The sequence below is a fragment of the Pinus tabuliformis genome, chromosome 7, assembly GCF_031772625.1.
Source record: "Pinus tabuliformis cultivar Carrire ecotype Pingquan chromosome 7, CPIR1, whole genome shotgun sequence".
In the NCBI taxonomy this organism is placed as follows: domain Eukaryota; kingdom Viridiplantae; phylum Streptophyta; class Pinopsida; order Pinales; family Pinaceae; genus Pinus; species Pinus tabuliformis.
This window is the reverse complement of record NC_142293.1, coordinates 1,213,675,506-1,213,747,594: the sequence shown is the minus strand read 5'-3', so window position 1 is coordinate 1,213,747,594 and position 72,089 is coordinate 1,213,675,506.

Below are 72,089 nucleotides of genomic sequence, written 5' to 3'. Positions count from 1 at the left end.
ACTACTATCCGCAAGGTAATGGATTGGCTGAGTCAACAAATAAAAACCTAATCAGGATTATTAAAAGAACAGTTGACCAGAACCAAAAGAATTGGCACAAAACTTTGGTAAATGCTTTATGGGCAGATAGAATAACGAAGAAAGCTTCAATCGGCACTTCTCCCTTTAATTTAGTTTATGGGAAAGAAGTGGTTCTCTCAACTCACTTAGTGATCCCCTCCTTGTCTTTAGTACAATACATCGATGAAGTATCTACTTCCTCCTTACAATTAAGAAAAATGGAAATAATTAAGTTAGAAGAACGACGAGAACAAGCTAAGAAAACCCATGCTCATCACCAAGCGCTAATAAAATCCTCTTTTGACTCGAGCATAATGACCAGAAAAATTTTTTAGGTGGGAGATTTAGTTTTGAAATGGGATAAGGCTCATGAAGAAAAGGGCAAACATACAAAATTTCAGAAGATGTGGCTTGGTCCTTTTTAGATTGTAGAAGTCATAGGCCCATCAACGTTTGTGTTGCAGGATTTAGCAGGTAGAAGGGATTCTTTGCCTGTTAATGGACAGATCCTTAAAATATATTTTCCATAGAAGATTATTCTTCTATTTTGTAGGATAGTTTTAGTTTTTTCTTTTCTTTCTTATAAATAAAACCAGTTCTAGATGGTTACTACAGGGGTTCACGAAAAAAGACACCAATTCTCTATCAAATTTTGATTTTTTCGCTTGTACAAATAGTAAAATTTTTCGAAAAATCTGATCTTTATTATTGACAGATAGAATTACTTTAGCCTAGATATGATACTAGTCTCAACTTCAAAAAATTTGATGAAAGCAACCTTTAGCGAAGAAATTGTTTTATATCAGCACAATGAAAGGTATCAATAACAAAATAAATATTCTCTGTAAAACTACTGTTTTCAAACTCTATTATTGTCGTTCAGAGCTTTCTTAAGGAAAAACAATGATTTCCTCCCTGCTAAAGAAAATCGCAGCATTCCGAGGAACAATCCGAGAAAACACTATATCTCAAAGAATAAGAGGTCTCATCACGAGATGGCTTATCATGATCACAGATATTATAACTTGCTGACTTTGCCAATACTGTCCACCCAAAACAGGGCAACGACTCAAGATTGTTGCAATCAAATGACAAGGGGTCTCATAACGAGCCAGCTTGTTCAGCAAAAGTGTAAATCAAGTGAATGACTGTGTCATAATTTGGCCACCAAACCAAGACATTGTTCTTTAGAGAGTAAAAAAGGAAAAAAGTGTCAAAATGGGTTTTTCTCTGAAAAGTTGTAAATAGCCTTAAGCAGGATAAAGGATCATTGTTGGGTCTAGGCTATGGACGCCTGCTGGCAGCAGAGGCTCTACCTACGACAAATGAGCATATTTTAAAAGCCAGCACACAGAGAAGACCTTATTTTATCTTTAAAAGACCAAGTAATGGCTGATGTAAATACAAGGACTAAGCCTGAGGAAGAAAACAATTGGAATAGGAAAAGGTTGAAACAAAATATCATTGATAGGATAAGGCATAATGTACTCTATCTGCCCATAACAAAATTTAGACTTATGCAAATTTTTCTGTTTTGGATGTTAAAATTCAATAGAAAAGCAGAGATAACTGGTTCTTCCCAGTGAATCGCCATTGTTGTGGCCACCAAAAACCCCCCTCTTTGTTTGGTATTAGCAATAACACCAAGCAAATGGGGACCCTTAATAAAAATCCAAAAAAAACATTTTATGAAAATTTTTGTATTTCAACTCCTTAAAGCTGCATCGCATCGCGAGAAGAGAATGAAACGTTTTCTTATGGGCATAATAAACTGCGAAGAAGCGACGCGAAATTCATCGCATCGCATACATTATGAAGCGCTCTTAAAAGAAAAATATTAAGAAATCTCCGACGGCCGATATGTGACGTCACATATCGCAACATCGCGTAAGCAGCACAAAATGATTAAATGACTAAGCGCGATCTGCGATCTGTGATCTGCGATGAATGCGATTTGCGATAAATGCGATCATAAATTTCTGTGATGACACATCTTGACGATGCGATCCGCGATGCTGCGATGAGAGTCGCAGAAATCACCCATCGCAAATTTTCCTCGGCGCAGTATTCAAGGAAAGCTGTCCGTAAACCAAAATTGGGCGCGCGCCTTAAAAGAAATTAATGAATGTATGCCAAAGTATTCAAAAAGGACAGTTTTGTGTTTTTCGAAGAGTCAGTTAGTTATGGCTATCATGATTATGCATTCATAAGAGCTTAAAGCTTTCATGTCAATCTTTATTATCATTACTCTTTTCCTTTGCGTAAATTGTAAGACAGGAAATAACATGAAGCAATGTGCAGGAAACATCTAAGGAAAAGGGGAAAGCGTCAAATGCTCGGAGAACAGAGAAGAGATCCCTTCATAAACAGATGCTGATGTCAATAGGCCATCCAACGCCCAAAGTCAAAAGCGCACAAAAGCAGCATGTTTACAAAAGATCCTGAAGCTTATGCCCAGTAAAGCAAAAAGAAAAAAGGCGCTAAAGAAGGAAAACGCACCAGAAAAGCCCGGAACAAAGAACGGAGGCAGTTTTCAATGCAGAAAATTGTTCAGAGAGAAAAGTCCCTAACTTATTCAGTCATTGGCAAGGCCAGAAAACGAAATAGCAAAAGCAGAATCAGTTTGAGAGAAATTTGGGTTATTACCAAGTACACACGCAGTGAATACACCCAGCCAGAGGAAGATTCTCGAAAATATCTTCTAGTTTACCAAAAAGTGGTGCTAGCACTTGTTATTTCTATTTTCATAGCTCAAACGAACGCAGAAGGTGACCAGCCGACTCTTCCCAGGCGAATGTTGCATGCTTGCAGCACTAAGGAGAAAATACAGAAATGGTTAGGAATTAGATTCAATTTTTAGAAATAGTTTTGCTTTAGCAGAAGGGCGGTAATTTAAAACTGTATCCTAAATTTATGTAATTAAGTTAATTAATTAGCAGTATTTAAACCCTTCTCAGGCATTAGGAGAAGGGTCCAGAAATTTGTCAAAAACTTGTCCTCAGAACATGCACTTTTGCACCCTCGAAGGGGGTTTTGATGAATGGATGGATCAAGGTTTATTAATGTTTGTATTTGATATCTGCTACTGATGTTGCACTTCTGTACTCTTAGTAGATGTTAGAGCAAGGAGAGATAAATCATTGTTGCTTGAAGCTTATGAGTGGAACCAGTCATAAATGGTACTTTTATCTCTTGACTGTTTCTATTTATATTCTTAAAGTGATATATAGTTTTTAGTTGTTTATATGTTACTGCATGAATGTATGAGTTACCATTTGGCACTTTTCTACAGTGGAGTCATTTATTTATGTTTGATATATGAATAACTTATTATGCGATATGTTGTTCACAACTGTTTTGCCTAACTTTTTATGCAAAGTGGTTTATCTCAATTGATTTCTATTCTTATGATAGCTGAATGATCTTTATTACCAGTTATTGTTTGAAATCTCTTTAGATCGCATAATAGAAGAAATTCACCCCGGGTTAGCGTAGATTAGATGTGTTATTTCTCATTAGATTACAATAGCATAGAGTTAGTTTAGAAGTTTGAATTAAATTAGCTTTAAGTACTCTTATATCAGCATCATCCAACTCTACACACACACACACCCTTAAATTGGGAAACTGGTCCCATTACCCCCAGTCGGACCCGCTATACCAAACGGATAAGGAGCTGCCAACCAAGGTCCAGACCGGGTGGGTATCCCCCTTGTTGTCGACCCGATTTTCAGGGCTTCAACACACTCCTACAACAACACACATCGTTCTTCGAATTTATACATGAATTCATCAAAAACAAGAAAGGTTTATTCAAATAGAAGAAAACAGAGTTGTAACCATTTACTTGCTAAATTCATGCATGAAAGTGCTTGAAACCAATATGAAAATGAGGTGAAATTAGTGCAAAACCTAAGAGATTAGAAAATACCAATTGCAACTTACCCTATGAAATTGAAAGGTAATGACCTAATTAGCAAGAAAACCTAGAGTATAGAAAAAGCAAGTATTCTATCTTTTTGGGTTGTATGAGAAGTGTTCCTCAAACCATGATCCCTAAAAGGGATAAATGAGGTGAAAACCACTTTCTATCAACATTTTTTAATATATTCTTATCACTACAATTCCATTGTTATAACTATCCACAAATGGAAGCAAACTAATTAAATATACTAATACTTGCAAATTAACAAGACCAAAACCACTTTAACAACTAACTATGAGTATAACCTAAGCATACATATACAACAAGAGGAACCTCTAATACTAGGGTTAGGCCCTAACCCAAGAGCTTCAACCCTCTAAGGAAACTCAGTGCTGGATCAATTGAACGCTGCTCATTTTCATTAAAGAAATCAGAAATACATAAGAGTGCTTGTTTACAATGCTTCAACTCGAAAACTACTTAGCTATCTTGAACAAAAAATCTGAATCATAATGAGGCCCTAGGCCTCTCTATTTATAGAACTGAAGTTACCAATAATTTCCTTATATTTAGGGAGGTTTGGCTACAATATCGAGGTCAACTGGTCCTCAACTGTCGCTAGCTTGGCTACCAATGAACTTCATGACTCGGCTGCTTCCAACTCCGAACGGATGAGATTTCATTGAGGAATTTTTGAGTGAGTGAGGAGTTAAGGAGGGATATCCTGTCTCCTAGAATCCCTCTTTCTTGTCTCCATTCGAGTTCTTGCACTTTAATTAGCCAATATTTTCTCCTAAACATGCAATCAATGCACATTAGACTACTAGACATGACATATCATCTTTACTCTCATTAAGCAAAACATAATTAGAACATGAAAAGAATGATGAGAAAAATTGATTTTAGTAAGCTGGAGGTGCATTAAGGTCCATATAATTTCCCCATTGATGAGTCGCTTACAATAATCTTTTGGTTTCCATGTAGCTTTTGAATTCTTTCCATAAATGCAGTTGCAACCGTATTGTCTTTAAATGGATGCAATAATGCACAAAAGTGTGCATACTTGGTAAGTCTATCAACTACTACCATGATGAAGTTCTTTCCTTTGAACTTGGGTGAATTAGTGATAAAATCGATTGAAACCTACTCACAACATTAACTTGGAATGGATAAAAGTTGTAACAGACCAAGAGTCCTAATTGTCTCAACTTTATTTTGTTGGCAAACCATACATTCTGCCAAACACTTTTGAATATAAGATTTAAGGCCATCCCAAAAAAATTCCTTCTTAACCCTGTGGTAAGTTTTTAAAATTCATCAGTGCCCTCCTAAGGGAGAGGTGTGCAATTCCAGAATAATCTTTTGTTTGATTTGGGAATTATTACAAAGGTATAAGCAATCTTTATACCATAATGAATCATTTTTCTAGCTAAATATATCAGATGTAATAGGAACTTGTTGCAACTTTTGAATGAGTTCCCACACTTCTTTTTCATTCTTCCATTTATCAATTACTTTTGTTATCGAATTTGGTTGGATAATAGAAATGGCACAAATAAATGCGTCCATGCCCTCATCCTTTCTTGAGAGTGCATCTGCAACAACATTTTGCTTCCCTTTTTTGTAGATGATTTCAAAGTCATAACTCAACATCTTTGTGACCCATTTTTGCTTCTCTTCAGAAGATAATCGTTGCTCTAACAGTTATTTAAGACTATCGTGATCTATTTTTACCTTGAAGTGTTTTCCTATTAGGTAAGTACGCCATTTATTAAGTTTATGTAGTATTGCCAACATTTCCTTCTCATAAATAGCTTTGTGTAAATACTTTCCTTTAATTGGAAAAATTTCAAAGGCAATGGGTCTTCCTTGTTGCATTAGGACAACAAAAATTCCATTCCTTAATGGCTTTAATTTTGGTTAGGACCTACCTTCACACCCTCATGAGATACAATATGACCTAGATATTCCACCTCCTATACTCCAATGAAACATTTGGATGTTTTTTCATATAATTGTTTCTCCTCCAATAGTTTGAGCACCCTGTCAATATGTTGAACATGATCCTTCCAAGACTTGTTGTAGATTAGTATATCATCAAAAAATACTAACACAAATTTTATAATAAAGGGTTTGAAAATGGAATTCATCAAACCTTGAAATGTAGAAGGTGCATTGGTAAGGCCAAAAGGCATGACCAAAAATTCATAATGACCTTCATGAGTTCTAAATGTTGTTTTTGAAATGTCTTCGGTCTTCATTCTTATTTCATGATATCCTGAATGAAGATCCAACTTGGTGAAGTAAATTTCTCCATGTAATTCATCCAATAATTCATCAATGACAGGAATGGGAAATTTATCTTTAATAGTGAGCTTGTTGAGCTCCCTATAATCTGGACACATGCACCATGATCCATCCTTCTTGTGCACCAATGCTACTGGAGTAGAGAAAGAACTTTGACTGGGTTGAATTATACCAGCCTCTAGCATTTCTGCAACCATATGTTCAATTTCACTCTTTTGGGCATAGGGATATCTGTAAGGCTTGATGTTTGGAGGAAGACTTCCTAGAATCAAATTAATATCATGATATTCACTAATAGGTGGGAGGCCTTTGGGAGTCTCAAATACCTTGGAATGATTGTCCAAGAATTTTTGGAGATCTGGTGAAATAGATGATTTCATTATTTGAACCTCTAGTGAACATAATTGTGCAATTATGCCCCATTGTTCTTTAATTAGAAGCTTGGTCAAGCTATTAGAGTTGATTATCTTTCCTATTTTCCCTGTGATACCTATTAATTCAACATCCTTTCCTTCCAAAAAAAAATTCAAGAAAAGTTCTTGAAAATTAAAAGCTATTGTACCCAAATATTATAACCATTGGACTCCTAGTATAACATCAAAACCCCGCATTGGAATGGAAAGAAATGAACTATTCAATACATATTCTCCCATGGATATCTTTACATTATGCTAATTTCCATAGCAATTTATGGTTCCTCCATTTACAATCATCACTTGACACTCTGATGCTGGATATAGGAAGCAATTCAATTCCTTGGCTATCTTACAATGAATAAAATTATGGGTACTACCTGAATCAATCAAAACTATCACCTTTTTCTTCGTGTTATTTCCTTCTATGTTGAGAGTTTCAGGAATGGTAATTCCTATCAATGCATTAAAAGATATGGTCGGTTTCATTTATTCTTTATCTGAGGTTGGTTCATGTTGTATATCCTCCTCTTTTGATGTTTCTTTTTCATTTTCTTCCTCCTCTTCACGATCTATGTAGAATAATTTATTCTCAGCACACTTATGACCTTTAGTGTATTTTCTATCACAATTGTAACAAAGTCATTTTACTATTTTTTCCTCCAATTTTTGTGGTGTAAACCTTGTTGGTTGTGGAGGACTAGGACCAGCAACACTTCCATCTTTATAGTTGTGAGTGGTAGACTTCATCGTTGCCATAATTTTTCTTTCAACTTTCTTGCGACCCTGAATGTCTTCTCTAATGAATTAGGTTCCCACAGGTGAACCTCATGTTGGATTTTATATTGTAAAGTCCCTATGAATACATCAATCATATGCTCCTCTGGAATATTAGCTACCCTAATATTCAATTTTTGGAAGTCTTCAATGTTGTCTGCCATTGGACCCTTTTGTTTGAGATTTACCAACTGGGTAAAGAAGGTGCTTATCTTTGTATCTTCATAATGTGCTATTATTTCCTCTATAAAAACTGACCAGGTGAAAAGTGGTTTATGAGAAAAAATCCATCTATACCATATAAATTGATTGGGTTATAAATATAAAGATGAAATACATACCTTTTGTGAGGGTTGCATCTCATGTAGATCAAAATATTGCTCCATCTATACTATCCAAGTTACCGAATCCTTGCCATCAAAATTCCTCATATTTCTTTTTGGAATATGGTGGTTCATAAACCCCACATGGGAGTCTCTAAAATCATGATTTGATATTCCTTTTGTCTTCATCATGATTTTCATGGATTGCATTGTCACCAATGGGATGCCTTTCTTCTAGCAACTTTGCCGAACCTTCTTTCAATCCTTTTATCTTGACATTCATCATTGCTTCCATGTATGATTTTAAACCATCATTCAAAACTGCCATGTCCCTTTTTATACCATATATCTTAACATTTGTCATGGCTTCCAATTCATTTTTTGTTACTTTTCGCGAGAACAAATTTTGTTGCATTTGGTCTTTCAATTTTGATATATCATGTTGCATTTCTTCCTCTTCTTCATGTGTCATAGTGGAGTTTGTAGGTTTCTTACTAGGTGTTTCCATTTTATTTATCTGGGGCATCATTTAATGATAATTATGCTTCATTATGCCCTTTGAATCACTTCAAACTATTTTTTCAAACCAAACTTATGAAAAATTCTAAAAATACTACACACCTTTTTTTTTTTCTTCATAGGAGCTCAATATTGAATCTGTTCTATCTTTGGAATTTCGTATTTCTAAGGTCCCAAATTTTGTCCTATCATAGACCTTTGAGTCCCCCATCCAAACCCATAATTCTAGTCAATATTGGATTCTTAAAGAAAGAGTTAGGTCAAATCTCCCACGATGACCTGATTATAGACTAGTTCAGTGGATCAAACTTGTACGAAGTTCCACATATCATTGTTTCAACCGTCGTACCTGAAAACAGTACACATAAAACTACAATCCATCCTCTTTCTGTACCTTACCAAATTTGAATCTGATACTCAGAGAGAAAGTTATGATGATTTTCCCAAGGTCACTTGTTACAGATGTAATTCGTGATCCTGCACAAACCATAACTTCCTTGGACCATATCTCTGAAATATAGCGATCCAATATCTGAAATTTGGACCTGAAGTTTAGCAAGAGTTCGGATCAAATGGTTTTTTCTCTCATATTTTGAGACATAATAGAAAAGAAGTTATAGAGAAAATTCCACGATGACCTATTTGAAGCAACAAAACCTAGAATCCAATGCTCTGATACCAAATGTTATGAAACCATCTCACATAATAGAAGAAAATATAGATCAACAACTTCAGAATCAGCCTCTTCGAGGGGGAAACATCCTTTTCATTACATAAATGAACAATTATTGGATGATTCAAATAACAAGACCTCCTTTCTATATATAGGGGTCTAAGGGGTCACAATATAATTAGAGCCGACATAAAAATAATAATGTAAGGACACACCAACAAAAATATGGGGCACAATAATAACAATATGGGGACTACATGGGGCACAAAAATACAATAAGGGGGTACAATGACACTAAAAATGATGGAATACACTAGTATTATAGGGACCTAACAGTGCCAAAGAAAGATGGCACATGGATGATGTGCGTGGACTACAGAGCACTCAACAAAATAACGGTGAACAATCGGCACCCTCTCCTTCATATTGATGGTTTATTAGATCAATTGAAATATGTTTTCTATTTCACAAAATGGGAATTGCGCAGTGGCTATCATCAAGTCAGGATTGTAGAACAAGATGTATGGAAGAATGCATTGAAGAAAAAACAGGGGTTGTTTGAATGGATGGTGATGCCATTTAGACTATGCAATGCTCCGACCACATTCATGATGGTGATGAATGATATTTTGATACATTTCTTGATGATTCTCTACTTGTGTATATTTATGACATTCTTTTTTTTAGTAGGACATGGGAAGATCATTTTAGTCATGTTAAAAAGATTCTTGATGTTTTTCAAAAATAAAAATTGTATGTCAAAATGTCTAAGTATGAATTTGGTAAGACCTCTTTGGTTTACTTGGGTCACATTGTCGGTGGTGGAAACTTAAAAATAGATCCTTTTAAAATTGATGTTATTGTAAAGTGGCCTAAACCCACCAATGTTAGACAGGTTCGTAGCTTTGTGGGTGTAATACAATATTGGAGAAGGTTCATTGCCAACTTCTCTGCCATTGCATCCCCCTTAGATGCATTGAAAAGTGTAAAGAAAAAATTTTAGTGGGGAGGAAAGTAGAAAAAAACCTTTGATACACTGAAAGAGAAGATCAGTACCACACCAGTTTTGGCCCTACTTGACCTCCAACAACCTTTTGAGATCAAGATAGATGCTAGTGGGTACACCATGAGCGAATTCTTGATGGAGTAAAGGAAACCTGTATGTTACCATTAAGAGACATTCTCCCAAGTTGTTGTGAACTATCCCACATATGATAAGGAGCAGTATATCTTGGTGCAAAGTGTGAAGACGTGGAAGCACTATTTGATTGGCAAGGAGACCATCATTCACACAAATCACCAACCCTTGCAGTACCTCTAGTTGTAAACCAATATTCAACAAGCAGATGATTTTAGATGGATGGGATTCCTCTAGAAGTTTCACTTAGTAATAGAATACAAGAATGGCACCAACAACAAAGTGGTTGATATGCTTTCTCACCCTCCTATTTCTACATCTATAGTTTTTCAAAATTCTTCATTGTATTTTGAAAGTTATGTTGATGATGATGATTTTAAGGAGATTTATGCAAAGTTGACTCATGGATTGCATGCAGACAATTTCCATTTGCAGGAAAGTTGTTGTACTACTTTGGAAAACTTTGTATCCCCATCAATGAGAGAATACATATAATCAGAGAGGCACATACCTCTCTTGTGTTGGGTCATTTTTGTGTAGAGAAAAAATTGTGTCATTTGCAGAGGTTGTGTTATTGGACTTGCATGAAAATATTGTGACTTGATAGTAAAGGGATGTGTGTTGTGTTTAGTTAGCAATCCCACTAATATAAAATTTGGGCTCTACACACCACTCCTTGTTCTGGGTCATCCATGGGAAAGTGTGTCATTGGATTTTTTAGGCAGGTTTCCTTTGTCTAGGAGAGGTCATGACTACTTGTATATCATTGTGGATTGATTTAGAAAAATGTGTCTTAATGCCTTGTAAAAAGCAGGTCACTGCAGAGTAGACTGTTCATCTGTTCTTCCAATTTGTATGGGTCCACTTTGTGCAACCCACATTCATTATGTCTGATCGAGAATCTCACTTTCTTGGAGATTTTTGGATGAGTTTGTGAAGAATGTTTGACACCAAGCAAAATAGGAGAATGATATTTCATCCGTAGATTGACAGTAAAACAGATGTTTTCAACTGCACGATGATACATTTACTCGAAGGGTATTATGGTAGGCATCCCAATTTATGGGATGAGTAGCTTCCCTATGTACAATATGCATACAACTAGGAAGTGCATTCATCCACTCAGAGCTCACCATTGAAGACATTCTTTTGATATTTTCCAAAGGATACCTTTGACATGGTATTTGGGAGAGATGAAGATTCCAATGGGAAAGACAACAGGGACAAAGCGTGGAAGTTCATCCATTGCATTCAAATGATTCACTAGGAAGTGCATGAGCAGTTGGAGAAAATTCAAGCTCAATAAAAAGCTTGACATGACAAGCATTGATTCAATCACCATTTCCAAATTGGAGAGAAAATATGACTCCACATCAGCAAATACATAAATAAAGGTGAAGGAAAAAATTTGAGACCAATCTGATTTGGCCCATTCACCATATTAGAAAAGATTGGCGACAATGATTTTCATCGCAAATTTCCAACATACATGTATATGTACTCAGTGGTGAACGTTCAAAATTTGAATATTTATGATCCTCCTTTGATCATGGAAAGCAAATAGGTTGGACATGTTCCTACAATGGAGGACTTTGCACCTAAATACTTGGACAAGATACCAAAGGACATGGTTCTTGACAGAAGACTAGGACTTCACGATGGGGAGACATGGAGTACCTTCATATTGGTTTCAAGGGAATGCATACAAGTAAGGCTCGATGGACTGAGAAGGATAAAGTGTGGGAGAAATTCCCTCACTTTCCAATTGACTGATAAAACTTTTGCAGCCCAAAATCTAATTAGTGGGGACGAATAGTCCAAGTGGTTCCAGAAATAGAAGTGGCCTTAAAAAATATTAAAAATCAAAGTCATCAGATTGAAGTGAAACCAAGACCATATTGTAGCACTGTTCGTCCTGATTCAAATGGTGCAAATGGAACTCAAATTTAAGTTTTTATGCTCAAGATATAGTTGGTCAAAGTTCTAGTCAAAATATTCCAAGTGGTAGTCACTGACGAGGAAACAATTTGGAAAAGGGGTGGCACACAAAATTCGATGGTCAGAATGGGAGAATTTGTCGCCTCTTTAATTTTCCTAGTGACCCTTAAAAAATACCTCTGAAATTTTGACCAATCGTTCTAACACCCCCGCCACCCTACCAACAATCGTACTAAATATAGTGTTGGGAGGGGTTGGGGCTTGCGGCTCTGAACTGGGACTTTGCCCACCGTTAACGGTTAATTTTAAAAATGTGTGGCGGGTTTCGAACCAGTGCTGACTGACCCACCCATCGTTGGCCCTACCAATGATACAATGCTAAAAGTAAGATACACCAACGATATTACAACGGATCTGAACCTTCATTTGGGGCGTCATAGGTTTTGAACATGGTCTGCCCCCAACTTGTGCGCCACCACAACCAACAAGCCAAACAACTTTGTTGTAAGTTTTTTTGCCAAAGTCAAATATAAGCCTAGCATTCCATTTGACCGAGGGGAGGGAGTGGAAAAATGAGTTTTGCGAGTAGAACCAGGTGTGCTTAGGCTGGTATCTTACCTAGGCGAGCACATAATTCAAGAAATATTCCTAGGGAATTTTGGGAGAATGCTTTTGCAGGGAATATTGAGGGAATCTAAAGATTCCTTGGAGCTCCAGAGGTCACTTGCTTAGAATATGGTCAAGTTTATAGTCCTTTGACACAATTTCATTCCACAAATCCAATGGCGATGTCCATTTATGTATTTGAGCTTTTCATTTTTCGTCCATAACAAAAATTGGAGGTATAAGGGTCATTTACGTAAAGTTGATTGTGATTCATTTTTTGTTGCATTTAATGAAAGAGGCCTCCCCACTTTGAGCAGGGCCTCGAGACGTAGCCCACACTAGGTGAAATCTGTAGTCAAATCATTTTGTGCCTTTGATCTCATGGTTTCTTTTGATTTACTCTTATTTTCATGTGTTTAAGTTACCTGGTTACATGATAGTTTATATGCAATTTTGTATGCATCCTTGAAGTAAAAGATATGTATCACAACTCTACCTAACACCTTATCCAAATATTTTGACAGTGATATTGGCAAGGACTTTTAATGACTTTGATATTAGTTTGATCTGCCATTTCAGGCTTGCTAAACAGACTAAGCTGATTTGATTACACATTATTGATTTGTGTGAGGTTGAATATATTGGTTTGGTCAGTATTATGTTTACAGATAGAATTGTAAGGTATGAAGCAAGATACTCTAGCCTATTATTTCCTCATTGGTAGTTACCTAGTGAAGCTTGTAATATTTGTCGATCTGAACATCTACTTCAAAGTGGTTCAAGGTATTCCTTTGATTTTGGTTTTATATGTTGATGATCTATTCTTGGCAAGCAACAAGTCTCTGATGATCAAAGTAAGAGGGAGTTGGCCTTTGAGATCGAGATGGAAGACCTTGACATGATGCACTACTTTCAGAGATTAGAAGTTTGAAAAGGAAAAGATGTTGTGAAGTTGTTTGGCATACAAATCCATGGACACCCTAATGGAATTGAATTTCATGAAGTTACGCGGAGATATTTATGGACCTAACTCGGAAACCAACAGTAAATTGAAGCATTGGTTTTCCTTGTAACATCCATATAGATATATGTTTTACAAAGAATTACTTGATTCAATTCATGATTAAGTTGCTTCATACACATTGGTTTGTCAACAAACAATTTTTGAGATATTCTCATGGGACGATCAATCTTGGTCTGAGATATACTTCGAGGGGTGTATGACTACAAAAATACACTAATTATGATTCGGATGGAGAGAATTACTGACAAAAAGAGCGCACTTTGCTGTTTCTTTAGCTTGGAATTTTCCATGACATTTTGATGAGCAGGAAATAGGAGTCTGTAGCTTTTAATGTGGTCGAGTTTGAGTAAATTGTTGCTAGCATGGTATGCTATGGGGCAGTTTGGTTAAGGAAGCTCTTTATAGAGTTGTTTGAGGAAGTTTTGGATATGACCGTGATACATTGTGATAGTAAAAAGTGGGATCTGATTAGAAGAAAATCTTGTATATTGTTGGGACTGAGTTATCTCCTTGTGTTGAGACAGTTCTACTATATGAGACAAGCTTAGGCTTATGGTTGTTTCCTTTGTGAGAGGGTGGATGAATAAGGTATCCTTTTAAGACATGTATGCATTTTAATATAGTATTTGATTTTATGAACTACATGAATAGGAAATTAGAGGACTTATGCTCTTGGTAATATATGATGTAGTGTGATTGGGCTATTTAGTGAGATGTTTAAGCCAATACTAGTGTTGGAAACAATGTTAATACTAAGGGAGGGGGGGGTGAATTAGTATTAAGGATAAATTAAACTTTTATTCCAATTTATCCTTACTAATTCAAACATGGAATCCATTTTATGAGAGTAACCATTAACAAACCATAACACCAACCATATGAATCAACACAAGAATACACATCATGAGAAGCACACACATGACAAAGAGGTTTAATGTGGAGACCATTCTGGGAGAAAAAACACCAAATCTTGTTTTTTTATTCATGTAATAATAAGAGCACCTACCCTATACATCAAATGTTTTTTGTGATCCACCACTCATAGGAAGTACCAAATCCATTTAATTGTTTACTAGCACCCACTAGTAGGAAGCACCAACTCCCTCCTTTTGTAGACACCTGATCAGATTACCAGAAGCACCATGTGAAACACCATCTTCATGAATTTTTTACAAGAACCAACTTTCAAATGCTTGGATTTATGCAAGCACCAACTTGTAGGAGGCACTAAACCCCAAGCTTTATTCAGACACCCACTAAGATGGAAGCACCAACTTCTTGTATGTAGGATCCAACCCACACTCAATAAGGAACTAATTTTCATTGTATATGGTAGCCTCTATACCTTATATCAGCTTTATTCCTCTGCAACATTACAAATTCCACACTGCAACATTACAAATTCTCACACAGAACTTTCAACTCTCGTCCCTCTACTTCTGTATAGGCACTCTTCATCTCCTCTTATTCGTCCAAGAACACTTGGCCCTCTATATTTAACATAGGCACTCATAGCCTCTCTTATTGCAGCTTAGGTACACCTTCACTTTTTTAGCAATGCACATAGACATGGCTCTCCACACAACTCTCAAAAAACAATGTTGCTGCCCCCAACATTGCTCAACTAAAATCCTCATTTTTGTTCCTCTACTACAGAGGGAAAGACGTTGTCTCCATTTTCCTCTCTACTACCTAAGAGTGTACTTCAACATGGCATTAAACATCAAAGTGTAGGCCCATTTCAACTACATTAAACATTGATAATGGACATCTAGGTGTTCCCATGTTAACACTCAATTCTTAGTTTTATTGAGTACCGTAGGGAGGATCTCCATGCTTCTTAAATTACCATAGATATTAGATTGCACTCTATGCACGTCTCCCCCATACTATGAAGAGACATTTCTTTAGCACACCATCGGACCCCTTAAATGTTGGTATGGTTTCCTTGAGCTTTTGTTCTTCATTTAATTATTTCTCATGTGCAAGAAATATCAAACATGGCTAACTCTACTTCAAGAGAAGCTCCATTGATTTACTCATGTGTTCGTGGTTTTTGCTACATTGACTCAACATTTCTTTACAGTAACCATTACTCCAGTAACACCAACCTCTCTATGCACATTTACCTAGTTGTCGACTCATTCATGCCTATGGTTTATTTCCAAAGGTGGCACATAGGCCAAATCTAGCACACAAAGCCAAAGAGATGCCAACTCATTCTAGCCATCCAACATATGTCCTCAATGCTTTCCTATAGTGTTTTTTCATTGTAAATAGCTCATAGACTCTTGGTTTCTTAACACTGCCAAACACACTCTTGGGTACCTCTTGGAAGTATAGCCCCAAGGGCTTAAATGCATGAGTTAAGCCTCCTATGCCCTCATTCACTAATACACGTGAAAACTATCATTTACTTGTTCACTGGGCCACATACATATGCATATGTCATTGCAAAGTTGGAGCCCAGATGCCTTGGTGCCTGTACCATTTTCTATATTGAGTTTCAAATTACTTATAGGCATCTGGGGTTCTAGGCATGGCCTTCCTGGCCTTAGCACATTCCCTTGATGCCTTTTCTCTACCTTTGGCCCACACTGCTTCAGTTTCCATAAAATCTTGATGCTTTTATCTTTTAACACCTCTCGTGTCCTACCAACGGGCCTATCTATCTCATCACACCCACTGCTACTCCTTTGAGCTAATAGCTACTCACCTGGGATGAATTTTCTCTCACATCACCATGTTTTCCTTTCCTTTCCTTATTACCTTGCATAAAACATAAACACAGATTCTTGTATCCCTGTAAATTATTTTAGTTGCATCTTCTTGATCCTCTAGGGTATAGTCTCCGAGTATGGCCCAGAGTTTCCATGTCATCATTCCATGTCAACATTCTGGACTAGCCCACTTTCCATCTATCGGCCATCTGTACACCACTTTAGTGATCTCTTACCTGTCAGCCCCACTCATGCCTAGCTCTCAACTGGAAATGCTTCCAGGCTTCCACCTTATGGGCCTTTCAGGGTTCTCACCTTCTGGGCCTTTGACCTTCTGGTATTACGACCTTCTGCACTTCCAGGCATCCACCTTCCAAACCTTTTGGGGTTCCGACCTTCCGTGGTTTCTACCTTCTGGGCTCTGTTCCTTTTATCGTGAAGAGTTTGACTTTGATTGGCCATAAATTTTGATCCCGACAACCATTTCTGGACTTCCACATACTACTGGAAAGCTTTTTCAAAGCAATATCCAACTATGCCATGAAGAAGAGATTTTGAGAAAGTCTCCTAAAGGGGAAATTCCTCCAAATACTGGGGCCCCCAACCATCATAGAAATCATTTTATGGATTCTCCAATAAGCCGACTACTATGATGAGTCACTATAAGAAACTGCAGCAACCATGTGACTTCCCCTAAGATTGTCACAACAATCACATTAATATTATCCTAGTTACCATCACAACTAGGATAGTGTAAATCAAAGCCAACATTTGATGCCACAACCATACATGCTAGTATGGTTGACATCAATGCCAACTGTCAGATGATGTCAACTACCAAACACTTCTCCCAACATCACTATTGAAGTCAATGTGAACACACTTGTTGCCACTAGCCATCTAGGAGATGTCAATTATCCAACAACTAGATATGAGCAAGTTGATATGTTTCTAATCTATAGAGAGCATGTTTGATCGAGGAAACTGAGCTAACTCTTCCCCCTATTTGAGCTCCCAGGGTGAGGAATTGAGATGTAGGCCTCCTAGGGTTGAGGCATCTATTGAAAATAAGGTATCATCCCTATATTTCACCCATTAGGTGCAAGATGTTGCTCCCCTATCTTGGTTTAAGAGAGTATACCCGAATTTGCATCATACCCACAAGTTGGGCTTGTTTCAATTATCGCTCCTCGTCCGGCCAATGAGTTGAGAAGGATTGGGGGTGTGTGATCCTTACCTTTGTTAAGATGGGTATCTCATGCAAGCTTATGATTCAAGGTGTTCTAGCGCATGACTCTTGAAGGTCATTGTTGGGAATATTAGTAGAGGGTGGAAGATGTATCCACCCCTATGAGATGACTTGGGGTGAGAGTGTCCCATAGGACATTACTCATTGTCAATGGATTCCAAGTTGAGATGTACACCACAATGTGGTTCAAGGTTGAGCGAGGCTCCCTGAGGATAAGCTCTCTAATGTTTCCCAGGTAGCAACATTATGCTCCCCTTTGGAAGTGATTGTGTGTGGTAGCAATGTCTCCCCATTGAATAGCTTGGACTCCCCTCCGAGCATTATTGGGTTCATCTCTTGGATGTTGTTTAGTTTATTTTTCTGGATAGTTCTGTTATTGAAGATATGGATCATTATACTCTCTCTATTTAAAATGAAGCAAGAAAATATCTATTTGACTTTACCTTGGTCAAACTAGAGGACATTTGAATTTCTATTTCAGGAGAAATATTAGAGGTAGTTAAATGAGGTGACATGTCACTTGTCACTTAGTTAACTCAATTAATTCAAGTTGAGGAATCTTCAGTTCAGTTTAGTATGTTTTATTGCTAATTTGTAGCAATCTATTTTCAGTTAATTTGTGTTATTGTTAGTTTAACTAGTTCTAGTTGTCAAGAGAACTAGTGGAGGTCAAGTTGTGGAAGTGGAACTTCAACCACACTGAGTGATCAACTAGTTAAAGAGTTCAGGCTCCTGTGATCCATATCAAGTTTGTGAGAGATTTTTCTGCGAAAATCACATGGAAAACCATTTGTCGACGCGTTTCGAACCAACTAGTGTGATTCATCGTCAGGACAAGTTGAAGAAACAGATCCATCTTAGCATGTTAAATTGTCTGAGCAGAGCCTCCAACGGCTAACTTGACACGGCTAACTTGTCAAGTTAGCCGTTGGAGGCTCTGCTCAGACTATTTAACATGCTAATTTGGATCTGTTTCTTCAACTTGTCCTGACGATGAACCACACTAGTTGGTTCGAAACGTGTCGACAAATGGTTTTCCATGTGATTTTCGCCGAAAAATCTCTCACAAACTTGATCAACTAGTTATCTAATCAATTGTCCCAAAATAATTTTTTCATGCAGAGAATTCAAGTTACCCAGTTGAGATGGAGATTCCAAGGCAGTGCACTAACAGTTGTAGCATATTCCAATGTGTAAAGTTGGGAAACGCCATTAGAGTAAGGACCCTAGAGAATTGCACAATTCAATAATGGGAAATTCCTAAGTAATGAGGGCCAATTTCCCAAGGGAAAAACAAAAGGAAACAGGAGTTTGTAGGGCTTGAAAATTGGCTAAGTGTTGGTCAGAGTCATTTAGTTAGATAGAGGGATAGGCTATACACTCGGAGGATATGCTCAGGCTTGAGAAGGCATATTTATTTCATATCTATTCTCTAAGTCATGAAATATTATATAGAGAGTAAGGGGTTTTGAGTAGTTTCTTTCCCCTAGATAAATCTTTGTGTATGTGTGATATTCCTTTTTCGTGTCTATGATTCTTATTCTATATGGTGAATTAACTTCCACAAATTAGTAGATTAGCTTCAAGTCTTGTAATTAGAAAATTTCATGGGAAGTATTGAATCTACACATTAATTTCTACATGGTATCAGAGTTGTAATCATTGTAGAACAAATATTTTGAAGTTATCATTGCAAAAGTTTTGAATTTGAAGATCAGTTTTGCGGGTTTTCTTCAGTATTGAGAAGATGGTTTTCAATGGACTCAAGCTCCAGTATGCCTTGGAAGGCACCTCAAAATTTTTTGTATGGAAGGATCGCATGGAGGCACTATTGGATGAAAATGGGATACTATAATACATCAAGACACATGTAGCAAAACCCCAAGCTACTGATGCTTAGAATCTTGCTCAGTGGAAGAAATATATGGACAATGTGAGGATAATCACATTGGAGGGAGTGCGGGATCATATTGTCTTAAATCTCCATAGAAAATAGATTCATTTCGTGATGTGGAAAACATGAATAGATTTGTTTGATAATAATACTGGCCAGTGGAAGCTAGAACTCAAGGGCAAGCTTTGAAGTATCAATATGCAAAAGAATGACACAATTTTGAAGTATTTGAGTAGGTTTACATAGTGTTGTGATGATCTTGGTGAGTTCAGTGTTAATGTCCTTGAAGAAGACTTCATAACCCGGGCCCTTTTGGGCCTTCCCAAGAGTTGGCATAACTATCAAGATTCAGTAAATAACAGGGATAAACTACGAAGATGGGAGCACATATGGTCTGACCTGGTGCAGGAAGAAATAAGGCAGAATACTAGAGATGAGGCTTCATCCAAGGGTGAGGATGAGGAAACTATGCCTTGGCTTGAAATGAAAATAGAGGGAGAGGGAAGAAATCCCAATCCAAAGCAGAATCTAGTCAAAGGGGAAAGAAATAATACTTTTCCAGAATCAAGTGCTTTCACTGTCATGAATTCGGTCACTATGTCACAAAGTGTCCACACAATAAGAAAAGAAAGAATGCCTCAAGAGGAGAAGCGGTTGAAGATTTGGATTCATAGTTCGAACTTGATTTTATGCTCATTGCATGCATGCCTAGAATAGTTATGGGAAGTGTGTACTACCTCAATGATGGTGCCTCATTGCAAATGACTGGGAATAGTGAATTGGAGGAGAAGGATCTCTAGATGCACATCAATATGGTGTTGGAAATAATACTGAGAAGGGGGGTGAATCAATATTAGTCAAATCAATAATATTTTTCTTTTCATACGCAAATTTATATATGCTACTTCAATGAAGGTAACTCACGTGTACACGCAAGTGTATTTAAGGCAACTAGCGTATATCCAACAAACTTATGATTCAATTAATTCATCATACATCGATCTTTAATCAATACATTAGTACTTCATTAACCATATATATAGTAACCATGTGCAACAATATCAAAACAAACCATCACACATAAGAAACACACATGAACACCAAGATTTAAGGTGGAATGCGAGACAAAAACTACCTACTCTTGTCTTCTTTTAATATAAGAAAAACCTGTTTACAATCTTGTACTGGTGCAGATTCATACCAGTACAGAGGCACCCACCTCTAGAAGGCTACAACCTTCTCTCGTTCTTCAGATTCTACTGGAAGGGAGCAACAATCCCCTAGCTCTTGTACTATCTGATCCATTTACTAGTACATAGGCGCTAGCCTACTGAAGGCTCCAACCTTCACTAGTTCGCCAGCTTCTACTGGAAGGGAGCTCCAACCCCTTGGCTCTTGTACTGGCCAATATATTTACTAGTACATAGGCACCAACCTATAGAAGGCTACGACCTTCTCTCTTCCTCTAGGGACCACGTTTCACAAATTTCAGACTGGATACTCCTAGAACACAACACCATAATCTGAAGGCCATGCTTCATCCAATTTTCATACTGGACCCATCAACAACATTGAAGCTCAAAATCAATCACCATTGCAATACAACCATCAAATACATCTGCATTAACCAATCATTGAAACTCAATCATCAATCTCTGAATCACCCACAAATGAATCACTGAAGGCCCATCATCACTGAAGCAAATCACAATCAATCCAATCTAAACATTCAAAATACTGTCATCAAAACATAGTCACTAGAACAAAAAGCAAAACCAAAAACTCTGCAACAACCACTAGAACCAACTACAAATTCAAATATCATATTTCATAATGTATACGCTACTCTGATGAGACGAACCAACATATATACGCACTTTTATCAAAGTGAACCAACGTACAAATATGAAAATACTAACTTAAAAACTTCACAGCTATTTCAGAATCCAGTCATACCTAGATCATAACATTTGCAAAATAAAATATGCATCACTATTTAGATCTAGACTATCCATGATCAAACCACATAATGATAATACATTTCGGGTCTTATGATCCTGATCCATAATGTGTCATCAACCACATAGGTGCATCCTTAGTTCAGATCAATAAAAGCATTAGAAACCCATAGCCTACATAATTGATCTCAGACTTCATCAGATATTCAATACTTGCACACTTGGCCTAATGATCTTCTCCTCCTTATATACTCTTAGGCATTTCTCAATACCTTGGACCAAATACCTAGGGTCAATACCTTGGATCTGTTAGGGTCCCACCCTAACACCCTTATTTATGTCATGGGATCACGTCATAGTCAAGAGTCAATAAAGCCCATATTAATATTTGTAAGTGGTTAACCCGCAATTAATGACGGGACCACAGTTAGTTGCAAATGGGCGGTAGTATTAGATAGATGGTAAATGGGCGGTAATATTAGATAGATGGTATTAATAAAACCCACGATATTGGCCCGTGGTATTGCATGTATGAGTCATATATAAAGGATAGAAACTCCCTGCGAGGAGCATCGTGTCTTGTTTTGTAATCGAGCTCTGCTCTATTGGAGGTTGCCCCCTCGAACAGGCCTGTGAACATTTCTCTTTGAATAATAAAATCATTGCTATTCTGTGTTCTGGGTATATTTTCTTCGCATATTCTATGTTCTCGGTATCTTTTCTTCGCAAATTCTATGTTTGGGTATTGCTTTGCTGGATTAAGAGCATAACAAGTGGTATTAGAGCACTTTCCAGGGCTTGGTGGGATCTCCAAATTTTAGCAAAATTTTTTTTTTTTTTGGCTAGAGACGTGTTCCGGCATCTTTAAACCACGGGATCTGTCGTTAAGCGCATAAACCTGCGGATTTGGGGAGGCATGCACACAGGAAATACAAGAGGTGGTCACGTCTGTTGGACTCCCTTGTAACCCCTGTGGGTACCCCTTCGAGTAGTAGTGCATTAGACAGAACCGCGCACAGACTGTCTTCCACGTACCCTCTGGGTATATAGGAAGCCCCTTAGCTCCCTTGGAACCTCGCCATAGATAAACCTTCGGCCGTCTTGTGGCTACAGTACACCGAGAACAGCACTCGGAGAGATTACTCGCCCGTACGATAGGGTAGTCGGGTTGTACGGCTAAGGGTACGGTCGATCCTCCTTAGTTAGCGCCCTGAAACATTGGGCTGAGTACTACTGTCAGACCCTTATGTATATTGCGATCTATAGCACCTGACACTCCCCAAGACCATAGTTCCCTTTCTATCGGGGGATCACACATCATCTATTCCAGATCAGCAGCAGCAGTTGTTCCACCATTCAGATCTCTCAGATCCACCAGATTAGATATTCCAGATCAGCAACAGCAGTTGTTCCACCATTCAGATCTTCCGAGGCGCTTATTGGTGACCTAGCCCATCAGTATCAGGACGACGAGCTGAGCAAGGTGGTACCATTCAATTTCTTAGTAAAAATTTTTAGGCGGTCCCAATTTTTCATCAGGTTGGTGTATGGTAGAAACTCGCGCTCAAGCGATGGCCAATGAAAGGATCGACAAAATTGAAAACCATGTGCACTCCCTCCAAACTGCGGTGAACAAGATCGAACTTGAGCTTCAAGGAATGAGTAACCAGATACAACTTGAGCTTAAAGGAATAAGTAACCAGATACAGGAGGCACTCCCAAAGGGCAAGGATCCAGCCCACGAGGAGGCGTATAATGGCCATGAATACCATGAGGGTGAGTCTAGCCACTCTCCTCACATTTGGCACTCCCATCCACCACCCAGTCAACGACCTCCCAAGTTGGATATGCAGAAATTTGACGGTTCTCACACGTCCACATGGCTAGCACAAATGGAGCAGTATTTCCAATTGAATCATATCACAGATGAGGGGACTAAGCTTATGGTGGGCACCATGTACTTGGACAATGAACGATGGCAATGAAAGGAATGGCATCAGCGTTGCAATGGACATTTTCAGAATTGGGCCCAATTTGCCAAAACTCTTCGCAGTCGCTTTGAACAGGAAGACTCCTTTTTGGGGCGTCTCACTAAGCTCCGACAGATGGGTACAGTGGAGGAATATATTAATGCGTTTGAAGCCTTAGCCTTCCGCACTAAGGGTATCACAGATGAGTTCTACATGGAATGCTTTATCAGCTGTCTTAAAGAAGCCATCAAAGCTCAGGTTCTACTCCACCACCCTCCCACATGGACAGAGGCTTGCCAGGTAGCCCGTAAGGTGGAACGTGCATTAACAGCCCAATCCAGCCACCCCAACTTCCCTGCTAAAGGTCGTCCCTCACAGGCTCCCAATATGACTCAAACACTTAAGATTCAAAAGGTGTCACCTGCGGAAATGGCCGAAAGAAGGAAGCAAGGACTATGTTACTACTGTGATGAAAAATATTCCCCGGGTCATAAATGCAAAGAGCACAAGTTTTTTCAAATAGATGCCACTGACTATAGCTCCACCGAGGAAGATCCACCACTTGAGGAACTGGAGGCGATCGAAGAAGATAACCAACAGGAGCTTGTATCTGATGAACCAATTATTTCACTAAATGCATTGGCAGGAATTTCTTCCCCTCAAACTCTCAAAATAAGGGGTTTTCTTAAACATCGCCCAGTAGTAGTCTTGATTGATAGTGGAAGTACCCATAATTTCATCCACCAAAAGATCGCTGAAGCAGCACATTGTTTCGTCCGGGCAGTTTCTAACTTCCAAGTCCAGATTGCAGATGGGGGCACAATGAAATGTGAAGGTCGCTGTGAAAATGTCAAAATTCGAATGGGGGATTATCAATTGAAAGCCCACATGTTTTCAATACACATGGGGGGTTGCGACATTGTCCTAGGCGCGGAATGGCTCCACACTCTTGGGCCAATCACAATGGATTTCCAGGAGTTATATATGAGTTTTAAGCAGAACAACTCCACACATACCCTCCGTGGACTACAGGTGGGAGCCCCCTCTATCATCAGCTCGCATAGAATGGAAAAATTGTTAAAAAAGGGCCATCATGGAGTGGTAGCTCAATTTAATACCATCCAGGTAGTAGACACTATGTCTCCGCCAATTCATCCTGAGATGCAACAGATTTTAAATAAACATCGGGCGGTCTTTGACAAGCCTCATGAGCTTCCACCCTCGCGAGGGGAACATGATCATAGCATCACATTGGTTCCAGGGGCCCAACCCCCAAATGTGCGGCCATACAGATATCCGTTCACCCAAAAGAATGAAATAGAAAAAATCATCAAGGAATTGTTGGAAGCAGGTGTCATTCGTCCCAGCATTAGTCCTTATTCATCTCCAGTGGTCATGGTCCTCAAGAAAGATGGGGAGTGGCGGATGTGTCCAGACTTCAGGGCCCTCAATAAGTTAACAGTCAAAGATAAATTTCCCATCCCAGTGGTTGACGATTTGCTGTACGAACTCAATGGGGTTCAATTCTTCACTAAGTTAGATCTTCGCTCAGGCTACCACCAAATTCGGATGAAGGAAGTCGACATTCCCAAGACAGCTTTCAGAACTCATGAAGGCCATTATGAGTTCCTGGTCATGCCATTTGGTCTCTGTAATGCCCCCTCTACTTTTCAGAGCCTTATGAATCACCTCCTCAAACCATATCTCAGAAAATTTGTCCTTGTCTTCTTCGATGACATCCTCATCTATAGTGGCACTTGGGCGGCACATCTTCAGCATGTAGATCTACTCTTGCAACTGCTCCGCACGCATAAATTATTTGTCAAGATGTCTAAGTGTTCGTTTGGCATGGAAGAAGTTGAGTATTTGGGCCACATTGTGGGGCGTCAAGGTGTCAAGGTGGACCCAAAAAAGATCTAGGCAGTGCAAGAATGGCCTCAACCTAAGACCTTGAAAAGCTTGAGAGGATTTTTGGGTCTCACAGGCTATTATCGTAAATTTGTCCACAACTATGGCCACATAGCGAAGCCCCTAACGCAACTCCTAAAGAAAAATTCCTTCTTCTGGAACGAAGAAGCACAACAGGCATTTACCGCTCTCAAAACTGCCATGTGTTCCACTCCTGTCTTAGCACTACCAGACTTCACCAAATCATTTGTCATTGAATCTGATGCTTCAGGAACAGGTATTGGAGCGATCTTAATGCAGGAAGGGCGACCATTGGCCTTCACCAGCCAACAACTAAGTGGGAGGAATCTGGGCCAATCTACCTACGAGAAGGAAATGATGGCCATCTTACATGCAGTCGAGACCTGGCGACCTTACTTGTTGGGGCGACGTTTCCAAATCCGCACAGATCATCACAGTCTTAAATATTTTTTGGAGCAATGCCTATCTTCCCCACAACAAAATAAATCGTTAGCCAAAATGCTGGGATATGATTATGAGATCATTTACAAGAAAGGGAAAGACAACAGGGTAGCAGATGCATTGTCGCGCCAATTTGAGGAGGAAAGTACTCTGCTCGCAATTTCCCTCCCCATTCCAGATTGGATTGAAGAGGCTCGCAGGGAATGGTTTTCACATCCCGGGCTCTCCCAACTCATTTCTCAATTGCAGGTAGATCCTAATTCCAGCAAGGGCTATTCGTGGCAGAATGATATTCTTCGCTACTAGGACAGAGTTGTAATATCACCAACATCCACCCTCAAAAGTCGCATTTTGGCAGAATTGCACTCATCTCCCATTGCAGGACATTCGGGCTTTCAGAAGACATATGCTCGCACCAGAAGATCATTTTTTTGGGCCGGCATGAAACAGGACATCCTTACTTTCGTAGCAGAATGTGATGTCTGTCAACGCCACAAAGGGGAAACCGTCAACACACCAGGCACATTACAACCATTGCCCATTCTGGCATCAATTTGGACGGAGGTCTCCATGGATTTCATTACAGGTCTTCCAAAGTCTGGGAACAAGTCAGTCATCATGGTGGTTGTGGACCGACTATTGAAGTATGCTCATTTCTGCGCCCTACCCCAACCATTCACACCCACTTTGGTTGCTCAAACTTTCATGGATAAGATCTTCAAATTGCATGGCATGCCCACTTCTATTGTGTCCGACCGCGACCCAATCTTCACCAGTAATTTTTGGCAGGAGCTCTTCAGAATACAAGGCACTCAACTCAAACTCAGTACTTCATATCATCCGCAAACAGATGGTCAAACCGAAGCCGTCAACAAATGTCTAGAAACCTACCTTAGGTGTTTCACTTTAGAAAAACAACACTTTTGGGTACAGTGGTTACCTCTGGCGGAATGGTGGTATAACACCAACTATCATGCCACTACCAAAATGACTCCCTATGAAGCAGTCTATGGACAACTTCCGCCTTCCCCTACTTCTTATCTCACGGGGTGCTCCAAAGTACAAGCCGTGGATCAACTCCTACAACACCGCGCAACCATGCTTGCCCATCTGCGCGAGAATCTTCATCAAGCTCAGAACCATATGAAGCAATAGGCTGACCAACATCGCTCAGAGCGCCAGTTTCAAGAAGGGGATCAGGTCTTTTTGAGGCTGCAACCATATAAGCAAACATCACTCAAAGACAAGGGTTGTCAAAAGCTCTCTCCAAAATTCTACAGACCATAACAAGTACTTCAGCACATTGGAGAAGTGGCTTACAAGTTGGCTTTGCCACCTACAGCAAAAATCCACCCAGTTTTCCATGTATCGTGCCTCAAGAAAGTGATTGGGAACAATTGCCGAGTTCAAACCAGTGTACCTGAATTGGACGAAGAAGGGTCAATCTGGCTTCAACTTGAACAAGTTCTAGACACACGAGACAAGCACTGCACGGCCGCATGCTTAAGGAGGTCCTCGTCAAATGGAAAGACACCTCTCCGGAAGATGCAACTTGGGAACCAGCCACTATTCTTCAGCAGTTTCCGTAGCTTCAACCTTGAGGACAAGGCTAGTCTTAAGGGGGAGGGCATGTTAGGGTCCCACCCTAACCCCCTTATTTATGTCATGGGATCACGTCATAGTCAAGAGTCAATAAAGCCCATATTAATATTTGTAAGTGGTTAACCCACAATTAATGACGGGACCACAGTTAGTTGCAAATGGGCGGTAGTATTAGATAGATGGTAAATGAGCGGTAGTATTAGATAGATGGTATTAATAAAACCCACGATATTGGCCTGTGGTATTGCATGTATGAGTCATATATAAAGGATAGAGACTCCCTGCGAGGAGCATCATGTCTTGTTTTGTAATCGAGCTCTGCTCTATTGGAGGTTGCCCCCTCGAAGAGACCTGTGAACATTTCTCTCTGAATAATAAAATCATTGCTATTCTGTGTTCTGGGTATATTTTCTTCGCATATTCTGTGTTCTCGGTATCTTTTCTTCGCAAATTCTATGTTTGGGTATTGCTTTGTAGGATTAAGAGCATAACAGGATCAAAATACCTCAGACCAAATACCTTGGACCAAACCAAAAACCTAGTTTTCCAACATGTACACATTTTTCGTCCTATGAAAGTGCGTGTATACATTATATGCTACTTTTGTTCTGTTAAACCGCATGTATTTGCACCTTGGACAAAGTGAACCAACATATACCTCTCTTTCTACATTCTTTGGAGTCTGATCTGTAATCCTTTGTTATTGACCTACTGCACTGTAAACTTTCATCTAAGTGAGTTGCCATCGAGGATAACTCCTGTATCATAATGCCAACAATCTCCCCCTTGTGACTTGACAGCAATACCAAGACACTCTCCCCCTTTGACATCAAGTGCAAAGGACAGACCAAGATATTCTCTCCCCTATGCTATTCATGCTCTGCTTAAGTACATGCATTGTCTGATTGAGCTCCCCTTGGTACATGCTGAGATGCACTAAAAATGTCCATGCTCCCCCTGATCACAAGCAGAGTCTGCAAAAGTATTGTCCAATGACTAAACCATACATTCATCTCCCAACCAAGTGGGGATATACCAAATTTGACTCATCCACCCACCCAAGTGGGGATATGCCAAGTGTTTATACATGACAGAAATATAATTACATCATACATCTTATGCAAAGCGGGGATACAAATTAAATCATTTGTCCAATAGGACTCATTCAAATGTATGAGAATACATATAACATCCTAGAATTTTACATGACTTAAGCAACAAAAGGTATAAATATATGAAGCCATAGCTGGACTCAACAACCATAATGCCAACAATGCAGAATAAGAGTGAAGGTTAATGCTCCCCTTGAACCTGTGCTACCTGTGCATTGTTAACAAGTCAATGATCAATGCATCTTTGTCAGTTAAATAAAAATTAATAAATAGAGCATATCAATAGACTGTGATCATCAACATCAGATAGAGCACCCATATCACAACCTGCCACACTATTTTTCTTGTCTGAAAAACATATACGCTCCTTGTCCCACAGAAACCCACGTGTGTACACGACTCAACTTCATGAAACACATGTATAATAACCTTTCTTTGAAAAAAATAGATTTAACAATAGGATGATGCAACAACTACTCCCAGATTTTGTCTGAGATATTCAAATGTTTCTCTGGGTAGTGGTTTAGTGAATATATCAACAACTTGTTCTTTGGAGGGAACATACTCTAATTTGGCTTTTTGTTCAAGCACTTGTTCACGTAGAAAATGGTATTTGATGGGTATGTGCTTGGTCTTTGAGTGCATGACTGGATTCTTTGAAATACTGATGGCACTTGTATTATCACATAGAATGGAGATGGGAGGAGTATATGTGATCTAAATGTCTTGCAAGGTTTGTATCATCCAAAGTAGTTGTGTGCAGCAAGATGCAGTAGCCACATATTCTACTTCAGCTATAGACAAAGCAATTGAACTTTGTTTCTTGTTGAACTAAGACACTAACCTAGAACCCATATAGAATGCACAACCACTAGTGCTTTTTCTGTCATCAACGCTTCCTGCCCAATCTGCGTCTGTATACGCATGAAAAGTAAGATCTACATCTCTAGGATACCATAAACCAAAGTCCTGAGTTCCTTGAAGTTATTTGAAAATTATTTTGACTGCTTGAAGGTGTGATTCCTTTGGATTTGGTTGGAATCTTCCAACTATTCCTACTGCATGCATGATGTTAAGTCTGGTGCCTATTAGATAAAGCAAACTGCCAATCATGGATCTGTAAGTTGGTTGATGTACTGCTGTTGATTCATCATTTGAGTTGAGACTACATCCTATTACCATTGGGGTACATATAGGTTTAGAATCTTCCATTCTGTACCTTTTCAAGATCTATTTGAGATATTTGGTTTCTGAAAGAAAAATACCATCTTTATTTTGTTGAACTTGTAGACCAAGAAAATAGGTAAATTCACCAAGCAAGGAAATTTAAAATTCTTGCTGCATTACTAAAGAAAAATTCTAACTCATGGATTCTTCATTGCTACCAAAAATGATATCATCAACATAAACAATAATAATTAGCAACTTTCCAGTTTCAATCTTTGTATATAGATTGCTATCTATTGAACCTTTTGTAAAATCTTGTTGGTGTAGATATTTTTCAAGGTGGTAATACCAGGCCCTTGGAGCCAATTTCAGACCATAGAGGGCCTTTTTGAGTCTGCATACAAGTTTTGCATCATTTCCAAGAATGAATCCTTCATAGCTCGAAAAGATTTTGTCCCATATTTCTTTGGCTAATTTGAGCTGCATGACTTTGACAAACTCTAATTGTGACAGACTTCCCAATAATGTATTAAAAACTTTGGTATTGGTTTCATATTGCTTTTTACCTTCCATATCTATAGGAATTACTGTTGGAAATGTATATCCTCCTTCCACAATTTCCCAGACATCCATTCCAAGCAATTGTAGATAGGCTATGGTTCTTATTTTCCAATAAACAAAGTTGCTCCCATCAAAGATTGGCAGTGTAATGGATCCCATGCTTTCTTGATTATTCATGTTGATGGATCTCCCTTCAAGCGATCAAGCTTCTTCTAAAGGACTTGCTTTGATACCAATTGTTGGAAATAATATTGGGGGGGGGGGATGAATCAGTATTAGTCAAATCAATAATATTTTTATTTTCATACTCAAATTTATATACGCTACTTCAATGAAGGTAACTCATGTGTACACGCAACAATATTTAAGGCAAACAACATATATCGAACAAACTTATAATTTAATTAATTCATCATATGTTGGTCTTTAATCAGTACTTCATTAACCATATAAATAGTAACCATGTGTACTAATATCATAACAAAACATCACACATAAGAAACACACATGAACACCAAGATTTAACATGGAAACCCAATGTGGGACAAAAACCACCTGCTACTGTCTTCTTTTAATATAAGAAAAACTTGTTTACAATCTTGTACTAGTGCAAACTCATACCATTACAGAGGCACCACCTATAGAAGGCTACAACCTTCTATTCTTCTCCAGCTTCTACTAGAAGGGAGCTACAACCCCCTAGCTCTTGTACTCACTGATCTATTTACTAGTACATAGGTGCCGGCCTACTCAAGGCTCCAACCTTCACTCGTTCTCCAGCTTCTACTGGAAGGGAGCTCCAACCCCCTGGCTCTTGTACTAGCCGATATATTTACCGGTATGTAGGCGCTAACCTATAGAAGGATACGACCTTCTCTCTTCCTCCAGGGACCACATTTCATAAATTTTCAGACTGAATACTCCAAGAACAGAACACCATAATCTTAAGGCCACGTTTAATCCAATTTTCATACTGGATCCATCAACAACATTGAAGCTCAAAATCAATCACCACTACAATACAACCATCAAACAAATCTACATTAACCAATCATTGAAACTCAATCATCAATCTCTAAATCACCCACAATTGATTCACTGAAGGCCCATCATCACTAAAGCAAATCAAAATCAATCCAATCTGAACATTCAAAATATTGTCATCAAAACACAGTCACTAGAACACAGAGAAGAACCCGGAACTCTGCAACAACCACTAGAACCAACTACAAATTCAAATATCATATTTCATAATGTATACGCTACTTTTATGAGCTGATCCAGCATATATATGCACTTTTACCAAAGCAAACCAGTGTATAGATCTGCAAATACTAACTTAAAAACTTCACAACTATTTTAGAATCCAGTCATACCCAGATCATAACATTTGCAGAATAAAACATGTGTCAGTGTTTAGATCTAGACTATCCATGATCAAACCACATAATGATAATATATTTCAGGTCTTATGATCCCAATCCATCATCCATCATCAACCACATAGGTGCATCATTAGTTCAGATCAAGCAAAGCATCAGAAACCCATAACCTGCATACTTGATCTCACACTTCATCAGATATTGAATACTTGCACACTTCGCCTAATGATCTTCTCGTCCTTATATACTCTTAGGCCTTTCTCAATACCTTGGACCAAAACTACTTAGGACCAATACCCTAGACCAAATACCTAGGTTCAATACCTTGGATCAAAATACCTCAGACCAAATACCTTGGGCCAATACCTTGGATCAAAATACCTTGGACCAAATACCTCGGACCAAAAACTTGGTTTTCCAACATGTACGCACTTTTCCTCCTATGAAAGTGCATGCATACGTTATATGCTACTTTTGTTCTATTAAACCGCGTGTATATGCACCTTGGACAAAGTGAACTAGCGTATACCTCTATTTCTTCATTCTTTGGAGTCTGATCTGTAATCCTTTGTTGTTGACCTGCTGCACTATGAACTTTCATCTGAGTGAGTTGCCATCAAGGACAACACCTGTATCATAATGCCAACATATGGGAGATGATGGAAGGTACAACACGACCTGGATTGGTACAATCACCTTTTAGAGGGAGTCAAACTCCCCTCTTAGGCTCAATGATGTGATGTTTTTTTTGGATCTAAAGAACAATCTTGTGTCCATTATAGTTTTGGAATACCATGGTTATGATGTGATATTCAACAAAGGAAATGCATTCCTGAGACACATAGCATAGGACAGGTGAAGAAGATCAGAGGTTCGTGTGAAGAAACTCTACAAGTTAGATGTGGAGGATTGTGTTGCATTGAGAACAAAGGCAGAGAAAGTGAAAAGTTGAGATGTCAATGAACTTTGGCATAGAAGACTTGGTCATTTCGATCATGGTGCTTTGAATATCATGTAGCATATTACCACATGCCTCCCTAGAGGAGCACTAGAGTAGTAGGACACATGCAAAGGGTGTACATTAGGGAAGTACACAAAAGCCATTTTCCATGATCGGGATAACAAAGAAAATGGATTCCTTGAAAGGATCCAGTCTGATGTTTTTGGACCTTTCTCGACAGCCTCAACTACTAGGCACAAGTATTGTGATGTATTTATTGATGACTACTCATGAAAGTGATGGATCCTCTTCATGCGGAAGAAGGATGAGACTATCTCCAAGTTCTTAAATTTCAAGCACTAGTGGAGAAAGAAACACATAAGAAGGTGATGGATCTCAAGAGCGATAATAGAGGTGAGTATGTGTCGAATGAGTTCAATTTTTTTTACCCAAAATAAGGCATTCAATGGGAGTTGACAACAAACCACAACCCACAGTAGAATGGGGTGGCTGAAAGCAAACTGCAACATTGTGGGAGAAACATGGGAAATGTTGCATGAACAAACCCAACCTCTACACTTGTGGGTTAGATCATGCAACATGACAGTCTATTTGCAGAAAAGGAGTCCTCATCGGATTCTTGGCATCATCAAAACATATGAGGATTTCCCGGGGAAGAAGTCAAATGTGTCACACTTCAAGATCTTTGGAGCCTTTGTCTATTTCCATGTCTCCAAAGAATGAAGGAAGAAGTTAGAGTTGAAAGGAGATTTGGGGGTATTTGTGGGTTACACATAAACTCCCCACAACTACCGTTTGTATTTACCATCCCTGAGAATGATAGTTGTGTGACAGGATGTCAAATTTGATGAATACAAATCCATGTGGTGCTCTATTAAGAGGGAGCTTCAGATCCCACCAGAGGAGGAGCTTTTAGCTCCGAAGGAGGAGGCTCGAGATGTTGTGGAGTAGCTGCAAGTTGAGGAGTAGAGAGTGGATAAGACCATTCAAGTAGAACCATCAGAGGATGTAGAAAGAGAACTAATTAATTCTAGAGACTTGTGCAGGATGCAAGGGAGAATGTGGGTGATCCTTCAAATCAACACAGGTAGAGAACGTCACCATATGGGTAGACTAGCTACATGGCTCTAATGATTGAGCTAGTAGAGACTGAGACATCCTCTTTCAAGGAAGAAATAGAGCAACTTGTATGGGTTTATTCAATGTGGAGGAGGAAAAGTCCATTGTGAAGAATAGTGTTTGGGAAGAGGTCCCAAGACCAACAGAAAAATTAATTGTAGGTTTGACATGGATATGGAAAGTGAAGTAGGCAGAAGACAGAAGCATAGAAAAGTACAAGGCTAGATATTTTCCCAAGGGTTATGTTATAGCACCATTTACCACCCTCGATATTTGTGATGCTTGGTTTATGGCCTAGGGCAACCCCTATTTCCAGACTTTGTCCAAATATATTAAAAACAATGTTTTATTCCCTCTATGCTACTTTTCCCTGAGATAAAAGCGTGTACATGAGGGTTAGTCAATACCAAACCCACGTATATGTGTTAAAACACTTAAAAAAATAAATTTCCTTAATTATGGGCAGAGTTCACGAGTTTTACCTGTTGACTACCTCCTATTTCCCGTGGCCCAACTATTTCCCAACTAAAAAACTAATTGGGATAAGTATAAATAGACTTCTATGGGAAGGCCTAAAGGGGGAGAAGAGATAGAGTTACCATACTGAGATTATCCCTGACTGAGTCTGATGAATCCCTGTGATTCATGCACTTCCCTAAGCTTCAGGAAACAACTGTTTCCTTGATTATAGATTTTCTCCCTCTTGCTTGAGATATGATGGTGTTGGTTTTGGAAGAAGATTGTTGAAGTCTGGGATAGGATGAATCTGGAGGACAGTTCCGCTTGGAGCCAGAAGAAGAAGACTCAGTTGAATTCTCTCCATGTTATTTATAGCTTACTGCAATAAAAGGAATGTTGTATTGTTTCCAAAATTAATTTTGTTTATGCATCAAATTATGTTGTAATTCATATATGAATGTTGTTTTGATGTATGATCAATAATTTATTTATATGATATAAAGTCAAATTTCGTGAATATGCTTTACTTCTATACTGCTATGTATGTTCTAATTGAATGATTTTAAGGTTTGAAGAACATCGGGAGTTGCAGAGGGTCTGAACCCTGCATGACCTACTCGAACGAAGGAAATCCGGGTACAGTCGCTCTTACATAGTTTGATTATATAAGCATTTTTCCTGAGTTGTATGAGTGTTTCTTATTGTAGTTTGCTTTTGCTCTGTTGGGGTTCTAACCCAAAGCCCTAGGGTACTTATTCCCGAAACAGAATTGGTGAATCCACTGGGATAACAGTTTTGTTATTCCTAGTTTGGGTTGTTCAGTGTCAATCAACACTCAGTCTTTGGTTTTCTTACTGTTACAATCTTATTTTTTCTACTAAAGTATCAGACCTTAAGTCTGATATTTTTGATCTGGATTTTTTTTTTACTTTTCTTGGAAAGCTTTGTATACACCTTTTACTCTATTTATAGTAGTGTACGCACGCTTTTTTCTGTGAAGTGAACCCTCGTATACGTGAGTTTTCTATATCAGAAGTGCATGTACACACATCTGTGCTTGAACACAGTTGCATATACCAATTTTTGCATTGTTTTTTCAAATCTATCTTCCCAAATAGATTTTTTCCTGGTCTTTTTAGTCTCTGTGTGGTCAATTTATGTCTGAAGATTTTCATTATTATGCAAGCTTACTATTTCGAGGTCTCTTCCTCATTGAAAAGATTTGGACTAGGTTTTCTTTTTGAGCGAGTTTGTAATTGGTGTTTTGGCACACAAGACTTCGTTCAGAAGTTCTTGATTGTTTTGGTCCTCCAGAATAGGAGATTCTTTTTAGTTTCAGTGCTTGGTTTTTAGATCCACTTGCTTGGCTTTCCTTTGTTTTGTGGCCTTATATCTTTTCTTGCTTTTTGAAAGTATTTTTGATGATTTTGGAAGTATTTTCTTCCTTGGCTTCTTGGTTAGTTTGTCAAGCTCTTTGCTACTGTTTGGGTCGCCTAGTACAAGTTGAAGCCTTTTTGCTTAAGTTTTCATTCATTTTTGAGTTTTGTAACTTGCAAAGACTCCTTGTGCCCTCTTTTTGATCTTTGAGTTTTAGTAGCATTTTGGTTGATTTCAAAAAGTTGTTTTGGTTGTTTCTTGAAAAAGAAAAGATCTCAAAAAACATTGTTTTTGTTTTCTTTTGAGAAGTTTGATTTTGGTTTCTTTTGGTTTTTTGAAAGTGAATTGCGATATTTTACGATTTGTCCTTCTTGTTTGGAGAAAATTTTGTGTTCAAAATTTGTATCCTCTACAATAGTTAAGTTGGCTAATTAATAGTCATAAACAATTTCTTTCACTATTTTAGAGTGACTTAGGATTTTGCATCTTCATTGTATCTTGCATTAGGGTAGTTTGCATTGTTAAAACATTCATAGTCTTTTAGTTTTTGGATGTGTGAAGTGTGTTTCAAGAAAAGAAAAGAAAAATTATTTTGCTTTATAGAAGTCTCATAGAACCCGTATAGAGATCTCTTTTTATCAAATAAAAAATGATTGCATTGATGTAGTTAGGTTTTCATTGATTTCTTTTGTGTCATACAAACACCATTGGTTTCACTTCCATATATACCCTTAAGACTTAAAAGAAAAGCCATTAAAATCAAGCGCTTAATTAAAATAAACTAGAACTTTTGTATTGTCATCAGAATACACCAACAAGTTTGGGTTTAGGGGGACTAGGAAAGCTCCGTAACTAGGAGTAAAGCATGAGGGTTAGTGAAGATAAGGAAGAGAGATGCCCCCTCTCTCACTTGTCAGATCCAACCTCATGACTGTTCCACCTGGATTCAGATAGGAGCTGGTGACCATAGTTTCCTATCCTAGGGACCACACAGGTGGCTACGGAGAGGAATCCTGTGGCACCTGAGGTTGACGTTGTATCACGTTCAATAGTACTTCTGGAGGCCACCCTTGCAAAGCTTGGGGCCTTGCATGGGCAAGGGTTGTTGTCTAGAGGTCAGCATAACTATGTCTGATATCTTTGCCAGTAGGCCTGGGGTGTAATTACCCCAATCTATTTTCAGAAGGCCTTTGTTATTAACTTTGTCATATTTTGGTGTTCGGTCCTAATCACCCAGAGCAGAAATACTTGAGATTTGTTTGATTACTGATATCTTTAGGGACATTTTAGTGAGTGTTCTTTGCTCCTAGTCAACCTAGCTTTATAATTTTTTGAGTCTTTAAGTAGATATTTTAAATAATTCAAAGTGGCTGACCGACCATCTTGACGGTCTAGGAGACTTTGTGGGCTATCACCTACGAGTCTGGAGTCTTCTCCTAGAAGGCGTAGGAGTGATTCTGCGAGTGGTTTTCAACTAGTGGTAGTAGGCACATCAGAGATTGATCCTCTACTTGGGGGCATTAGTTCACAAGATAGACCTAGTACCAGTACAGAGTTAGAGAGGAACACACCAGTTCTTTCTCGAGTACTCTTCTAGTCGGAAGATAATATCGAAGTTGAAGAGATTTTAGAGTCAGTTACGGCTCTGAATTCTCCTCTTCCTCCTGATCATCCAAAAATTTTGTTATATGTTGGAACTCCAACTCATAGGCCTTTGATCCTAGGTTTACATACATCTATTCCTTCGATGACCATTGCTAGAAGCATGGCATGTATGACAAGTGTTGCAAGCATGCAGACTCCCATATCTGTACAAGGGGGAGGAACTATTTCCATCCCTTCTATTACTCCCATCACGACTATATTTGGGTTTACTTCCATTCCGTCAACGAGTGGAAGTTCTCAAGCTACTGCATCTAGTTTTGGATTTTTCCCTTTTCGAATGTCATCTCAAGGGATTCCTTCAGTTCCTTTGAACATACCATCAATCACCTCTACATCCATGATGAGTGGATCAGCTTCTTTTCAGGTTTTCCCATTTGGAAGTGTTCATATACCACATTCCAATCTAACGGTAGGGTCAATGCCTTTTCCTTTTACAATTCAAGGTAGTAACCCCTTCCAGAGTTGGACAAACCCTGCAGTTAGTGGGATAGGAGCTAGGAATCAATTTTTCAGCCAACAAGGGAATGTGTCGTATTCTTCAGTTAATTTTTTTAAGAGTTTTCCACCATTTGCTAATGCATGGAATCCTTATCAAGAGCTATCAGCTCCTTTCAATACTTCGTTAGGGGGTAACTTCACTAGTTACGGAGGATTTTTGGCAGGAGTTGGTCAAACTTTGAATTTTGCTAGACCACAAGGACCACCTTTTGGTTGAGCAGGCTCTACGAGTTACTGCGGGCAGCATGGTGCCTTTCAAAATCCAAGTCATTCTTTTCAGACCTTCGGGAACCCCGCCCACTTTGGATGGAATTCCCAATGTCCCCCACGACTTCCTTTTCTGGCCATGCTTAATTTGTCAGACTTAACTAAATTAAAGAATGATCTAATTAGGTACAATTTGGCTTGGCCTCCAATCCCAACCAAACTTCCCTCAGATATCCCAAAATTCAAGGGAAAAAGTGGTGAAGATCTGGGAGACCGTGTGACCACATTTCATTTATGGTGCTCATCCAACTCCATGATAGATGATTCGATCGGGTTGAGGTTAATTCAGCGCACCCTAATCAGAATGTGGCCAAATGGTATATAGATTTTCCAGGGGGCACCTATACTTCTTTCTCTAATTTGGCTAATATCTTCTTGAACCATTTTCAGTTGCCTATCCTCTATGAAGCTGGAACTGAACTTCTGGCTAACTTTCAGTAGGACACCGCAACACACATTTCGAATCACATCCAAGAATAGAGAATGAGAAAAAGGCTTATCAAAGTTGAAATTCCACTAGAGTTCCTTCTCGAATGGTTTCTCAAATCATTACAACCTAAGATCTCAAAGGATGTTTCTCTTTCCGGTGTTTATTCGGAAGAGTAGGTTATTTTTCGAGCCCAACAATTACAACTGATATATTCTCAATCCCAAACTCTTCAGAAAATCCTACCTGATGCTCCTAGATCTAAGATTGATTTAACCAAGCTGAAGCCAAGCCCCCATGTCGATAGTATAGTCGGATCGATTGATGTTAACACGACGAACCTTTTGAATCAATTGTAGTAGTTGTCTTTACAAAATGCTTCTTCTAACCAGGTAGCACCATCTACACCTACACCTTCCCAACCTACCTCTATAAACGTCATCCAGGTCTCCAACCCCAAAGGAAATCAACAATCTGATGGAAAGAGGAAGGGACGAGGTAAGAAGATGAACTAGGAGGGGAAAGGCAATGCAAACAAGCCCGGCAATGGTGCCAATGAGGGTAGAAAAGAGTCCAAGAAAAAGTTAAAGTTTCCATGCAAGTTATGCAATGGAGATCATCTGACTCACCTCTACCCTAAGATACAAGATGATCAATGCTTATTAGTGCAACAAGGGTCCTCTAGCTCCCAAGTTGTTCTAAATAACTGTTACAGGGAAAAGTGTCTATGCAGAACTGCTAATCCCACTAAGGCGGGTAGCTACCTTAGAAACAAACAAATTAAAACTACTTTCGTTTTCCTTTATGAAAGACAGATGAGAGAAGAATAAAGGAGACCAACCTCTGTCTTGCGCCTGGTTCCTTGCTCGATTCCTCTCTCTTATGATAGTCCTTTGCTACTTGCTTTCTTGTATACCCAGCTTCACAGAGTACCTGTAGAATCAAAGCAGCATAACACTATATGAGAACATGGATCTATTATCATAAACAATCTAGGATCAGATGTAAATTGACCATACAAATGCACAAAACATAAATTACACAAGAGTATGGAGGAAAACTTGAATAGATTTATTGATAATCAGGAAAGAGCCAAGAGAGTTACAACCAGTTGTTCTGACCTAGCATCATCCTCTCAGCAAGTAAGCCCTTCTTCACCTCATGCAAAGCTTAGATCACCCAACACTATGATGTTGCCTCAAGAAACCAACAGCAATTCCTTACAAGATGCAAAATTCGAGCCTCTGGATCTCTGGGATGAGGGATCCATATATAGATTTCTGTAAGGGAGATGAGTCAGCTTGTGATTTGATTAGTGTCTTCCCTTTGATAGTTCTTGCTTCCACTTGGAGATTGATGATCTCTTACTCATCCCTGGTCGAATTCAGAGAGGCAAGTGTCATAGGAGAAGTTTCTGGAAGATTCCATGCTTCTCCACCTCGCGGATTAACACTACCATTTGTCTCTTCTTGCCCATCGCACCCCATAGAAGGGCTTTTTGAAATGCAACACACCCACTGTGTGTATTTAGGTGAGATGCAACGGACTTTGCCTATGGAGCAGGTGAAATGATCCTGTTTTGACCAGTTCTGAGTAGTTTTTCATGGAGAACTTCTAGGAGAAGCTGTAATCAGTTGACCTTGTTCTTTTAGGGGTTGGAACAACACTTTTAGGGACTTAGGAGCCCTTGGTTTATGGACATTTTATGCTTGGGGTTGTAGTGCCCAAAAATGTCTATAATAGTTGCCCCCTAAAGCATGAGGTCGTTAATCGTTTTTTTGATGTCGGGTGAAATGCTTTATCATGAGGATCCGAAGTTCTTTCAAGCTGGAAGGAGACCTGTAATAAGATACAATACAATACATTATCTTCATAATATTTTCATGATCTAGCTGAGTCGGGTGTTCCCGTGCTCAGCTTTATAAATTCATTTTCATGTACATAGGACAGACAATCGTCTGAGTGTAGACTGATGATTCTGGTAGAGCCATCATCGCTTTGATTTGATGATTATCTGTGCAGCAATGATGTACATTTGATGTCTTTATTTTCCTGAATATATATCGTAGCCCGGATGGATGAAACTAGATCCGGGGTCTTCAATCTCATTCGATCTTCACTCAAAGTACAAGTCAATCCATGTGAGAGATGTTTTGGAGTCGAACATGGAAAGACATCGCCTGATTACCATCCAATGATGTAAGCTGTTAACAGGCGCGAGAGGAATCACCGATAATGATAATGATCCTCAAGGTACTGCAGTACAATTCACGTGGTGTGAATAAAGGACTTGGCGTTGAACACCACGCAAAATCTTTCGGTCGAAGGTCATTGATGTAAACCTGTCGTCGGAAGTGAGAAACTTGCCATTGAGGCATGCAAGCTTCAAAGTACTGAAAGGGGTGTTCCTAGATCGACTTCTTGGATAATGAGCTGATGTCGACAATAAGCGATCCGTCATAGGAGGGCCTTAATGAATCCCACATCAATGACATGGAATGGAGCAAATGATTTTAATGGAGGTGAAAACGATCTGGTGATATAAGGTTCATGGTGGCGGTCATGAAAGAATGGAGCATAAATGTATTGCAGCGGCTGAGACACAGGTGAATTCTCTGAGTGACTTCTCTTGAACATATCGATGACACTGACATGATGGATTGGTAGCATTAACCCCAAATGTGGATGGTGTGATGTGACCATGGTGATGTGACCGGTGAATGAAACAACCCAACCCGTCTTGGATGCGGAGTGAAAGTGTCATGTTCAAGAGCGACTTGCTACCAACAAAGTTTCTTCAAGTTTTCTTCCCAATTTTTCCCCAGTCATTGCTGACCAGTACCTCTTTATTTTTGTCAAGCTTGAGGAGGATAACATATGCTTGTTCTATAATTTTCCCTTCGGGCAAACCCATTGCTATGTTTTAACGAGCCTAGCGATAGTGAAACTCGTTCTTGTCTGCTATGGACAAGTTTGTCGCTATTAGGTTTTAACAAGTTTAACGACAAAGATAACTCGGTCCTTTTCAATTTTATAGAGTATGAAAAGGGACGTAAAGGAAACTCCAAAAATCCTTTTTCGTCATCTAATTCCTTAAGTCCGAAAAAGTATAAAACAATACAGAAGGGATGAATTTTCAATACTTTTAACGAGCCGAACAAAACAAGCACTTGATCTTTTTGTGTAATAATCCCTCGGGTCCAAAAAGATTAAAATCTAAAGGAGGGATAACACTTCCGGTCCCTTTAACGAGCTAGAGAGGCCAGTGGCTCGGAAATCTTTTCATATTTTACGAGTCAGTTGAAAATATCTTAAAGGAGACTCGTCTTTGAGGAACGAGTGATAAATTTGGGTAGCAGCTGATTCCAGGTAAGGTTTGGAATTTTCCAATTACGACAGTGATGCAAGGATGGCCAATAGGATCACTCTTCGCAGCTGTTCCTCAAAAGGGGTAAATAATCAAATGGAGGTGAATGATCAGCCAATACGGAGTGGAGGTGATGATGAGAACACGACCAAGGCTTTAAAGGCTGAAGTACTACATTCACGATGGTTATTTAACAGAAATTGGTTTATTTTTTATTGAGCTTAAACGCTAGGGGAAACATTTTCTCATTGCTTATGTTTATTTTTTAACGAGAATGAAGTCCGCGTTAAAACTGCTCGATATATCCAATCATATAATAAGGATGTCTCATATATAAAAACGGCAATTTTTCAAATCTTTTCCCCACATCCTTTCTTTATGAAAGTTAGGAAACGACCAATCCTACGAGTTTAAAGGGTTAGAGGACCTACAAATTTAAAAAATAAATGGTTGCTCTTTGCTTTCACGCCAAAAGGTTTGCATGCCCCCAAGTATAGAGACATAGAGTTTCAAGGTTACCCCGCAATTTCGCAGACAAAACTTTTGTTTTGCCAAAAGGCCTACCTCTTTCAGGTTACCAACGATTGTTCTATTCACACCGCAAACAAAACACCTCTTCGGCGATGTCTACCGAAATAGACAAAGGCGAGTGGTGCAGACGCCACCACTCACATAACTTTGACGAGGGAATCTTGTTCTAGTCCAACCCCCTTTTCCAATTATGGACGGGAGTGTCAGACTAGTCATATATCCTTCGCGGAAACCTATGCTATACCTGAAGTTTTCCTGCCGAAGCAGACCAGGGTGCATGCCCCCTGGGTTTCATTCATGTCTATCGAATTACTCGTGCTCATCAGGTGGACAGACTGGGGATTGATGAGACATTCCTTGTGTGAAAAGACCATTCAGGGATGGTATATGACTATTTTCTATGCGTGAACCAGGGAATGAAAGCTGGTCTACGAGCTTGACCACTCTTCCTTCGTGCAGAAAACACATTACTCTAAAGAGTGATGAGACAATGGCTCCCATGCAATAAATATAGTCTCATCCAAGGAGTAGATTATAATCTAGGGGTCCCTGGACTACCATTACGTTCATGTGAACGGTTTTCCCTCTCAATGTTATGGGCACATTGGGAAGGATCCCTAACGGTTGACTGGTTCCTTTGTCAAATCCTGTTAGATTTCTCATCTCACGCAAAAGCGATGGCGAACCAAGCGCTTTCCAAGCAGTCGAGGAAAGGATACTCATAGAAGCCCCTTCATCTATGATGGTACCGACCATAACCATTCTATATACTTGAGCAATGATTCAGAATGGTACACTAGCCGGTAAACGGGGTCTGCCTAGCTGATTCCAGTCGAAGGAAACAACTAGGTTGCTTGGAGGTGGGACCAAATAGACGACCAGGTACGACTCTGACGAACTTCCTTCCTGTGGTAAAGGAATGGGTAAATTGCCCTCATGTTCATCGGAGTCTGTGTTTACGAAAAGAATTTGGACGGTGTCATCCTTGTTCTCTTCGGTGACTGTATCATCTGAAGATGGAACCTCTAAAGGCAAGACCGGGTCAATTGCCACCTCGATCTTTTGACTTTCATCTGGTATGGGTTCAGATGGTTTATCTTCAATGATAGATGCTTCGGCCGACCATCTGGGCGGGTCAGCCGGATTTTCAACTAGTGACGGACTCGGCAAGAGTTTCTTATATCTAGGAGGAAGTCGTAACGGTGAAACCGGACGATCGTCCAAAACTATTTTAGCCTCATCTAAGAAGGGACAACGGTGGATGGCATGATCGCCTTCACACAGTTTACAAGGAAATTTGCACTTTCCTTTTTGTCCAGGGGCTTCACTTTCACTAGTCGATGGTGTGTTTTCAACATGATCATCAGAGGTTGACGACACTGGGTTGTGCAAATGAGGAGACCAGTCCCTTAAGATCCGAGGGATGCAGGGACAATCTCTATGATAGTGGTCTCCTTTGCAAATGACACATGGCGATTTAGGCCTGGTCGGTGCAGTGTGCGGATTTTTGCTAGACGACGCTTGGTTGCCCCTTTTCGCCTTTGGCTCCTTCTTCTTCTTCTCTTTCTTCTTCTTTTCCTTCTTCTTCCCTGGTACTTGATTTTTGGCTTTATCAGCCTCATCAAGTGAAGAGGAAGGAGGAGAGGAAGAATTGGACGAAGTAGAGGGTTGGGGGGTAACTCTGGAATTGTCTAGTTGCTGACTTGATTGTTCAGGAATCGCGGTGTTCAGAACGACGGAAGTTGAGAAAAGCCATACGGGCAAGCCGATTGTCAATCCTGGAAGCGACAATGTGGCCATATGGGGTGCACCAACATCTCCCGAGAGGAGAAGGGACTTGGATTTCCTCCAAGGGGAATTCCTTGGTTGGTGGACTCCATTTTCTCAACCTAAGACCAACGTAGGAAAGGTGATGATTATTTCATTTAAAATAAATTTTAGACGCTTTGACACAACTTGTTTTTTCAATTTTAAAGAGTCGAGAAAAAACAAAAGATGACTCTAGTCGCCTTCGATTTTTAATGATCCCGAAGTGACAAGTTCTCAGATGGACCTTTTCTGTTAAGGAGTCTGAAAAGGAACGAAAGGGACTGCTCCAGAAATCTAGGCAGAGGAATTGCCAAACCAATCGCAAAACTACAGAATACTTTTTGCAGTACGGCAGTCAATATTCCCGAATGCTGTGTTCAGTGCATTGCGATCGATAGGGTGGCAGACGCAGCTTCCTATGGATAAAGGTTTAAGCCTATTGTGGTCTCCCAAAATATACTCAACGGTACGTGGGAGCACAAGTCCGTACTGGCACTTATCATCTCAAAGTGGAGGAATCACCCAACCAACAGTGAAAACAACAGTTACCAAGCTTTACGATGTCGGAATACGTCTCTAGCCTAGACTTCTAAATTTTGTGCGTTAGGTTCCAAAGCATTGTTAGATTCATTAAATTTATTTTATAGTTGATCTTGCTTAAGAAATTTGCATTTCAGGTTCACCGCGTGATGTAGATGTACAATTCCTAAAATGCAATCTAAGATGATAAACAGTCGTTTTATCTTCTTTGTGCAATGAAAATCCTAGCTACTAAGGAAAGAGAGACAGTATTATTTCAACAAAGAGCAAAGAGCACACACTATATGCATTGTCCTAAATCAAACCAATCAAACGGTCTAAATGCAAATGCACATGCATGTATTTTTTTTCAGCGTTCTTAATATGTGAATGATAAAAAGAAAGCTAATGCGCAAATCTGAATTACTTTTCAGAGCGACAATTACTAACAAATTTCTTTTCAAAATCAAGATGAAGACAATGACGACACTTTGCGATTTGGAAATGAAAACTTTCTTTCGACACTAGAAAAACTACTAATTCAGATCAAATACAATAGTAACAGGGCAATCGACCATCAAGAACAATCAGATTCTCTTCTATGACTGAAAACAACACTTGCGACACTTGCAAATCAAGAAACGATAGTACAACTACGTTACTTCTTTGTAGAGGAGAACTGAAAATGACTCAACAAATACATAAAAACATTTACAGTTATTTGCACAATGGAGGCGGAATAACAGCAAGGAAAGGGGTTTGAAACAGAGGTGTACTGACTACAGGTAGCAAAACTCCTGAATAGATCTGAAAAGAGCGAACACAAAAACCAAAATTCAGGAACAAGGCCTTGTCTACTCAGTGCACCTGTAACACAGTGAATTTGAAATGCAGCGCACCTACTACACTCAGGAAGTGCGCTGAATTTGAGATTCACAAAACAGACAGTGTGCTGGACCAAGGACGAGACTTTGATTGGGTTCTGGGTCACAGTTTGCAGTTCAGTTCAGGGATTTTGGCCGAGCAAGTGGTAATCAATAAATCAATCACAGGGGTAGATTCAAGGAGGTTACTAGAGCTACCACAAGGGCAATTAGAGAGTTTGTAAATCAATTGTTTAATTCATAAACAAAACTCGGAGATTGAATGAAGCGGCATTTATCTACTTTTCATTTGCATAGAAAATGCAGTTCGAAGGCTACCTCGCTCAACTTCAGGCTTCGCCTGTGAGTTTATAAAGTAAACAAATGTAGATAAACAAACAACCTAGTCGCTCCCCAGTGGAGTCACCATTTTGTTACAGGGAAAAGTGTCTATGCAGAACTGCTAATCCCACTAAGGCGGGTAGCTACCTTAGAAACAAACAAAGTAAAACTACTTTTGTTTTCCTTTATGAAAGATAGATGAGAGAAGAATAAAGGAGACCAACGTCTGTCTTGCACTTGGTTCCTTGCTCGATTCCTCTCTCTTCTGATAGTCCTTTGCTACTTGCTTTCTTGTATACCCAGCTTCACAGAGTACCTGTAGAATCAAAGCAGCATAACACTATACTAGAACATGGATCTATTGTCATAAACAATCTAGGATTAGATGTAAATTGACCATACAAATGCACTAAACATAAATTACACAAGAGTATGGAGGAAAACTTGAATAGCTTTATTGATAATCAAGAAAGAGCCAAGAGCGTTACAACCAGTTTTTCTGACCCAGCATCATCCTCTCAGTAAGTAAGCCCTTGTTCACCTCATGCAAAGCTTAGACCACCCAACACTATGATGTTGCCTCAAGAAACCAACAACAATTCCTTACAAGATGCAAAATTCGAGCCTCTGGATCTCTGGGATGAGGGATCCATATATAGATGTCTGTAAGGGAGATGAGTCAGCTTGTGATTTGATTAGTGTCTTCCCTCTGATAGTTCTTGCTTCCACTTGGAGATTGATTATCTATTACTCATCCTTGGTCGAATTTAGAGAGGCAAGTGTCACAGGAGAAGTTTCTGGGAGATTCCATGCTTCTCCACCTCGCGGATTGACACTGCCATTTGTCTCTTCTCGCCCATCGCACCCCATAGAAGGGCTTTTTGAAATGCAACACACCCACTGTGTGTATTTAGGTGAGATGCAATGCACTTTTCCTATGGAGCAGGTGAAATGATCCTGTTTTGACCAGTTCTGAGTATTTTTTCATGGAAAACTTCTGGGAGAAGCTGCAATCAGTTGACCTTATTCTTTTAGGGGTTGGAACAACACTTTTAGGGACTTAGGAGCCCTTGGTTTATGGGCATTTTATGCTTGGGGTTGTAGTTCCCAAAAATGTCTATAACAATAACCCTTTTCCCCAACTGCAGCAATTACTTATTGGCACGAATTCGAACACTGGTAAATCCGTAGGGGGGAACCAGGAAGGAGAAAATTTCTCAAATGTTTATATGATGAACTCTCATGTCTACGTTGCTATGCGAGCACATGATTATGGTGAAACAGAAACATCTAAGGCTAAATACGTTCCCGAAACCATAGACGCACTTCATATTGAGTGACCCTCTGTTGAGTCTATATCTCAGATACAGAAAGGTTCTGCAAAGAACTCGACTATCAACCCTAATGCTACAACATCCCAGAACTACTCGATTGTAGAAGATCTGGCTCAAAGTCCTTGTGCTATGTCTGCATTGGAGGTACTCCAGTCATGTCTTACTCAGAGAAGTGCTTTTCTTTCGGCAATCGGTGCAGTAGATCCAAAGAATTATTTAGTGCTCACTTTTGATATGCTGAATGTCAAAAAGAGACTTCCTGAACATATGGCTTTCTAGATAAAGTCCACTTACTGAAAGACCAATATTTTTCGGATAGTTATACATGAGGGAGCTTCCACATGCGTAATGTCTATGTCATGTTGGAAAACCATTAGATCACCTCCAGTTGTTCCTTCACCGACTCTCTTGACAACATTTGATGGACATTCTCATAGGCCACATGGGATTATCCTGGCCTTTCCTATATGTGTTGGGTGAAAGGTCGTAAATATTGAGGTAGAAATCATTGATGCTAACTTGGATTATAACCTCCTCTTAGGCAGGAATTGGATTTACAAGATGGATTCCATGGTTTCATCTTTATTCTGCATCCTCTATTTTCCTCATGAGGGGAGGATTGTTACAATTGATTAGTTGGATTATATTCCAAGTGACTCTCACGCAAATTCAAATTCTATCAATCCATTGGTAGATAATCCCCATCAACCTATTGAGAATTTATGAGTTGGGATGTACTCTTCGTTAATGGGTATATTTGACCTTCCTACTCCTACAGCTAGAATTAATGCAATTTCATCCTCTAGGGGACCTTCACGAAAAGAGTTCTTTCGAACTCATTATCTTTTGGACCCTTGGACCTTACCTTCATCTGTCACCACATTAGATGGAGGGAAAGTTGGTGGAATGGAATTTCCCATGTCTATAGTAGAACTTAGCTATCAATCTATCGTTAACTCTACAGACAAGCATCCCACTCCTTTTTCACAAGAGGAGTTAGATGGTGATGTGGCTCCAACTTGGACCCTCGATTCTACTTCAACTCTAGATTGCTTGGATACAGTCTTACCATCTAAAGAAGAAATTTTGGAGGCAATGATGGGTGTGGATCAACCATGGGAATATTTACATCATCATTCATATTTTCTTCCTCCATTGCATGAAGTTGAATCTAGGTTCTCCAATCTGCTTACTAGTGATGTTTGTACAATTTCAAACCCTTTGGCTCCAGCACAATTTTCTACCAAAGGTAACATGTCGATTATCTCATGAATTGTATATGTAAACATATCTAGGAACCCTAATGCGATAGAAAACGTCTTCATCGGAGTTGATTGTGCCCCTGAAGAAAATCAAATTTACACTGACCTCTTTAAAGAGTTTCGAGATGTGTTCGCTTGGTCTTATGAGGAAATGCCTGGAATTGATTCTTATAGACATATTTGGGCACTACAACCCCAATCACATATGTCCATAAAACAAGGGCTTCTAAGTCCCTAAAAGTGTTGTTTTATACCCTAAAGGAGGAAGGTCAGCTGATCACATCATCTCCCAGAGGTTCTCCATGAAAAGCTACTCAGAACTGGTCAAAGCAGGACCATACAGACTGCCTAGTGCTGAAGGTGCGATGCATCTCACCTGCCACATGCAAAAAGTGTGATTCATACTGGAAATCCCTTCTGTAGGGTGCGATGAGCGAGTGAAGACAAATGGCACAAGCAGTTTGCTAGGTGGAAACCCAGAGAATCTTGTAGAAACTGCTCATTTGACACTTGCCTCTCTGAGTTCGCCCAGGGATGAGTAAGAGATCTAAAATCTCCATGTGGAACTAAGAACTATCAGAGAGATGAAACTAATCAAAATCTCAAAAGTTGACTCACCCCCCGGCAAATATCTATAAATGGATCCCTCATCCAAGAGATCCAAAGGTTGGAATTTGGTAATTTGCAAAGAGGTGCTGCTGGTTTCTTTTTGAAGACATTGTTGGGTGATCTTGCTTTATGTGAGGTGAATAGGGATTTCAAGCTGGGAGGATGGCACTGGGTCAGACCAAGTCGTTGTAATCCTCTCTTCTATGACTTTTACTAATAAATCTATTTGAGTTTTCCTCCATATTCTTGTGTATCTCTGAATATTGTGTTGTTATATGCATTTATATGGTCAATATATATCTGATCCTATATTGTTTACAGTGAAAGATCTCTATGATTTGATGGTATTATGCTGCTGTGAATCTATAGGTGCTCTTTGAAGCTAGAAAAGTAAGGAAGCAGTGGCAAGATTCTGTCAAAGGGGAAAGGAAACAAGCAAGGAGCCAAGCGGAAGACTGAGGTTGGTACTCTCTGCTTCTTTCTCATCTCTCTCTCGTAAAGGAAAAACAAGTGACTTTAATATGTTTGTTTCTAAGATAGCTACCCGTCTTAGAGGGACTAACAGCTCTGAATAGACACTAGATTTCTCGATAAAAAAATTTTGACTCCGCTGGGGAGCAATTAGTTTGATTGCTTGTCTCTATTTGTTTGATTCATAAACCACAGACGGAGCCTGAAGTCAAGCCAGCTAGCCTTCGAACTGCATTTTCTATGCAAGTGCAAAGTAGATCAACGCTGCTTCAGTCAATCTCTAGGTTTGTTTATGAACTGAACAATTGACTTGCAAACATCCTAAGTGCCCTAGAGGTAGCTTGAGTAACCTCATTAGATCAGCCCTATACTTTGTAGTTACTGACTATCATTTGCTTGGCCTAAATCCCTGAACTAAACTGCAAACTGTGACCAAAAACCAAGTTAAAGTCTCGTCCCTAGACCATCACACCCTGTCTTCTTGGCAATTTGGATGCATCGCACTTCTCGTGTGTAGTAGGTGGGATGCATCCCTGTTTCCCTGTGTTACAGGTGCGATGATTAGACAATACTAAATCTGCCTCCCGATTTTGGTTTTTTCTTCACTCTCTTCAGTTTTATTCAGGAGTTTTGTTGTTTGTGATCAGTAGACCACTGTTGAAACCCACTTTCTTTGCATCATCCAACCTCTATTGTACAAAGAATTGTGAATGTTTTTTATGTATTGTGTGCTATTTACAGTTCTCTTTTACAAAATAGTAGCGTAATCGAACTGTCGTCTCTTGATTTGGAAGTGTCACAAGTGTTGTTTTCAGTCAAGGAAAAGAATACTTCTCTTGCTGATAGTCGATTACATTGTTGCTCTTCTATTTGATCTGAATTAGTAGTATTTCAAGTGTTGAAAATAGTTTTCAATTCAAAATCACAAAGTGTCGTCTTGCCTTCCTGTCGTTTTTTGAAAAGAAAATCTTTAGTACTATCGCTTTGAAATAAGAAATAATTTAGATTTGTATTTAGCATTCTTTTATCATTCACACATTAAGAAAGCAGAAAACAAATACATGCATGTGCATTTTCATTTAGACTGCTTGTTGATTTTGATTTAGGACAGTGCATCTAGTGTGTGCTCTTTGCTCTATGTTGAAAGTATTTCATTTCTCTTTCCTTAGTAGCTAGGATTTTCATTGCAAAAAGAAGATTAAACGGCTGTTTATCATCATAGATTGCATTTTAGTAATTGTATATCTACATCACGCGGTGAACCTGAAAGGAAAACTTCTTAAGAAGTGTCAACTGTAAAATAAATTTAATGAACATAAAAACGCTTTGGAACCTAACGCACAACATATAGAAGTCTAGGCTAGAGACGTATTCTGGCGTCGTAAAGCCTAGTAACTATTGCTTTCATCGTAGGTTGGGTGATTCCTCCTCTTTGACATAATAAGTGCCAATACGGACTTGTGCTCCCACGTACCATCGAGTATATATTGGGAGACCACAATAGTCTATATCCTTTATCCTTAGGAATCCGTGTTTGCCGCCCTATCGATCACAATGCACTAAACACAACATTCAAGAAGATTGACTGCCATACCGTAAAAAGTATTCTGTATTTTTGCGATTGGTTTGGTAATCCCTCTGTCTAGATTCCCAAAGTAGTCTCTTTCATTCCTTTTCAGACTCCTTAAAGGAAAAGGTCCATCTGAGCACTTGTCACTTCGGGCTCATTAAAAATCGAAGGCGACTAGAGTCATCTTTAGCTTTTTCTCGACTCTTAAAAAGTGAAAAAGAAAGTTGTGTCAAAGCATCTAGAATTCATTTAATATGGAATAACATTTTCCCATCTTATTTTGAGTTGATCAAATAATCCGCAATCGTGGAAGAAAGTCAATCAAAACCCATCGTTCGCGGAGACTGACGAGTCAACCGTCTTTGACTCTAGAAACCAAACCATTCCAGATCAAGCGAACTCATTTAACTGGGTCAAAGTCTCCTGGTTTGTTTGAAACTGGTGTTTCAACATCCTCTGAGACTCTAGTTACTCCAACCATTTCTAGTATCCCTGCCTCTACAGAAGAAGTTCCGCAGTTACAAGAGGACATTAGAACTGATCCTAGTGTAACAGTAAACACTTCTATTCCTGAAATAGCTCCATCCAAGGTTGATTCGGAAGGTGTTACCCCTCCAACATCTATCGCTACAGAATCTATACCTTCTTCGGCACCAGAAATATTTTACGGACCTAACGTTCTGCCTCTTCCACCTGGATTTATTGCTATAAAAGATATTACGGAGGATCTTCCATCCAATACTCCATCACATTTTGGGACTGGGATCCACCTATATCCTTCTACTTCAGAAGTTAATACCCCTTCATCGCATGTTCCTGTAGAAGTGTTGGTAAGTCTTTTGGATAGACTCGATATGTCTGGACAACCATCGACATCTAGGACTGTCTCGTCCGATACAACAATAGAAGAAACTCTTGCCACCACTCCGATGATGTTCGCTAGTATACCATCTGTCCCAACTAGCTCTCAACTACTAGGATGAGTCCACCCAGGGACTGTTTCGACAGCATGGTATGTTCCCGTTTGTTCATCCGGAATAGTATCTGGAATCTCTTATGTTGAATCTCAACAAATTGATCCTTCACAACAATATCAATTTGGGCAGTCTGGTATCCAAAGGCCAATCATTCCCTTGAGCACTGGATTGCCGCCATATGGAGGGCACTACACCCTTTCATTGTTCCCTCTGGGATAACAACCATATGAGAGTTCACAACCGAATTCAAGTCAAATTGGAATCACATCCAGAAGTTGGGTGCCAATACTGCCTCAACAACCAAGAGTTGTATACTTAATGCAACCGGGTCTACTTGTGTCAAATATCCCCACTACACCAGCTATTGTGACAGTGTCGCAAGTACAAGCATTGGCTATTGTATGCCAACCATAAGTTTCTCAGGTCATTGTACAATAGCCTCTTGTCTCCGCGACACAACCACAATCACTAGTTAGTGGCTGCTTAACTAGAGCGACTCGGGCTCAAATGGGTACTATTACACCTCATCTTGGTCAAATGTCTAGTATTGGGCAACAACAAATGGTTTTGCAACCATGGCTGGTGCAACATCAACAACCGCAATTCCAAAATGGGCAGTCGTATATTCAAAATGGTTATTACCAATCGTCTCAAATTGGTTATGCCCAACCACCTTATCAAAGTTATCAGCATCAAATGCATTATGCTGGTATGCAAAGACCCACTGCTCAGCCAATCCCATCTTATCCTGGGTACGCTTCGCTGAGCCTGAATCAACAGTTGCCCTTCGTGGCGACTCTAGAGTTACCATTTCTAAATCGGCTAACGAACGATCCAATTGCTTATGCCCCTTGGTGGCCAGCGATTCCTCATAAACTTCCGTCATATATTCCTAAATTTAATGGAAATCCGGGTGAAGACCTGTCGAATCATGTGATGACTTTTCATTTGTGGTGTTCATCCAACACTCTCAATGATGATTCGATTTGGCTTCACCTTTTTTAACGAACGTTAACTGGTCCGGCAGCAAAATGGTACATCGAATTGCCTAGAGCTTCATTCGATAACTTGAGCGCCCTTGCCACAACCTTTATAACCCATTTTCAATTACCAATAAGGTATGAAACAAGAACAGAGCTTCTTACCAATTTCAAGCAAATGATAGCCACTCACATATCTGATCATATTCATGAATGGCAACATCGTCGTAGAATGGTGAAAACATATGTTCCTGATCAGCTGCTAGCTGAATGGTTTATTAAGTCATTGTTACCTTCTATTACAGAAGATGTTGCAAAGGGAGGGGTCGTCACTAAAGAGCAGGTTATTGCTCGTGTGCAATATCTAGACTTGATCTATACTCAGTCTGGCACACTCTATGACAAAATCCCTGATGCTCCAAGACCAGAATTTTTCGTTCCTCCTCCTCCTAAGTCAAACAAAGACTCTCATGCCGGTGATGGCGTGATAGGTACGATGAGCATGAAATCGAAAAATGCTACATCTAAGAAAGCTGGTAATATTTCTGATCAAAATGCAAATGAAAAAATTCTATCCTCGGAGGTTAATGTCGTGTCATCTGACAAAAGCAAAGAACCGAACAACCTGGAGGTAAGAAGAAAAGGGAAGAGCAAAAAGAAGAAACGGGATGATTCATCTCCTAAAAAATCTTCTGCAAACCCTTCTGGGAAAAAGAAGCCTACTCAGCCATGCCTCATATGCGATGAGGATCATTGGATGAGAGATTGTCCATATAAAGTTGAAGTTAAGAAATTCTTTAAGAATTCAAAAACCTCAGCAGTAGTGACTGATCCGTTTCCAAACCCAGGAACCAATCCGGTTGTTAGTGACAATGCTTTCCCATCCCAAGTCCTTATGTTGTCCATTTCGAAACAACAAAATGATGCTTTGATATCGACAAGGAATAAAGATTATGGGAATCCACAGCTGTCGAACAGCAAGGCTACTGATCAACCTAGTAGTTTGACAACAACTTTAATCGAAGTTGTGTCACCCATCATTCCTGAACTAATAGTAAAGCTGCCAAAGGGAGTTGTACGCAAATCGACATTTAATCCTCGTGCCAGAGTGGCACACAATTATAATATAGTAGAGGACCTGGCCCAATTTCCATCCGCTATGTCGACACTTAAAGTACTGCAAAATTGCCCCTCCAAAAAGTAGGCTCTATTATCAGCAATAGGTGGGATTGACCTAGCGGATTCCAATCTTGTGGCCTTTAATCATAAAGGATATGAACCTCAGTTACTAGCTCAACTCACTTTCCTCATTCAAGTGAAAGCCCTCAACAAAACTGTTCATCAAACAATTATTGATGAGGGGGCATCCACATGTATTATATCAATGAGTTGCTGGAAAACTTTAGGATCACCACCCTTTTCGCAATCGTCAACGACGTTAAAAGCATTCGACAGACAGACATACATGCCATACGGGATTTTAAGTAACTTGCAAGTCGAACTGGGGGGGAAAACAGTAGAAATTGATGTTGAAGTTATCAATGGAAATCTCGATTATAACATCCTACTGGGAAGGCCTTGGATTTGTGCTATGGCCGCTGTTGTGTCGACATACTTTAGAAAGATTGCATTTCCCTTCCAAGGAGGAATTACAATCGTTGACCAACAAACATTTCTCCCCAACAGTTCACAAGTTACAGGAAGCATTCCAATGATCCATGGAAGCTCTCAATCGCTTCAAAATGTCGGAGTAGGCCTCCTAAAGGACACTACCTTAATGGGTACTTTCGCCCTACCACCTCCGAGTAATCTGGCGGAAGTGACCACGGTGGGAACTTGCAATATGATATCTTCTATATCTAAACGATTTGGAAGATTATTGAACATTTTATCAGCATGGATCATTGCCATTTTAGAAATATTGTAGCAATCAATTTTCTTGGCCTCGGGGGCAAACCCAAATCAACGCTCATCGAGTGTTTGGATAGATAAGTCTAAGGAATATGGCACCTCTTCAGATCCTTGGTCGCATGTAAATTCTACAGACGAAGGAATTGTTCAGTCAATGATCATAGAGGGGGCACCATGGGAAGAATACCACCATCGTTCCCATCTTCTGGATTACCGCGAAGATTATTCCAGCAACCTTAATCATCCTTCAGTTTTTGATTTTCTATCAAATACTGTAAATACCGTGGATTATGAGGATAGTTCTTTTACTATGCCAACCTCATTAAAAAATGAAACAACTCCCTTTCCAAATCGAGTCTTTGATTATCATCTCGTAAAATCCAAGTCGAGTCTTTCAAAAATCTCGAAAGTGAACCTTCATTCCATCCACCTTGTTGAATGCAATGAAGCTTGGGGGGCATGCACCTCAACTTGCATCATTATGTTGGGGGCCTGCGAACTTATAACAAGCATAGTTTCTTGTTTCAATCTTGTGTAAACATGAAACCGAATTTGAGCATATGTTGTCACATGGTTCAAGCTCGTTAGAAATGAACCAGGCCACGAGCAGTGTTACTGCAGGGTTCAAGCTCGTTAAAAAAAAATAAAAAAATAAACTCGCAATGAGCAGTTTTACGGGAAGTTAAAGCTCGTTAAAAAATAAACCTAGCAACGAACAATTTTATGCGAAGTTCAAGCTTGTTAAAAAATAAGCCTAGCAATGAGCATATGTTCCACCAGAGTTTAATCTCATTAAAAAGTGAACCCACCTTCCGTAAATAACCATTGCGATCACGTTATCATCAGCTTTTGAACCTTGGTTGTGTTCTTACCATCACCTCCACTCCTTTTTAGTTGATCATACGCCTCCATTTGATTGTTTACCCCTTTTGAGGAACAACTGCGACAAGTGACCCTATTAGCCACCCTCTTTACACTTCAATGATTGAAAAGTTCCAAACATTACCTGGAACTAGCTGATATCCGAAAACATCACTCATTCCTCAAAAAACGAGTCTCCTTTAAGCTCTTTTCATCTGACTCGTAAAATATGAAAAGATTGCCGAGAAGTTGGCCTCTCCAGCTCGTTAAAGTGATTGGAAGTGCCATCCCTCCTCTAGATTTTAATCTTTTTGGACCTGAGGGATCATTACACAAACATATCGAGCGTTTGTCTTTTTCAACTCGTTAAAACTATTGAAAAATCATCTCTTTCGCATTGTTTTATACTTTTTCTAACTTAAGGGATTATATTACGAAAAAGGAATATTGGAGTTTCCTTTCTATCTCTTTTCAGACTCTCTAAAATTGAAAAGAACCAAGTTATCCTTGTCGTTAAACTCGTTAAAAAAATAGCGAGAAACTTGTCCATTCAGACAAGATCAAGTCTCACTGTCGCTAGGCTCGTTAAAGCATAGTGACGTGTTTGCCTGAAGGGAAAATTATAGAACAAGCATATGTTATCCTCCTCAAGCTTGAGAAAAATAAAGAGGTATTGGTCAGAAATGACTGGGGAAAATTGGGAAGAAAACTTGAAGAAACTTTATTGGTAGCAGGTCGCTCTTGAACATGACACTTTCACTCCATCATCATGATTGAGTCGGGTTGGGTTATTCCGTTCACCGGTCATATCACCAATCGTCCACCGTACCGTCCACTTTTGGGGTTAACGCTACCAATCCATTTCAGTGTCACCGATATGTTCAAGAGAAGTCGCTCAGAGAATTCACCTACCCATCTTGTGTCTCATCCACTACAATACCTTCACGCTTCATTCTTTCATGACCGCCATCCTAAACCTTGTATCATCATATTGTTTTCACCTCTACAAAATCATTTGCTCTGTTCCATGTCATAGATGTGGGATCCACTAATGCCCTCCTACGACATGTCACTTCTTGTCGACATCAGCTCATTATCCAAGAAGCCGACCTAGGGACAACCCTTCCAGTACTTTGAAGCTTGCATGCCTCAATGGCAAGTTTCACTTTCGGCGACAGGTTTACACTAATGGCCTTCGACCGTAAGATTTTGCGTGGTGTTAGAAATCAACTCATGCATTCACACCATGTGAAGTGTATTACAGTACCTTGAGGGTCATCATCATCATCGGTGATTCCTCTCGCGTTTGTTAACAACTTACATCATTGGCTGGTAATCAGGCAATGTCCTTCCATGTTCGACATCAGAACATCTTTTCACATGGATCGACTTGTACTTTCGGGCGAAGATTGAATGAGTTTTTGAAGACCCCAGATCTAGTTTCATCCATCCGGGCTGCGATATAATCGAGAAAATCAAGACATCAAATGTACATCAGTGCTGCACAGATAATCATCCAAACTAAGGGATGATGGCTCTACAAGAATCATCAGTCTACACACAGATGGTTGTTTGTCCTATGTACATAAAAATGAATTTATCAAGCTAAGCATGGGAATGCCTGCCTCAGCTAGATCATGAAAATATTATGAATATAATGTATTGTATTGTATCTTATTACAGGTCACCTTCCAATGTGAAAAACCTCGGATCCTCATTATAAAGCATTTCACCCGACATCAAAAGATTTTCGACCTCATGCTTTAGGGGGAAACTGTTATAGACATATTTGGGCACTGCAATCCCAATCACATATGTCCATAAACCAAGGGCTTCTAAGTCCCTAAAAGTGTTGTTTTATACCATAATGGAGCAAGGTCAGCTGATTACATCATCTCCCAGAAGTTCTCCATGAAAAGCTACTTAGAACTGGTCAAAGCAGGAACATACAGACTGCCCAGTGCTGAAGGTGGGATGCATCTTAGCTGCCACATGAAAAAAGTGTGATGCATACTGGAAAGCCCTTTTGTAGGGTGCAATGAGTGAGAGTAGACAAATGGCATAATGAGTTTGCTAGGTGGAAACCTAGAGAATCTTCTAGAAACTGCTCATTTGACACTTGCCTCTCTGAGTTCACCTAGAGATGAGTAAGAGATCTAAAATCTCCATGTGGAACTAAGAACTATCAGAGAGATGACACTAATCAAAATCGCAGAAGCCGACTCACCCCCCTGCAAACATCTATAAATGGATCCCTCATCCAAGAGATCCAAAGGTTGGAATTTGGTAATTTGCAAAGAGGTGTTGCTGGTTTCTCTTTGAAGACATTGTTGGGTGATCTTGCTTTGTGTGAGGTGAAGAGGGCTTTCAAGCTGGGAGGATGGCACTGGGTCAGACCAAGTGGTTGTAATCCTCTCTTTTATGACTTTTACTAATAAATCTATTTGAGTTTTCCTCCATAGTCTTGTGTATCTCTGAATATTGTGTTGTTATATGCATTTATATGGTCAATATATATCTGATCCTATATTGTTTACAGTGAAAGATCTCTATGCTTTGATGGTATTATGTTGCTGTGAATCTATAGGTGCTCTTTGACGCTGGACAAGTAAGGAAGTAGTGGCAAGATTCTGTCAAAGGGGAAAGAAAACAAACAAGGAGCCAAGTGGAAGACTGAGGTTGGTACTCTCTGCTTCTTTCTCATCTCTCTCTCATAAAGGAAAAACATGTGACTTTAATCTGTTTGTTTCTAAGATAGCTACCCATCTTAGTGGGACTAGCAGCTCTGAATAGACACTAGATTTCTTGATAACATTGATCCATCTATAGTCCTGCATGAGATCAAGACATATGAAAAAGCCAAACCTATTCATCAGAAACTTTGACCAGTCAATCCTCAGAAAGCAGCAGCTATTAAAGTTGAAGTTGAAAAGCTGCTTCAGGTGGGTTTCATATACCATATTCCTCTAACTAAGTGGGTTTCCAATCCCATCCTGGTAGATAAGAAGCAAGGAATGATCCAAGTGTGTATCGACTTTAGGGATTTAAATAAATCTTTTCCAAAAGACAATTACCCCACACCTTTTATTGATCAAATTGTTGATGAAGGTGTGGATAATGAAATTTTCTCATTCATGGATGGATTCTCTAGTTACGATCAAATTACTATCCATCCAGAGTATCAAAAAAAGACAACCTTTATTTGTTCCTGGGGTACGTTTGCATACAAGAAGATGCCTTTTGTTCTTAAAAATGCTGGAGCTTATTTTCAGCGGGCCATGTCTTATGCTTTCCACGACATCAAACATGTTATTGAAGCATATTTGGATGACTTAGTTGCTCGTTCTCGAAAGATAATTGATCATCCTAGCCACCTTTGGTTACCTTTTGAGAGATGTCGTTTTTATAAAATCTATTTGAATCCAAACAAGTGTCTTTTTGCAATCACATTTGGTCGGCTGTTAGGATTCATCATATCGAATGAAGGGATTCGAGTTGATCCTTTCAAGGTTGAGGCAATAATTCAGTTGCCTCCACCGTTTTCCATTCGTCAACTTTGAAGCCTCCAAGGAAAGGCAAATTTCTTGAGGAGATTTATAGCAAATTACGCCAAGATTACCAAAGGATTTATGTGTTTTCTTAAGAAAGGAGTTCCATTTCTATGGGAGGACTTCGCGCAACAATCTTTTGATTCTTTGAAAAAGGTATTAACCTGTGCTCCATTGTTGAGTCCACCAGATTATGGTAGAGATATCCTTTTGCATCTCACTGTGGCAAAATCAACCATTGGTATGGTTCTGGTTCAGGAGGATGATGCTCTTAGTGAGCATGTAATCTACTAATTGAGTCAAGGCTTAGTAGGACCTAAGCTACACTATTCTCCTATCGAGAAATTGGCCTTACCAGCTATCCATGCTATCTAGCAGCTTCGTCATTATATTCTTCTATGCAAAGCGTTCATCTTAGCGGCTATCAATCCTTTTCAGTTTGTTCTTAGTGGGCGAGTGATTGGGGGCAAGTATAATCGATGGATTGTTATTTTGCAAGAATTTGATCTCGAATTCTTGTCAACCAAATCTAAGAAGTCATTAGGTTTTGCGGAATTAATTTCAAAGCTTCCTTGTGAGGAAGCCATTGTTTATGAGGAAAATTTCCTCGATGAACATTTAGTCCTCATTTCTTCACAAGATCCCTATTACGGAGATATCTTTATATCTCTCTAGACTTCGAAGTTCCCACTTGCTTTCTCCAATGATGAGCAATGAAAGTTACATCACCTTGCCAAAAACTATGTTATCATTGGTGATACATTATATCACAGAGTGGTTGACTCAATCCTTAGGCATTGCTTAACTTTGGAAGAAGTTGAGTCTGTCCTTAATGATTGCCATAGTGGAGCTTGTGGCAGTCATCTATCAGGGCTTGCAACAACCTAGAAAATTTTGTGTGCAGGCTACTTTTGGCCTTCAATTTTCAAAGACTGTATTGAAGTGGTCAAACATTGCCACCCTTGTCAAATCTATACTCAGAAAATGTGCGTGCATCCAACTCCACTTTTTCCTGTTATCACTGTCGGTCCATTTACGAAGTGGGGCATTGATTTTACTACTTGTAATCCACCTTTGGCAGTGAATCACAAGTACATCATTGTGGTTGTAGACCACTTTACGAAGTGGGCTGAGGCTATGTCTACTTACAAAAACGATAGTGAAATAGTAGCCTCGTTTCTCTTCAACCATGTTATTTCATGATTTGGTATCCCAAGAGAGATTGTCACTGACCATGGCAGTCACTTCCAGAATCAACTAATGACTGAATTGGCTCTCAAGTTGGGCTTCCGGTAGGAGCATTCATCTCCATATTATCCTCAGGCCAATGGTCAAGTCGAAGCCATGAATAAGTCCCTTAAGACTATCCTGCGAAGGACAATTGACAAAAATAGATCCAATTGGCACATCATGTTGTACTTGGCACTCTGGGCATACCAAACCTCAATGAAGACTGCATCTGGCTTTACTCCTTTTCAATTAGTTTACGGGATAGAATCCATTTTTCCTATCGAATGTGAAATTGTGTCCCTTATGTTAGCTGTAGAACTTCTTCCAGAGACATCTAGTCTTGAAGAACACATCATTCATTTGGAACATCTCGATGAGCAGCGTCGATATGCAGCCATAATAAATGAAGCCCATAAGAAGAGGGTTAAAACTCAGTATGATAAAGCTGTCCGTCATCAGTTTTTTTCTGAAGGTGACCTTGTCTTAGTCTATGACCAAGACAAAGATGCCATGGGGGCTGGCAAATTCAAGTCTATGTGGTATGGTCCCTTTGTAGTCAAGTAAGTTTTGGGAAAAGGGGCCTATGAATTAATTGATTTTGAAGGGAACAAGCTAGTGGGGCCCCAAAATGGGCTCTGCCTTAAGAAGTATTTTGCTTAGGCTTCAGCCGAGAAATTTCTTATTTGTATATATTGTATCTTTGTACATATTTGTCTAGGATTTTGTGATATCAACATTTTTTGGTCTGCTTTGGCAGGTATTGATGGATGATTCGATATATTTTGGATTCACTGATGGTGCTAGTCGGCACACTCAAAATCTTGCTTTCACGACTTGGGTGATTTATTATCCATCTGGCCAGTTGATGGTGTCGAGGGGAGCATGTATTGGCCCTGCTTCTAATAATATTGCCGAATATACTGTCATTATTAATTTACTAGTTATTAATTTACTATCCGAAGCAACATCTTATGGGATTGATTCGCTAGGAGTTTATCTAGACTCACAGCTGATAGTGTCGTAGTTAAATAACATTTATCGAGTTCATGATCCTTATTTATATCACCAATTTTTGAGAGTAAGAATGTTGCAACGATCATTTGTTTATATTACATATGTTCACATTCCACGATTTGAGAATTCATTAGCAGATTCTATTGCTAATCAAACATTATATTGGCACATTAATCATTCATCTAATTAAATAATATCAAAATTCAAATCTATATATATATCATAAAACTGCTTGTATATAGATAAAGTGTTCAAAAAATAATATACAAAATTGGGACAAGATGCCCTCAAAATTTGGGTTCATGCCCATAATCATGTCCAGTCATACATAGGTCTATCTATGGACCTAGCTCAAGGTGAGCGGCTAAAAAGTTAACTACTGCATTGGCTACATGCTGAAGTATCCAGACCTAATCCCGTGGTACCCCTACCACGCGGTGCTACATCTCCTCAGGTATATCCTCTATGGCTATCATAGGTACTTGGTGAGTTAGTCTCACCAAGTTTCTCTGAACTGCATATAGGACTCTCTCTCTCTCTCAGCTGCTACCTCTTCGGCTCCTCTTCCACGACGCCTGTGCCTCATAAATCCATCTGGTCTCACTGGACCCACATCTGGAACATGGTATTTTTGTCAGTATTTTGTCTCATCAAAAATATTTCTAATTTCATTTCATATTAAAAAATCCAAAAAATCTTAAAAATTTACAAAAACATAAAAGATTGTTACCTATGTCTCCCCATTCTATGTTTGGTGGCAACAGTAAGTCTGGATCTCCTCAGAAATCCATACCAGTATACGGGTAGTCATCGACTGCGATGACTTGTTGGTCCCACCAGGTGAAAAACTCATCATCAAAAGTTGTTGTAGGCACGTCCCTGCCTCCAAGGCATTTCATCTAGTCCTCCCATCTACCCATCCGTGGATCTCTTGGGTTGATGATGGACAAAAATACTTTGGGACGTAGCCTAGGTACCTTCTCGAAGAAGAATGAGCATAAGATAGTCCCATATCCAAAATTCTTTGTCTGACCCTTCTGAATAGAGGTCAATTGGTTCTTCATGTTAGTCAGAAGAGGCGTGCACCAGCGAAATACCGTGGTAAGGCATTCCACTGCTAGTCTCATGGACAATCATGATGCCTAATGCAATGAAGTCGATCCATTGACCCTTGCAACGGTAAATAGCAGAATTCTCAGAGATAAACTTTCAACGTGTTTGATTGGAATTTGACTTCCAATCTTCTTTGGGTGTCCAAGACAGTATATATGTACATAGTCTTCTACTGAAAGACTACCTCTTGTAATACTAGTTGAATGCACAACCTCCCCTCTTTGGGAGAGACCTGTAATAAAGTAGATGTCTTCAACCTCAATCCATAGAGGCATCTGGTCTATCATGAAGGCATCATCCTCTGCACTCCAGTAGTGGATAAATAGCTCGAGCAATTGTGTGTTGGCTTTCATGTTTGAAATTTTGAAGAATTTCAATAAGCCACATCCTCTCAGAGCATCTAGTGCATTTTTGTCATTCGTTACCTCGTTATCAATTTTTGTGTGCTCTATTTCCCTCCATGTGATGGTCATCCTACAAAAAATTGAGTTTCAATCGTTAGTTTTTATGTTTAAACTTTAACTCATGTACACGCAGGTTCCCTTTACACACAGTCGCGTGTAGGGTTGTCATATATGCAGGTTGTACACATCCAAACCACGTGTACGCAGAGTTGGATTTTTGAGCATAATTTCCCATGGTCAGAACTTTAAGAAAACTTATGAAAACTATCACAAAACATTACAATCATGATTTGAGGGTTACATGATAGCTTTGGTGTGATTGGAATGGTCCAATTGTTCAGAGGAAAGCTTGCTCCTTTTTGCTCCAGATCTCTTTGCTCCAAACAAAAATGAAAAAACTGTGAGTCCAAAAGTCATTATATAACTTTGAAATTGCAGAACGTTTTTTCAAAAATTGATTTTTGTCTCATGGATTTTTTGACCTGTGGGCTTGGATTGTCGAGATTGGGTTATTGTTTCAGGATATTTGGGGACATTCTTCAAGATGTTATTTCAGTCCCATGACCATTGAACCATCATGGCAAGTATCATTCACTCACTGGCATTTAGGTTAGGGAAAACCATTTTCCGCTGCATCTTGCATACTAGCCTCCATTCAACAATACATTAGCCATAGGGTCGAAAACATCGTATCTTGGTTAGCAAACCATTTTCACTCGCTGATTTTTTAAATCATGATGTGATGGTAGAGCAATACTTTACATGGGCATCTTAGTTAGAACCTCACTGAAATTGGTTGCCCATGCTGCTATACTGAGTAGGCTCGAGAGTCCTCTTTAGTCCCACCATGACTTATGCGTTGAAGACACATTCTCCTTTCTTCCACGCTAGTTTCTGGCCTTATACCCTAGAGGCTCCTTTGTGTTGAGTTGTATTTCTGCATTGTATTTTGAATATTTGCACCCTTTTGGCCTTGAGCCGGCTTCACTTGGAATCGTGTTTAAGCCACTTATTTGACCATGTCTTCTACAAAATCAACCATGCAATCACTTAGCTTCTAAAACTTGGCGCATCCTTTTACCCATGGAAAGAGCATCCCTTTGAGTGTCCTTGACTAGTTTTGCCTCCTTGCATTGAGCATAGGAATGTTCCCCTCCCAAGAACTAGATCATCTGTTTCTTTGACACTCGTTCTTTCCACTGTACTATAGCATTATTTTATTTTTTTTCCAGCTTAAATAAAAAGAAAAAGATATATATATTCCAAAAAAAGTGGGAACGGGACAACATTTCCATATTTTGTTGCTAGCTAGAGTTAGTCCTGTCTCCCTTAAACAAAGCAATCAAAAGAAAGTCTCTCCTCCATTTCGGCGGGATTTAGTTTGACTTAGGTATGCCTTAACCTTGTTATTGAGTCAATACTCCTCCGATTGGTTACCTCTTCCAATCATATGGAGAGTTTGCTCATGCCTCCTACATGACGAACTTATACAAAGTTAACATATGCTACTGTATAGTCATCATTGAGTTGTGCTTTTTTTCAAGGGAAGTAAGCCTGAGTCGGCCTCTCTGTGGTGTCGCTTGAACTATTTTTCTATCAGGAATCCATGGATGTCAGTGTCATGTTTGTCATCACATCAGTTATATTGGTCCTTTGCTCATGTCGGTTTCAGAAGGTCTCCATTGACTTCTTGCTGGCAGGTCTTGCCATTATTGATGATGAGATATTGCTTTGAGGGTAGGCCTAGAGCCACACCTTGGCCCTATTTTCATTATTGACAAGTCATCTTATGCTCAGCATTGATCAGTATCATGGGTCTTTGACTGAGTGGCTTCCCTTGTGTTTGACATTTCAATATCACACATTGGGATTCGTGTAGTGCCTTGGTTTCCATTTGACCCTATTGGTGAATTCCTCGCCTCTATGTCAGCTTTCATTATTGGTTGGTTCAGAGGGTTTCTATTGTGTGCTAGCTACATCTTGTGTATGCCGGAAATGTGCTTCAATTGGGTTACTACATATTTTTTCTCACATTCCTTCCACATTATTGGCCTACGGGTTACACTCACGCTAGATTGATGAACGATGCCTTAATGCCTTCCTTCTAGTGGATCTTTTCCTGTCGACTACAACTCATTTTCATCGGGACAAAGATATAGAGTCCATTTGGCAGTACCTTGGGGTTTCCAGTCATCAGTGGAAAATTCCTTCACTATCGACAGTCGGAAACCATCATTGTCCCCTGATTGATAGATTCTTCCAGGTGTTCAACTTCAGCTCATTTATTCACACTTGTTAGATTGTACTGGGTACCTTGATTCTCATTATCATTATCAGTGAGTAGTCTCGGGTTTGTTAATGGTATACATTAATGACTAGTAATCAAACAATTTCTTATGTGGTCAACCTCAAATCATTTATTTCCAATTTGTAGGAATGTACCACGGTGGTTGGTGAAGACCTCAAGTTGCATCAGCATGTTTTGGTTCACTTGTCAGTTGCTCCTGTCGCTGCTGGTTGACACCATCAACCTTATATGTTGCAGTTCTTCATAGCGACATCTTATATGCTAGCATCCTGTAGTATCATTTTATTCCATCATGTTCTTTTGGTACTATTGGGATCAGTTTTTGACATCAATGACCAACTTCATCCTTCAACATCATTGATTGTCTTCTTATATGTGATATTCAGACATGTACATTTTTTATCACAATTAGATGATCCGTTATGTAGTTTCAATTCTCAGGTTGAGGGGATTAACTATAAGGAGAAATTTTCTCATGTAGGAAGGTACTCGTCCATAAGATAAATCCCTGTTGTGGTTGCATAGATGGGGTGGAAGATTCACCAGATGGATTTGAAGACTACATTTCTCGATGGAGTTATTAAGGAGGAGGTGTATATTGAGCAACCAAAAGGATTCAAGACTTATGATCGAGAGTCTCAAGTGTGCACAATCAAGAGAGTGTTGTTTGGTCTCAAGAAAACACCCTATGCATGGTACACCAAGATCAATATCTATCTCACTGGTTTAGGCTTCACCAAAAGTGAAGTGGATGCAAACCTCTATCATATTATGGTAGAAGGTAAATTGTTGATTATTGTTTTATATGTTGATGAATTCATATTAATTGGTGATGAGAAGCTGATCAAATATTGCAAGGAGGACCTTGCAAGAGAGTTCTATATGAAGGACATGGGTCTCATGCATTAATTCCTTGCATTGGAAGTATGGCAAGGTGATGGGGAACTGTTTGTCTCTCAAGGAAGGTTGATGGGCCTCTAAATTAGATATAAATTAAGGCCCATATCTCTAAATTAAACATAAATTAAGGCCTATGACCATCCTTTAGCACATTAAACCTCCCTTTTTGCATTAGATAATGTATTTTTAACTTTAATATATTCATTAGGAAGGTTTATGAATAATTGCGTATTTGTGCCTAATACTATTTATTTTTGTGGAATATTATGAGAATATTGGGAAGATTATGAAGATTTGGAGGAGCAGATAATTTAGGGACTTTCTCCCTACTACAAGAGGATAAATACTAAATAATAAATCAACAATATATTATGGAATTATGGCACAGATTGTGGAACTCCAATGATTGAGAAAATCTAGGAATATGTTCCCTGTCATTTACTATAGATTCCTAGTATTGGGAACCAGATCCACTAATCAAGGGATTTTGGTGGGGAAATATTCTTCCTTTGATGGTGAATGATTCCTAATCATTTTGTATAAGTACCAAGTCAAATTTTCCTTTAGGGATATATTTTTATTAATCTTCTCATGGAGAGAACCCGTATTTTTGCAACTCCATTGTATTTTCTTGTAGGGATGTAATTGTATTGATGTAAATAATGAAGATTGGTGTCATATTCAGCTTATAGATCTTGTTCTCCTCCATAGGTATCTAAGTTTCCTTGGGCTTGGCCATCCCATGAGCCTCACAACCCTTTTGTATCATTTGTTTTTATTTTTTTCACTTCTTATTCACATACATCTATTATTCTTATTTCTTTCCATTTCTGCATTTAGTACTAATGATTTCTTGTTGTAGGATTGGGTTAAATGGTTGACGTAAGTTCTTTTGCAGGATCAAAAGAATTATTTAATCCTTGGAAAATATTTGAAAGGTCATAGTAATCATTGAGCTACTTTTATTAGTTTTCTTATTCCCAAATCTAGATTTCTGGAACTCCTTTTTAGAAAAGAACAATAAATTTCTGTTATTTTTTAGAGCATGCTAACGAGCTTCAATAGAGTTGGTTCCACCTGCATTAGATCAAAAAAATGTTTATTTAATAAAAAAAAATTACCCCATTGCATTTTCACTTGATTAGGTTAGGAATTTGATAGATTTACTAGCTCACTAGTTCTCGAATTTCTGATTTTTAGACTAAGTAATTTTCCGTTATTTAATAAATCTTTCCCATGTATAGATGAATTTGTGGATAGATGTAGACAATAATGTGTGTTGTTGTAGGAGATTCTACATTGTAGGGAGACATAATCTTGTTCACCTCATCCAAGCCTCATCCACCCGTGTCACCAAAACAAAAATTATCATTTCCATTGACCAAACCTACCCATCTTGAAGCCCTTGCTTGAGTTCTCGGTAGTTTACACCACCTCCATGCCTTATTATTCCATTATCTACCTTTCCCAAGCTTCGTTCCACCTTCTAGACCAGTTCCTAGGCTTTCACCTTGATTTTTATAATATAACAAGGGATCTTGTAGACATCCTGTAGGAACTAGTACTTCCTGTAGACATCCTATAGGAAAACTTGTAGTGGCCTGTTTTGAGCTTGAATTGAGAAAAATTATCACTAGAAGCTAGGATTAGGCCCCTACTTTCCCTCCAACCCATGTGAACCGTTGTACTCCTTTTCTTATACACCTGTCTCCCCTTCCAAATAACTAATCAAGATTAGCATTTACATTTTTCAAGAAAAAAGATAAAAAGAAAAAAGTTATTTCATATTTATTCATGCACATAGCAGTTAGCACTCTATAGATCAGATTCCATACTTAGTTTGTTTAATCACATGTGATAAATAGGATATGTTAGGTTTCTTTTCCATTTATTTCATTATATTTATGAAATTAGAATATGTTTCTTTCCTTATACCTTATTTCTTGCAATAGGTTAGGGTTTTCATTTTAGTTCATTTTCTGCAATTAGTTTAGGGTGTGATTTCAATACATGCACTCCATTACATCATGACAAGCAAGGAAGGACATATTGGACGTTTCACACATAATGTTGATACCTCTTAAGTGTCTACAAACCTCAGGTTGATAATTAAAAGTCGGTAGGCTTGGGAGTTGCAACATTCTTGTTGCAATACTGAGGCTCATCACTTTTTGGCACTGTTGCCAGGGAGGTGTCAAAGTTTGCATTGTTTTCTTCCCTAGTTGATTCATTTTTTTTTGCTTTCTGCAAAAACAAAAAAATATTTTCATTATGCATATTTCATTTCAAAAACATAAGTGTGCATTGTATTAGTGTTTTCATTCAATCATAAAAACAAAAAAATTGTCTCCAACACCAACCCAGCCCTCGATTTGATCATGTGGTGCAGTAAGAGCCACATCACCATCCACTTTTGCAGGTAGCAGAAGAAGAGATGGCAAAGAGTGTAGAATAAATGGATGGAGATGATGACAATGAGGAAGATCCTCTCGGATTTCCCATTCAAGACATTGATGGTAGTGTACACATGAAGCACATCCATCCATCTTTTCTTCCAAAATTTCATGGTCTAAGGTCAAAGGAATCAGAAACCTTTCTCTTTGAATTTGAAATTGTTAGTAGATGTTATGGTTACTTATTAAATACTCAAAAATTGAGATTGTTTCCAGTAACATTGAAGGATAGAGCTCTTAAATAGTTCATGAGTTTAGGGACTAATTCAATAAGATCATGGAATGATATGAAAAATATATTTCTAGAAAAATATAAAGATCATGATCTTAAAGAAGAAATATTTATAATGAATCAAGGATAAGAGGAGAGTCTAGAGGATCTAACAGAGAGGTTCATTCATAATGTTAAGAGGGAAAAACTACAACTTTTAGGATCTAACACACTAAAAATCCTCTTACTTAGAACAATTAGGGATGAGTGGATTGATCTCCTTGATCTCATGAGTGGGAGTAATGTATACCAACTATCATTTGAAGAAATTTGTGAAATATGCAAACACATATTAAGAGGAAGGGCAAGAGTAAGTAAATCAACATCAAGATCGGTAGGTCAAGATGAACTTGGAAATTTTTTTGATAACTTTAAAATGGAAATTCTTAGAAATATAAGTGAACAAGTAGAAATGTTAAGAATTCATAATGAGAAAAAATAAGATGCTGATATTTGTGTCATCGATGTAGAATCACATGATGTTAAACATTGTCCATCATTACCAAGGTTGAAGGAATTTTACCCAGAGGACAATGGAGCAATTCAATCACCAAAGAAACTATGTTATGTAGCTCCAAAAGGACCATGGCTGCCTAGTCAACCTAGTATGATGCAAGAGCCTAATTCACAATTTCCAGGTTATGCATATCCACATCAAAGTAATTAGAACACACCCTTTCCTTGGCAACATTGGCCATCTCAACCCCAAAAACAATCTTGGAAACAAGGTTGGCAAGGAACTTATGGGAGCCATCCATAATATCCTCAATATTTTCCTCAATATCCTCCATACCCAACTCAATGTTATCCCTGCCATTCACCTCCACCACAACCACAACCCCAACGACATCCATCTCAAATATCCACTCCCACTCAACTACCTATACCACCATTTCCAAACCCACACAGTGAAGTAGCTCAACCCACCTACAATGATAAGGTACAAAACTTCCAAATATCTTCTTTCAACCTCAATGGTATTCATCTCAGCTCAGGAAGAATATTAAAAAAAATATATTCTCTTCATGTCATTAAAGGAAAACATGCAGAAAAAGAAGATTCAAAAGAGATGATCAAAGAATCATGGGCCACACTTAATGAAGAGTAGACAACAAAATTAATGATTGAGAAAGCTCCCTCATGGTTACCATCAAATCCTCCATGTGTTCAAGAGAACAATCAACAAAAATAGGAAGATTTGAAGGTCATGGAAGAAGAAGACATCTAAGATGATCCAAATCAGCAAGTGGACTAGGGGCATCACAACTATATTGAGATATGGTTCCAGACAGTCATTAAGTTGCAACAACACTCTCTTCTTCAATTGTGCTTTATCCTTTCAATGTCAAATCAGTTGGGCTCTAAAATCTAGGTACATGTCAAGTCATATATTGCAATACCACACATTAGTTTGTCTGTCATCTTGATGTGCACATGTGTCCATTGGAAGTATTCTTATACTTGAAAGTGATTTTTTTTTTCAAGTAGGGTAGGGTAGAAAAAAATTAATGAAAAGTAAGAGAAAAAAATAAAAATATCGCAAGAAAACCTCCTTTGAGGTGCCTCATATTGGCTCATTGACTGAAAACCTCCATGAGGCGGTCAATGGGTTGGGAAAAAAAAAAAAAAGAGAAAAAAGAAAAGATCCTAGGTGAAAACCTCCTTTGAGGCACCTAGGCAAACCCACTAGTCAAAAAAATCCTTGAGGTAGTTAGTAGGCCTAGAAGAAAAAAAAGAAAAAAATCTTTGCTCCATGTATCTTGATGATGAATGTATGTACTCTTCAACATCTGCAAGCAACAAAAACACGTTTGTTGCAGAAGAAAAATTGGTCAAGCATGGTCAAAAGAAGTCGAATTTTGGCTTTCTTCTCCGTTTCTCTAATGCTACAACAAGGCCAAGGCCATGCCAATCCATCACCCTCATCTATTTCCACCATCCATCCATCATTCACAAGATTTTCCCATTCAGTTTGCTTGTTGTCCTGAATCACTACAAGATCTCTATAGGAAACATAAATACATAGAGCATAAAACTATTTTTGCCATATCTTGCAAACCATGCAACCATTTTCCAAACTATGTTAGGGGGAGGTGCATATGGATGATGGTAACATGCTCAAGCAATTTCAACAAATTTCAGTACACAGTTTCCAAGAAACTGACCTACATCACCTAAAACCATTTTTTAATTTTCTCGATATCCGTGCATCCATTTAAAAAGTTATTTCATGGGGAGATGCATCTAGATGATGGTAACATGGCCAAGAAATTTTAGAAAATTCTAGTACACAGATTCCAAGAAATCGGCCTCCATCACCTTCAACCATTTTTAGTTTTTCTCGAGATTCGAGCATCCATTAGCCACGATTTGTTTATGGGGAGGTGCATAATAATGATGGAAACATGCTCAAAAAATTTCAGGTAAATCCATTCTACTGTTTGGGCGATATGGACAAAACAAGTCTGCAACAAGAGGTTGTCCTGAATTATTACAGGATCTCTACAGGAAGTTTTGAATTACTACAAGATCCCTACAAGAAGGCCGAGAAGAAGCTACAAGAGGCAATATGATGGAGAAATGGGTAAAAAGGTCAGGTATTACTTAGGGAAGGTTGATATAGGTACCCCAACACTTGCACATCAACAAGAAGACAACCCATCAACAAAATGAGATAGAAAAAAAGAAAAGAAAAAGGTAGTCAAGAAGATGTACTTGAGTCATTAGCAGCACAACAACATCAACTCAACATGATCATGCATGTCTCTCCAACAAACATCATGTAGGTACATGTATGCAATATTCTTGACCTCTTCTCTTGAGCATGTTATAGTTATAAATTTGTTATCAATGCAGGAGAGATGAGGTTTTATAAGCTAAGGATGGGTTAGTAGTCTCAGCCACCTTCAACTAGTTAATTGAAACTCACTCCTTCACTCATGCAATGTTGAAAAGTCAAATTATGAAGGGTGATGATTTCA